Below are 71,890 nucleotides of genomic sequence, written 5' to 3'. Positions count from 1 at the left end.
ATGGACCCTTCATCCAAGAAGATTGGTGTCTTTATAAGAAGAGAAGAAGAGACACAGACATAAAGGGTAGAGGACAGCCATGTATGTGATGATGAAGGCAGAGACTAGAGGGATGAGTCTACAAGCCAAGGAATGCAAGGATGGCTGGCAACACCAGACACTCAAAAAGGTAAAAAAGGATCCTTCCCTACAGTCTTCAGAAGGAGCATGGCCCTGCTGACATGTTGATCTTGGACTTCTGGCCTCCAGAACTGTGAGGCAGTACATGTCTGTGGTTTTTAGCTACCTGGTTTATGGTGCTTTGTTGCAGCAGCCCTTGGAAAGGTAATTGAATGTTCCATGAGGTGTCATGAGGGTGGGACCTAGAATTAGCTCTGCTGCTCTGTATGGCATCACTTTTTTTGTCCTTTGTTTGATTCCCCTTATTATAAGTAACTGGAGGTCAGGTGCAGTGGCTCACATCTGTAATCCTAGCACTTTAGGAGGCCGATGCAGGTGGATGGCTTGAGGCCAGGAGTTCAAGACCAGCCTGAGCAACATGGCGAAATCCTGTGTCTATAAAAAAAAAAAAATACAAAAATTAACTGGGCATGGTGGCACGTGCCTATAGTCCCAGCTACTCAGGAGGCTGAAGTGGGTAGATTGCTTGAGCCGAGGAGGTAAAGGCTGTAGTGAGTTGAGATCGCACCATTGCATTCCAGCCTGGGCAACAGAGTGATACCCTGTCTCGAAAACAAAACAAAACAAAACAACAAAGAGCAATTGTTTTAAACCCAAACCTAGGTGATAGTCAGTGTTTGCGTGCTAACTTCCGGTGAGCACTCACATGCCTAGCTCGCTGGAGTCCTATGTCCCCAGGCTTGCCTCTGTCTGCCTGTTCCCCCGGGTCTCCACCCACAGAGGTAGCTGTGGCTCTGCAGCTCTGGAGCCTCAGGGCTGGAAGCAGGTGAGGAGAGGCCTTTGTTGGTCCTGCTCAACCAATGCCCCTGCTGCTCCATAGAAGAAATGGTGGACGTGTTTAGAAAATGATACCAAGTTTACCCCTGAAATGCAATTGCACATCCTGTGTAGGCTGAGTGAGGCAAGGTGAAACTATTGACTGGTATCACTTGAGATACAGCCAACTGTTCAAACTGAAACTGAAAGACAGCATGGTCCCTGTGAGGAAAAAAGGGCAGAAGTAAAAGCACAAAATTGTCCCTTGTGTAGTGGCAAACAAAAAAGAAAGAGAAAATAGGTTTCACTTATTTAAATTAAAAAGTAGTTAGTATGTACTGATTCAAAAAACTTCAAAGATACAGAAGTGTATAAGATAGAAACAGAACTGCGTCTGCCTCCACCTCCTCCCCTGCCCACAAGTCAGCCCTCTACATTCAGACTCCCCAGAAGCAACTGTTTTAATGCGTGGTAAACATATTTAGAAGAACTTTCTCTGTGCATAAAAACATGCTCTAACATCATTTTGTTTCACTTCATTTTATTTTAAAACCACAGTATTTAAAACCACAGTATTCGATGACTTGCTTTTTTACTCACTGGTATATTATGGGCAACTTTTCATAGCAATGAATACAGATTTATCTCAGAAAGTAATCTTGAATCAATTTCAGAATAACTCTGTGGGATACATGGGGGATTATAAATTCACAACGTGCCTTGGGGGAATATACCGCCTGTTTCTATGGATTCAATTTGCAGTACATTAATTTGGCACACCACAAAGGCTGGATGGTTATCAATAGATTGGGTCAAGAAGAGAAGTATACAAAGCATTCAGCTAGTTTCAAAGCTAAGGTTGTCACCACAAATGTATGAAGGGTCTATTCTGTAAGTTGGAGAAAGAGATTATTAGAGAAGCCTCAAGAAAGGTCAACAGTTACAGATGATTTGAAATTTTGCCAACATAGAAAACAGTTGGAAAACCAGTGGAAATTGTATTTTTTATCTTGAGTCAAGTAGGGAATAAACTTAATTTACATAGTATAAGAATGGTTGATATACAACGTAATCCTAAATCTTGAAATTGCTGGAGATAATTCACAAAGAAAACCAAAAAGATCCAAAACAAAAAGTAGTTAAAAGAGAAGATTTTATCTTCTTTCAGAGGATAAACGATCTCAAGATTCCATAATTCTTTGAATGTCTCAGAAAAACAAAATTCGTTCAAGCTATTTCAGACATTTGGAAGAACAAAATTAATTTTCCCCACCAGATGAATCATTCTATCAGAGGTTCTCAACTGGGGGCAATTTTGTCCCCCACCCCCAGAGGACGTTTGACAATGTCTGGAAACATCTTTGATTGTCACCACTGGGGGCAAACGGTGGGAGGCAAACGGGGTGCTGCTAGTCCGATAGGTGGAGGCCAGGGGTGCTGCTCAACATCCTACAATGCGCAGGACGGCCCCTGTCACAGAGAACAATCCAGCCTCAAATGCCAACAGCGCTGAGGCCGAGAAACTCTATGTGATACTTTCCTAAAGGGATAGCTTTTTGTTTCATTCTCTTATTTAATCAACTTCATAAACACATCAGAAACATAGGTCACATCATTTTCTTGTGAATCTAAACCAGTCTAATGTAAAACACCCTAATCTTCCTCCAAAACAAAATAGAAGTGAAAATTTTGTATGAGAGTGACTCACATGTAAAACTATGAAGTGAGGATAAACAGTAATGCCCGAAACACATAGCTGACCTTCCAGGCAGGCAAGAGATGACTTCAGACATTGGAGGGTAGGTCGCGTCTCATGCAACGAATCCAGAAACCATCCTGCAACTCACAAGAAACCTACTTGTAGCTTGAAAAGGATTCTGAGCCAGGAGAACAAGGTTAAAATTATTTCCAACATAAAGGGAAGGAAGAGAAACTTAGCCTCTTACGAGCTTAATCACCTAATAAGACACATACACACACTCGCACACAAATCGCACACACACACACACACACACACACATACTAAAATACTTATTTTGGATTCTTGTGAAAAAAATCCAGATCAAGTCTATGGGAAAGAAAAAAAAAATCATGGCCAGAAAAGTCTTTCCATTTTCACTGGGTACCAGCCAATAAATCTTAGCCTCTGATGCTCTACTGAGTTCAGTCTCTCACTTTTCCACCCTGCTCCCATCCCACCCCAACACCGAATCAGCGCCAGCTCTGGATTTTACACTCGTAAGCTCAGCTAAGGCACTGGTAGAGGTGGAGTATCTGATTGCCTCATTCATACCTGCTTTGAAAGATACCCTTGTCTTACTCAGCTGGAAGCTCTTTAAGCCCCCCATTAAGGCCAAAGAATGTGAAACATCTCAAACAGCACAGCATCGTGTACGTAAACTGTTTATTTAAGAGCAGGCAGTCATAGACTGTAGGTGATCCGGGACATGCATCAATAGATTTACTGTGGCCTCAGAAAAATCCACGCAGTAACCACAGCAGAGAGATGACAAAGAGTTGGTTGCAGGAGGCCTCTGCCCGGGGAGGAGGGCCACCTACCCTGTGCAGTTCAGGCAGAGCACAAAGGCTCCTCGCAGGGCCCTGGGGAAGGCTGAATCCAGTCTGCCCCTGGCTTGCCTAGCTTGGCCCTGGGCAGACCACATTTCCTCCACCCCTCACAGGGGTAAAGGTTACTTGTACCAGCCCAATGCAAATACTTTGGTGAATGGGCTACCCTAAAACAGAGGATGATGAAGAACGATGGCCACTCCCAGAGTATAATGAGGGGTTCCCTTTAAGTAAGCTTTGCTCTGCCCTCTGCATTTTCATTAGGAGCCAGAAAACTGCTGAGCCTTATTTGTGTTTAAGCCATCATAAACTAAATAATCAGTTCCTATTAATGACCCTAATTATTCAGCTCCTATTTTTAAATGCTGGTCTTTCAGCATGCTCTATGTGGGTGGTTTTAATTAAGCCTAATTGTAGATACGTCACATCCAAACAGACACCCTACTCAAATGATTAACAGGGCTTGGAATCTAGTTCACTAAACAGGGGTTTGCAATGGGATCATGATGTCTATCAAGCTGAAACGTATCATATAAATTATTTCTCTGATAACTGTAATGGCAGAGAGAATTGTTTATTAGAGTCATTTAGGATTAGAGCCACCACTGGTCTCAGAAGCTACATTCTCAGATGTAGTTTTTGCTGAAAAGTTTGTCAAGTTTGCTGAAAGATTATTTTCTTAAATTAGCTCTAAGTTGGAATATACTGGTTTTTCTTTTGCATTTATATTCCCAGAGGCCTTCTTCTTAAAAAGTGTCTGCTGACATGGCAAAATGACTGTATCATTTAAGAAGCACTAGTCTTAAGTAAAAACAAACAATTCACCTTCAATGCAAAGACCGATTGCTCCTCTTCAGCCCTTCCCTAGAAATCGCTTTTGATCACTGACCATGCGCTCTCAAGCTTCTGATTCCCCTAAATCTCACCTGATTTTCCAACACCTCTGAGAGCTTGGAATTGCCACTTTTTACACATGAGAGGTGAGGATATTGAATTTCTGAAAAGTTATCTGACCAGCCCAGGATCTCCTGGGGCAGAGCTGGGCTTAAGAATCACCTGCTTGAGATTTCACCTGCAGGTGCCTGACCCATGGGGCTCTGACTTCTTCGGTTAAAGCATCATCCGTGCACCTTGTCACTCTACATGGGCAGAGCAAGCCAACCCAGAAGCCAATCAGGAGCCACCATAACAAACACAGCCGTGACTCAGCTCTCCAGCTGCACACCTCCACCTGTCCACATCGGACACTCAATGCCCACAGAGGATTTGAAATTATCCCAAGGGCCTTTCACAGGATGCATAAAAGCAAATACAAGCTGTCCTCAGTGCTGTGCTGCAGAATACATTATCCATTGGTTGACCACACGGATTCAGTGAAATATGGTCAGAAGTTCCCGTGAAAACTGGTGTCGCCATGGTGTGCTTGTAGAGCCCTCTGTCAGAGCAGATATGGACTCATTCAAATCCAGCAGCGTAAGACAAACGACCAGTAGAGACAGTCGTTTCCAGGGTAGGGTTTTTATTATTTTTAGCAAATTTTTCCTTGTAAGGGTTATGTTTCGGATGCTTCGATGGGCAGATTAACAGGTACTGTGACAGCGATAGAGAATTGGCGGTGGATAGAATGGAAATTATGACTCATTTCAGGTGTGGTCTTCACCAGGTCTCACTCATTGGCCTTAACTGTCAACTGAATTGAAAGGGGGTCCTTGTAGTCAAGGTCAGAATTTGGGAGGCTCAGAAAATCAAGAGCTGATTGCTGTCTGTGGACAGATGTGACTTTTAGGTGTTTATCCACCCAGTCCAGTTGACTTGGATGAAATGTGTAGAGAGGCTAGAGCCACAGACTTTGGTTAAATTTATCTGATAGAATTCCGAATTCCTTCTGTGTTATCTTGAATCGCTTTGAGTTTTCTCAACACAGCTATTTTGAATTCTCTATCTCAAAGGTCACATATCTCTTTCTCCAGGATTGGTCACTGATGCCTCATTTAGTTCACTTAGTGAGGTCATGTTGTCCTGGGTAGTGTTGATCTTGTAGGTATTCTTTTGTGTCTGGGCATTGAAGAGTTATGTATTTATTGTATCTTCACTGTCTGGAGCCACAGACTTTGGAATCAGACACACCTGATTATACATCTCGGCTCCTCCATTATTCACTGTGTGACTCCAGACATGTTACACAACCTCTCTGAGCTTCTGATTCCCTGCATCCATAAAACTAGACAGTCATACTTAAATTATTGAATCATCACAAGGTTTAAATGAATTAATGGAGACAAAATGTCTGACTCATAATAAACACCAGTAGATGTCAAAGGGAGAGAGTGTCTTTTTTATCTGATATTTGTACTGAAATGAGAACATTATGAGAGCAGTGAATAGCAAAGCCAAAGTAACCATAATTTTTAAATATCCCCTAATGAACTGACCATGTAGAGAAATAGTTGATACTCAAACCCCCTCCACATCTACCATCAGCCTTAACGGTAGTCTATTGGGTCAATGTCTATGCCAGTCTTAGCAACAAATGAAGATTGAAAGCACTGCAAATACAGTGCAAACTGATGATGATGTGAAACTCCAAATCTTGCCTATCGTATAAAATTCCCTGAAGTTAAAGAAAGTGATGGAGGAACTACCATAATTGTTCAGTGTACAGTGAAAGCTGATGTTACCACTATAACCTAAAATTCAGTACTAAAATCCCAAATTGGCTGGGTGCTATGGCTCACTCCTGTAATCCCAGCACTTTGGGAGACTGAGGCTGGCAGATCACATGAGGTCAGGAATTCGAGACCAGCCTGGGCAACAAGGAGAAATCCTGTCTCTACTAAAAATACAAAAACTAGCCTGGTGTGGTGGCACACAACTGTATTCCCAGCTACTTGGGAGGCTGAGGCAGGAGAATTTCTTGAACCCGGGAAGCAGAGGTTGCAGTGAGCCAAGATCGCACCACTGCACTCCAGCCTGGGCAACGGTGAGGCTCTGTCTCAAAATAATAATTATAATCCCAAATTACTTCTTTTCTTATTTTGTTTTATTTTTCAAGACGAAGTTTTCGCTGTCACACTGCCCTTATTGGTTCTATGAAATCATGTTTCCCATTTTAAGTAAATTCACTTTAGGTGGACTTTTCTTGGTAAAAATTACTCTTTGAAGACAGAGGTCTACGTACATATAAACTTTCATGTGTCATTTCACAGAATAAGGAAGAAATGGTTTCACAAATTATATTGCATCAATATGAACTCTCTTTGGGCACAAACACAGGATAACACCTGTCAGATGGGATTAAAGTGCGTGTGTGGCACTGACGAGTGGGATGAAAAGAGAAGGAAGATAATAAGAAGAGAAGGCAAGAAGAAGGCGAATCAAACAGACAGAAATGGAACTTCCCTCAAAGGTGGTGCAGACCTGCCTGGGGCCCCTGAGAGCAGGAAGGCTCTCCTCCTGAATCCGGCAGAGCTCTTCTCACCACGTGGCCAGAGTCTGCCTTGTGCATGAATGTCATTGCCTAAGTGACTTCGAGACGCAAATGGAGCGTGGTTTCACCCTTGGTCTCTCCCCCTCTGGTTCACACCCATGTCTGATTCCTGGGCATCGCTTTGCTTCAGAAGGCCACCTCCAGTCTTTCCCACCCACTTCCAATTTGCCCCTGCCCCTTCCTCCAAGCCGAGGCAGTGGTTGTATAAACATAGCTGTGTGTACAACACTCAGCTTTTACACTGGTCTCCATTGAATGAGTAATCGCATTACCAACCTTCTAAGCAAGTCGGCTCCCTCAGGACTGCCGTCTTCCAGCCCTCGTAGTACGAAAATGATTCATTAGTTCATTCATCACAATAACATGAGTCACATGTTATGAAAAGCTAGGAGGATGTATTTTGTGTACACTGAAATCTAAGGTTTGCAAATTTCTGCAATTTAACTTTATTGAGGAGGGAGTGGGGTAGAAATGAATTCCACATTTTTTCAAAGTATGAAAACCCACATCAGGCAACATCTGCTTGAATCAGTCTCCAAGGACTCAATGTAAACGGTTGTTGATATAAATAGATGTGCTTTTAAGCAAAGACAGATGTCCCAGCCCCAAATGTTAAGAAAACACAGAAAACAATTAAGTTCAAAGACATGTTGGTTTTCATTTCTTTCCCAATAGGTGAATCTTCACTGGGCTATGACAACGTGGGGTGGAAGAGAGAACACTGTGTTTCCCAGTGGAAAGGCATGTTGTGCCGTGGGTGGCAGGTGTGAGCCGCACACATGCAGGATGGCGTCCACTTGCCTCCCTAGTGTTGCTCGAGAGGCCTGGGTCATGACGCCTTCCCTTACTCATGCATTCTCGTGGCATTTGCTGATTTATTTGAAGACTCCCCTATTCAGAACCCTCGGAATATTATTTCAGGGAATACTAAGTGGGAGGCATTAGAAAACAAGTTCCCGGAATTTGGGGGTCCATGGGAGAAGAAACTAGAAGCCAGCAGGACTCTGGAACAAGAGTGGGCTATGGGACCATGGTCCTCAGTGGGAACAGGCCTGCCTCTCGTTCTCCCAGAGCAAGGATCTGAAATCCAAAAGATGATCAACAAATCTACATTTCAGCAGGAGGAACATTCCCAGTGAGCTTATCAGGAAAGCTAGCACCAGGCAGAAAGGGTCATTTCTACATAGAGAAATTCACATTGTGTCAGGCACTTTGTCAGAAAGCATTCTGACATAGATTCTCTTGTTGAATGTGAGGGATGTGATGAAGAATTTAAAGCTTCACAGAAATTAGCGACATAAGGCAAGTTCACATTTTGACCATACCACCCTTTACACAGTAGAAAATTCTACCCCACGTGCCCAAAGCAGGTCTTCCCTTCCTTCTGAGAGGCTGAGGCAAAGACCTTCCTGGGCTTTGGGCCAAGCTTTCCCAGGAAGAGAAGGAAACTGTAGCTGCTTTGGAGGGTTCCTCGGACTAAATTGGGGGTGCCAATGCTGGAAGATAAAACAGGCTGGCAGGCCACCCCCAACCCCAGGCCCCAGCCAGAGCATCCCAGGCCCCATCCCAGATTCTGTGGTACAGGCAGGGGGAGGATGGTTGGTGCCCTTCACCCCAAGGGCATGGCCACCTTTCTGACATCACCTGGGAAGGGGCACCCAGGCTGGCTGAGGTTTAAGGTAGAAAAGCCTAGCTCCTTTGTTGTTTGTCATGAAGCCAAATGATCTGGAACGTGGTTCTTTCTCAAATGGTCAGAAAAAAAAGTCAAAACAAAGCCCCGGGCATCACAAATCACCTCAGGACACATGTCACACTCTTCCTGGGCCCGAGCACTGTTAGTGATTGGAAATAACCACTCAGCTGTGAGCACACAGGCTGGGCAGACTGTCAGAAGCTGCAAAAGCAGTCTCTGGTTGTGTCAGGCGGATACCAGAATCAGTCAGCAATCTAAAAGTCTGGTGTCCATGCTGCCAGACATCTGTGAGTATTAGGATAAAATGTCATATTAATCAGGCATTCACATGAGGCCACAAGCGATGCCTGGTGTTTGTAGACGTAGTGTAGTTAGATAAGCCACCCCATGCTCTCTTCCTGGGCACACAGGAGGACCACCTTTCCCTTTCCTCCCATTGGGTTCTAGTAAGGGGAGTGTGGACAGAAGTGATGGGAGTCCAGTAGAATTGGCCATAAAGCACTCTGAGTGATCTTCGACACACTCTCTTCCCCTTCTGTGGCAACCCTGGAGGCTGTGTATTGACCATGGTGGCTTCACAAGACATAAGGAGACTAGATCCCTGGGTTATCACACGGAGAAGAGCCCAGCAGAGCTGCTTAGACTGCATCAGAATGCGGATGAGGGGAAGCAAACCTTTGTGACATTACAACATTGAGATTAGGAGAATGTTAGCGCAGCTAGCACTTATTATTCTGACGCATGCATATTGTTTCTGGGACGTAAGATGGATACCACCAAGCAAGGTGCTTTGAAGTAGTTTGTTGATTGGCATTTTCCAGATCAAGTGTATAGTTTAAAATCAGTCCCCAAAAAAATCACAGTTGGGAAGAGAAAGAGAAGCCCAAGAATGAAAGGAGTGTGATGCTGCTCACTTTGGGACCGAGTCCCATTAGATTCCCAGAGTAAAAAGAAACTGCAAGGGTTACTCAGTTCATTCTCTGATTCTGAGCATAGCCGTGCCCAGATCATCCTTGAGGGACAGTCTGTTCCCTATTCCCAAATGCAGCCAAGCATGAAATTCCACAGCCCACCCTAGTAATTTAGTGACTTGAAACCCAGGCCCCGGGAGCTCTTTCTGAGGGCCAATCCGAGCCCCTTGCTGGGCCGTATCTTGCTCCCATTTCTCCTTTTCCCTGAGGAAACAGACCATTGCTTATAATTTTGATATGGTGTGTCTGCATTTATTTGATTACTAACATCATATGAATTCCCCATCACTCTTTATTCTTAAAGTAAAATAATGCATTTCCCTTAAATTTATTTAATCCATCCAGCAATTCCTGACTATGCAGGCAGCTCCACTCTTCTAAGAACTTAGAAGACTCAATAGAGAAGTTAGGACATTAGGAGAGAATTCTAGAGGCCAGGATGAATGTGGGGAAACATAGTGAGAAAACCAGCTTGGTTGGAGTGGAAACTTCCACTGGGGAATGGACAAGAAGGGCTGGAGGGGAAGAAGAGTAAGAGCCAGTCTTGGAGGGTGTGGTAGGTGGGATAATGGCCCTCCAAGGGTATCTGAGTCCTAATCCCTGAAACCTGTAAAAATGTGGCCTTACATGGTCAAAGGTACTTTGCAGATGTGATTAAATGCAGGACCTCAAGGTGGGAAGATGATTCTAGATTATCCAGATGTTCCCAAACTGTAATCACAAGCATCTTCAGAAGAGAGAGATGAGTCTCAGACTCAAAGAGGGAGATGAGGTAATGGAAACAGAGGTTGGGGAGAGAGACTTCAAGATGCGATGCTGCTTGAAGATGAAGGGGGGACCCTGAGCCAAAGGATGCAGGTACCTGTAGAAGCTGGGAAGGGCAAAGAAATTCTCTGCTGGAGCGTCCAGAAGGCATGCAGCCTTGCAGATACCTTGATTTTAGGAATTCTGACCTCTAAAATTGTAACATCATATATTTGTGTTGTTTTAAACCACTACGCTTGTTGTCATTTGTTACTATGGCCAGAAGAAATGAATGCAGACAAGTTCAAATTTGAAGCTGATAGGACTTTAACCTGCCAAAAAATCGGGGTCTTGGACTCAGAAGGTCTTTGCACAGAGTCATGAAATCATTCATTCTTCATGTGTGTGTGGTGTGAGCTCTACATAAGTGCCATAGAACACGTCCTTGCCCATATTGGTGCCCAAGAACCCCAGCGTGGATGACAGTGCTACATACAGATGAAACTGGTAGAGTATTTTCTGGATGAATGAGCAAATAAGTAGTAAATGCTGCAATCTCTCTCGGTGAAGTCCTCAATTCCTCTTGCCTGAACCATTTCAATATTCACCTCATAAGCCTCCGGGCTCTGATCTTGTCTCCATTCCAACCTGCTGCCAGGGTCTTCCTCCCATGCAAGTGGTTATGTACACTTCATCCAAATAAAATTCAAATTCCTTAAAATAGTATATAAATCTTTTTGGCTTCCCTGGGCAACATTGGAAGAAGAATTGTTTTGGATCACACATAAAATATACTAACACTAACAACAGCTGATGAGCAAAAAGAAAAAAAAAAAGAAGAAAACACACACACACACAAAATCTCATAATGTCTTAAGAAAGTATTGGGTCGCATGTAACCTGTGTGCTGTGGGTTGGACAAGCTTGGTCTAAAGCCTTCTACAGCCTCAGACTATCATCCGAGCAGAAACCACCAACACCCACATGGTTTCCTGTCTGTGTTGGCAGAACTTCGCTATTAAATTGCCCTCTCTAATATGACTTTACTATTCTAAGAAATCATTGCCCAGGAAATAAAATTCACTAATTGTATTGTTTCAGGAACTTCCCAGAAAAACTAATTTAAATGACTATCAAACTACTCAACTCTTCAATAACTAGGATCAAGGATTATTTACTCTCCAAGACACTTCTGAGAGCCCTGCCTTAAAACCCTCACCTTGCTGTCTTCAGGAATCCTGAACCATTATATCATGATCCTTAATCCTATTCAAGCTTCTTTCCACATTGAAAGACCTGCCAAACCCCCTAAACCTTACAAATACCCCAACTTTGTCATACTCATGGAAAATACTATGCAGACTTTGTTGAGATAGTTGTGTTGCTTACCGTGAGAAGCAGCAAACTCAGCTTTGCCTGACCAGCAGGTTGCTGGGGTGATGTTTTTGGGGAGTCAGTTCTGGACACCCAAGTAAACTTACTACTTCAGGCTTCCCTCTTCTAGAAGGCAGAATAATGGCTGTCCAAAGATGTCCACATCTTAATCCTAGGAACCTGTAAATATATTTCCTTATATAGCAAGGGGGAAATTAAGGTAGCAGACAGATTTAATGTTGCTAATCAGCTGACTTTGAAATGATGAGATCATTGATACGGTTTGAATATATGTGCCTGTCAAATCTCATGTTGAATTTTAATCCCTAGTGTTGGAAGTGGGGCCTGGTGGGAGGTGATTAGGTCATGGGGGCGGATCCCATGGCTTGATGCTGCTGTGATAATGAGTGAATTCTCAGGAGATCTGGTTTTAAGTGTGTGGCACCTTCCCCCCACTCGCTGTCTCTTGCCCTCATTCTCACTATGTGAGATGCCTGCTCCCTCTTCTCCTTCCACCATGACTGGAAGCTTCCTGAGGCCTCCCCAGAAGCCAAGCAGATACAGTCACTATAACCTGCAGAACTGTGAGCCAAATAAACCTCTTTTCTTTATAAATTACCCAGGCTTAGGTATTTCTTTAGAGCAATGCAAGAATGGTCTACTACAATTATCCTAGAGTCTCCAGGTGGGAACCCATATAAACACAAGGCTCTTTACATGTGGAAGGGGGAAATTGAAAGAGTCAGTGTCAAATTGATGAGATGCAGGAAAGACTCAACCAACCATTGCTGACATTGAAGATGGAGGATGGGGCCACAAGCCAAGGAATGGGCAGGCTTAGAAGATGAAAAAGGCAAGAAATGCATTTCCGCCTGGAGCCTCTAGAAAGGAATGCAACCCTGCCAACACCTAGATTTTAGCCTGGCAAGATCTGTATTAGACCTCTGGCCTCCAGAACTGTAAGATAATCTTGTGTTGCTTTAACCCAGCAAATGTCTGTTCATTTATTTTGGCAGCAGTAGAAAACCAGCTTATCTCTCCTTGCTGATGCTCCTTTCTCCATCTGAAGTCTCAGTCTGATCTCACTCTTCTGCCTGTTGAAATCCTCCTACCCTTTCATTTCAATGGCAGATTCACCTCCTCCAAGACACATTTCTCTGAACACCCCTTTTCTGAATTATCTCAGTATCTGGTTTGTTCTCCTATATTATTTATTATTATTATATTTTGATATGGAGTTTTGCTCTTATTGCCCAAGCTGGAGTGCAGTGGTGCGATCTCGGCTCACTGCAACCTCTGCCTCCCAGGTTCAAGCGATTCTCCTGCCTCAGCCTCTCGAGTAGCTGGGAGGACAGGCATGTACCACCATGCCAGGCTAATTTTGTGTTTTTTTAGTACAGACAGGGTTTCTCCATTTTGGTCAGGCTGGTCTCAAACTCCTGACCTCAAGTGATCTGCCCTCCTCGGCCTCCCAGAGTGCTGGGATTATAGGCATGAGCCACCACGCCTGGCCTGTTCTCCTTTATTTTATATGATAACATTTACTAGGGTATGTAGTGTATATCGTCTATGTCTTATAAATAACTTTTGCACAGCTGAATGATAAAGATATGTCTATTCTTTCACTGTAACCATATCATTATCCCTTTAGCTAGCTAAATAACGTCCATGGTGGGTACAAAAGTATCTTGACAGAAGTCATATGTTTCAGGAATGAAATGTAAGTTCCTCATTAATTAGGGTTGGGAGAATCTTCCTCTTTTGGAAACTAATATATCAAGTTGAAAGTAGATTCTAATAAGAGGGTTGAAAGAGTGATATGGAATTTGTGAATAATAGAAAAGAAATCAAAGGAACATTTTCTGTAAGGCTTGCTTCTCCACTGGGCATCAGGGGCTGTTGCTTTGAGCCTACAACTTTTCTAGGGCCTATGAGAATGTTTGAAAGCCTAGACAAGAAAGAAACATTAGGAAGTTAAAATAGGTTCATCAAATGTCTATAAAATGTAACCTTATCTCAACTCATTAACTGAATTTTGCATACATACAAATTCCATTACGTTTGAAAAAAAAATGTATAAGTTTGTTTTTCTCACTTCATCAGAATTCAGAATACTCAAGTATGCACCAGGAATGAAAATAACTACTTTTAGCCGACGAATTTTGAAAGCAATGTTTTCTCTTAATTGTTTCAAATTATTTTACAATCAAAAATATTTAAGATGAGAAGTAGATTCATTTTAACATATGTGATGGAATGTGTCACGGGGCCTCCAAAACTGAGAGACCCTACAACCTACCCAGGGCTTAAAGCAGCCCTGTTAGTTACTAGGCAGAAAGGAACGGGGTGTGGCTGACAGGTAATGTGCACGATGGTGGTAATAACAGTGACTCAAGTTCCTTGCACATTTACCGTGTGTCCTTTACTTCTTAATCATTTTTTAAAAATTGAGGGCCGGGCGTGGTGGTTCACTCCTGTAACCCCATCACTTTGGGAGGCCGAGGCAGGCAGATCACGAGGTCAGGAGATGGAGGCCATCCTGGCTAACATGGTGAAATCCCATCTCTACTAAGTAAACTACAAAAAATTAGCCGGGTATGGTGGCAGGCGCCTGTAGTCCCAGCTACTTGGGAGGCTAAGGCAGGAGAATCGCTTGAATGCGGGGGGCGGAGGTTGCAGTGAGCCAAGATTGCACCCCTGCACTCCAGCCTGGGCAACAGAGCAAGACTCCATCTCAGAAAAAAAAAAAATTTTTTTTTTGAGGTAAAACTCACATAACATATAAGTAACCTCTTTAAATGCACAATTTAGTGCATTCACAGTCTCGGGCAGCTACTACCTATCTCTAGTTTCCAGTCTTTTTCATCATCCCAGAAAAATTCCCCATAACTATCAAACAAGACCTCTCCACTTCTTCCTCCCTTTAGCCCCAGGAAACCACCAATCTACTTTCTGTCTCTATAGGTGTGCCTATTCTGGACATTTCATATAAATGGAATCATACAAGTGACTTTCTGTTTCTGACTTCTTTCACTTTGCATGTTTTCAAGGTTCATCCATGTTGTAACATATGTCAGTTCTTCCCTCATTTTATGGCTATTTTCTTGTGTGTATTTTGAGCTATTATGAATAATGCTGCTGTGAACATTTGTATACATGTTTCTGTATGGGCATTTTTTTTTTTCTTTGAGACAGGTTTTTTCTTTGAGACAGGGTCTTACTCTGTCACCCAGGCTCTGGAGTGCAGTAGTGCAATCATGGCTTACTGCAGCCTTGAACTCCTGAGCTCAAGTGATCCTCCCACCTCAGCCTCCCAAGCAGCTGGGACTACAGGCATGTGCCACCATACCTGGCTAATTTTTGTATTTTTTGTAGAGACAAGGTTTCAAGGTTTCACCACGTTGCCCAGGCTGGTTTTGAACTCCTGAGCTCAAGCGATCCGCCCGCCTCAGCTTCCCAAAGAGCTGGGATTACAGGCTCGAGCCACTGCTCCGGCCACATTTTGATTTCTCTTAAATATATGTACCTGGGAGTGAGACTGCTGGGTCATATGGTAAGTCTGTGCTTAACTTTTTGAGGAATGATCCCTTTCATCTTTTCAACAGCAATATGGGAATTGGAAATCAGTATGATCACGTGCCCAAGGTGACACCCTGTAAGAGGTGGAGTGGAATTTACAGTCAAGTCAGTCTGATTCAAGAGCCCCTATCCTTGCACTCAGTCAAGATGTCTCAATAGTGTACATGAAATAGAGACTAGTGGGAGCTGAGATCTGCATGCAGGGCACGGCAAGAGGTAGAGGCTAGCAAGTATAGTTTGTGCTCAGGTGCATTCAGAATCAGGGACTATGAGGGTGGGGAGGGGCCAGATTCTTGAGAATCCTGAAGGCCAGCAGAGCAGGAAGCCACGGCTCCAAAGTCAGGCAGCCAGAAGTAGATGGGCTTTGAGGACCAATGGCATCAGGGTGTGTCACTGGGGCCTTTTAGGAACTCAGGTAAAAAATGATGGCCAAGAGTAGGCAAGGTTAGAGAGTTCATCCTCAGGCACAGACAGGGCAAAGTGTGCAGCACCGTGGACTGCCTTTATGATTTTTATGATTAGATTGAGAGAATCACCACCTCTTAGCAGAGACGGCAACAAACAATGCAAACAATGCAAATACAGACACACAAAGAAGGAGAAACAATAGCCCTCATCACCATAGCCCTAGTGGTGGCAGCAATTAAAGAAATTGTATAAAGAAGTTGGAGGAGCCTGTGCAACCAGCACACAGAAATGTTGAGATGTATGAACGCCTGGATCTCAAGCTTATTTATCTTTCTGTTCTTCTTCTTGAACGTTAAGATGGATGCATTTCTTATTAACTTTCAGCCTTGCCCTTTTCCCCCAATATGTATAAGCAATTTCAAGCTATAAATGTGCATCAAGGTTCTGCTTTAGCAGCACATCCTTTTTCTTTTCTTTTTTTCTTTTTCTTTTGTTTTTTTTTGAGACGGAGTCTTATTCTGTCACCCAGGCTGGAGTGCAGTGGTGCGATCTCGGCTCACTGCAACCTCCGCCTCCCTGGTTCATGCCATTCTCCTGCCTCAGCCTCCCGAGTAGCTGGGACTACAGGCACCTGCCACCGCACCTGGCTAATTTTTTGTATTTTTTAGTAGAGAAAGGGTTTCACTGTGTTAGCTAGGATGTTCTCGATCTCCTGACCTCGTGATCCACCTGCCTCGGCCTCCCAAAGTGCTGGGATTACAGGCATGAGCCACTGCGCCCAGCCTCCTTTTTCATATTTAGTATTTTCCTAATCATTCACTTGTAAATATTTTTAATGTCCATTATGATTTCTTCTTCCACCTTTTGCTTTGATTATCTATTGCTGCATTCCAAAAAATAAATAAATAAATAAACTTAGCTTAAAATGACAATCATTTCATTCTATCTCATGATATTGTGGGTCATAAATTGTGACAAGTTTCAGCTGGTGATGATTCTCCTGCTGTTCTGAACATTAACTAACGGAACTAGTGATCTTCACCTGGTAGATGGGCTGGTCTGGAGGGTCCAAGGACTTTCACTCACATGTTGGCATCTGGGTGCAGATGGCTGGAAGGCTAACTCAGTGAGATTGCTGGACAGTGGCTACCTCTGGCCTCTGCAGCTTGGCAGGCTCAGGGTGGTTGGACCAACTCAAAGCAGCTCAGATCCCCAGAGAGAGAGGACCCAGCCAGCCTAGGAATTGAATCTGGAAAATAGCAAAGCACAATTCCACCATAGTCTGTGGCTCAAAGCAACACAGAAAGACCTCCCAGATCATTGGAAGACACACAGCTCCTGCTACTGAGTGGGAAGGGTAGCAAAAATATTTCTGATCATTCTTTTTGGGGAGAATTGTGTCCCCCAAAAATTCGTAAGTTGAAATCCCCCAGAACCTCATAACATGACTTTTTGCAGGTAGGGCCTTTATAGAGGTAATTAAGTTAAAATGGGGTTGTTAGGGTGAGCTTTAGTCCAGCACAACTGGATTAGAAGAGGAGATTCTGACACAGACACACAGGCAGAAAGCCCATGTGAGGACAGTGAGAAGGCAGCCATCTGCAGCCAAAGAGGGAGGCCTTGCAAGGAATCAAGCCTGTCTTCACCTCAATCTTGGGCCTCTTGCCTCTAGAACTGTGAGAAAATAAGTCTAATGTTTAAGCCACTCAGTCTGTGGCATTAGTTATGGCAGCCCTAGCAAACGCATACACTATCTTTAATCTATACATTCATGAATTCTTCATAGTTACCTTTTTTTTTTTTTTTGAGACGGAGTCTTACTCTGTCACTCAGGTTGGAGTGCAGTGGCACCATCTCAGCTCACTGCAACCTCCACCTCCTGGGTTCAAGCGATTCTCCTGCCTCAGTCTCCTGAGGAGCTGGGATTACAGGTGTGCACCACCACACCTGGCTAATTTTTGTTATTTTTAGTAGAGATGAAGTTTCCCTATGTTGGTCAGGCTGGTCTCGAACTCCTGACCTCGTGATCTGCCCACCTCAGGCTCCCAAAGTGTTGCGATTACAGGCATGAGCCACCGTGCCTGGCCCATAATTACCTTTCTTAAACTCCAATCACATGGGTTTCTAACTCAATAGCATGGTGACTGGAGAATGTGGTCTGTCATGTATCAAGCATTTGAAATTGGTTGAGGCTTCCATTTCAGCCTTTGTGTATGTGTAAGATATTGGAAAATAGTCTTGGTAAAATTGACCAGAAGGTGTATTCTACAGTCACTGATTAAGAAACAAGTGAAAATGGTGGTTAAAATAACCAAAACAACTAAACGTGTGTGGAAATAAACAAAGACGACCCAAAGGAGAGCAAGCAGAGACGATCCATTCAGAGCTTGCTGCAGCATGGGAGTCAGACACTGTCACCTGTGCTTGGCAGAAACTCAAAGGCAGGCTGTTGAGCAAGTCCTTATCACGAGGGCAGGTTTCAAGGCTGCCATTCATTTTCCACTGATGGTTTACTTTGGGCTTACCAGGATAATCACTCATTGTTAACCAATCATCAGCTTCTATGTAAATCAAAATATTAATAGTTGGCCAGGTGCAGTAGCTCCCACCTGCAATCCCAGCACTTTGGGAGGCTGAGGCAAACAAATTGCTTGAGCCCAGGAGTTCAAGAGCAGCCTGGGCAACATGGCAAACCCCGCCTCTAAAAAAATGAAAAAATTAGTCTGGCATGGTGGCATGCATCTGTAGTCCCAGCTTCTCGGGAGGTTGAGGTAAGAGGATGGCTTGAGCCTGGGAGGTCAAGGCTGTAGTGAACCATGTTCATATCGCTGAACTCCAGCCTGGGTGACAAAGCAAGATCCTGTCTCAAAACAAACAACAAAAAATTGTCTCTATTTACATAACTTAAAGAAGGCCTTTGGAGAAGGTAGAAACAGACTTTGCTGCCCTCTCTGAGCAAACATTGTCTCATTAATCCTCCCCACAATCCAACAAGGAGGTTTGACCTACTGAGTTCCATTTTATGAGATAAGAAGCCACTGTATGCCTCAGTTGGCTACCCAGTCTGGGGGCAGTAAGCTCCCACTTGCTATAATAGGTTGTGATTGTTTGAGGTATTAAACTGAACTTTAAAAAGTCATTTCTATTCTGCTACACAGCAGTGGGACAGAACAGAAACAAGGAAATTATATCTTCCGCTTCGACTGTTTTTCCTTACTTTGTGTTTCTAGATTCTCAAACTTGATCACTCTAGCAGATTCTCAAGTTAGAGGAGAAAACAATCTTACTTTGCATAAAAACATGAAATTGGTCCTTTATGGATGCTGTGTGGTCAATCACAGCATTTGTTTTCCCAGCATAGATTGTGCTGATGCGTTGTGTATGTGGCCTGGTCTATAGCCTGTGTGATTGATAGATGATTGAGAGAGAGAAAGAGATTTGTCAGGAGGGTTAATGATCCTCACAACACAACTGGGGTAGGTGCTGTGGTCCCCACATTACAGCCGAGGCCCAGAGAGAGTTAGTACCTCACCTAAGGTCACACAGCTTGTGAATAGCAGAGCCGTAATTTGATCAATGCTGCTAGGCTGCCTGTCAAAATACATCCAAAACAAAACTTACTGTTTGTGTAGCATGAGCATTTAATTCTATGGGTTGCTAATGCATTAAATTATGCCCTAGTGTAACACAAACTAAAATATCCAGTTGCAAAATTAAGTAATAAATAAATAGTGGGTCTGCGTGCTGTTTATCAGTCCAAATGTGGCTGCATTTTTTTGGCCAACTATGTCTTTTAAGATTACATCCTAACATTAAGTTTTTGTTGGTTTCTAATCCCAGTCTTGGCAGTTTTGGATAAAAGCTACGGGCATAATTATCCTCTTGGCCCTCCAGGCAGGGATGCTGCACATTCAGGGCTGGGGGTCAGTGGGGGCAGCTTACAAAATGTTTTTCTGTGAGGGCCTCGGCTGAAATAGAGGGGAACACTACTGAGTTGCAGCCTCTGTGTCTGTATCTTGACTGACTTTGCTGAATTTTTTTTTTCTGAAATTTCTGTATGGCTGACGAATCTGAGACTACCACAAAGTGGCCACAAAATTTGTTTAAATGTTGTCTGTCGAGTTGGAAATTTTATGTTAAAATTCGTGGTGCAATGCATTATAATAAACCTTATTTTTCCTTCTGCAGTCTGTTTCTGGATGCTGGCAGTCATTCAGAAACATTTGCTGAGCACCTCGTGCCTGCTGAGTGGACCCACGTGAAGGAGAGCCAGGAGTGCAGATCATTAAAAAGCCTGTACTTTCTTACTCCGCATTTGACCCCACAGAGAGAAAGTGCATGCTCCTGATTTGGGTAGATCTAGAATCTTCTTATGAATACGGTGAGTTGAGCAAGGGATCCAAGTTCTTATGATACATGATAAGAAAGGCCGTAGCTTGATCAGACACAAATAAAAGCCGAGCTTTTCTAAACTCCCTAGCACCATCACCCCCTTATCAACCAGTACACAGAGCTTAACATCGCTATACCAGATAGTGAATGTTTCTAATAGGAATGGCAAATTCTTATTGTGAAAGAGATAAGGGTATTCATGTGTTAATTCAAGAGAAATACATATATGGTTCTTTAAATGATTTACTTACTAATAGCATTAAGTATGGTGTAAAGGAATTTACATACCCTAATTCTCGTCTATATACTTTTTTTGGATTTTTAAAGTGGCAACTTGTCTAAGTTGGCATTAGTATTAAGCCCTAACATGAGACAGTATTTATAGCATAAGATTTTTGCCATCTATTTTTAATTGTAGTGCTGTTTTATCAATAAGTCAATTCAATAGTTGAACATTTGAAAAGAAGAAACATGAAAACGAATTTCTAATTGTACAGTATTGAATACATGAAAGTTCCTTTAAACTTACTCCAGAGTCTCAATAAACATGGTAAGTATGTAGTAATTCACATTTACAACCACCATAAAAACGCTATCAACCAAATTATTTTATGATGTCAAAATTATCTGAAAAAAAAATTGAGGAACTAAAATTTTTAAAAATAGGTTCTCTGTTAGAGCTGTCTATTAAAAGGATAAATTTTAAACTCTCTGAAGTTGGCCTTCCTGGTTCCAGGAGCAGACTGTTGGCCTCCTGTTGCAAAGCTCAATTCTTTTCCTCCATTCCGAAGACCCTCAAGCCTGCCCCATGCGCCTGGTTTTACATTTTTAAATGTTAAAAGGAAGACCACCGTGAAAGACTGGCATGTTAATTGTAGGCTAAGACAACAGGTGCTGTGGCTCCAGCTTAGAGATCCCCACAGATTCCGTGATCCCAGGGCTGGCTGCAGCCATCTGCCCCCACCCACCCCTACCCAGCCCAGCCCTCCCCTCCGGGAGGTGGAATCACGGCTTGCACAATCCCCACTGGGCCCCTGGGGGAAATGCACCATATTGATTTTTTCGACCTTGTTTCTGTGTCTCTCACCAGTCTTTGCCGGGCACAGTGACTCATTGGCGTCCCTGTCAGGACTTTCTCCCTCCTGATAACATCTAAATGACTCATGCCTATACCACCTGGAGAACTCGGGGAAGGCACAGTTTGTTCAGGCCACCCTCACTCCAAGGGCCAGTCCTTTTATGGAATAGAAACTAAAAGTTGGTGGCCTCCATTTGTAGTTCCATCTAACAGAAGAGTCCATCCACTCACATTACTTGGCTCACAACTAAGCCAACCAGTGCCTCCGGGAACATAGACTCAACTGGCAACCCCGGCACTGAAGGTCAAGGTGTGTCAAAGGCACTCATGCAGAAGGTTGGATGCTCTTCCAAGTGTGAATGACTGGCCTGCAGCGGCTCACTACCTCCCTTCCTCCTGTCAAGATTCAGCTTCAGCTTAAATCACCTTTGCTCCAGTCATCAAAGAGGAATATTTACTGTTATTGTAATGACTCTTCTCACAATACACAAGGCTACACCTGAAACACACAGGCCTTTCAGAGAGCACAAAGGAGCATTGTGCAAGCCCCCACCCCTTGAGATGGATGGGGGCGTAGACACGCCAGTTAACAGCCGGGCTTTGCAGGCCAGAAAGACTTATCTGGGGCTGCACCATGGCCACTGAGCTTGTACCTTACTTATCTTAAAAATTGCTCCCTCATTATAAGCAGAGTTAAATACCTGGACATGTGATTTGTGTTGAAATAATAAAGCAACAAATACACACTAAGCTGGGGAGAGAATCTTGGCTAAGGTAGGAAGCCGTGGGTCTGGTCTCAGTCTGTGCTGCTGACCAACTGTGGGACGTCAGAACTCAACTGTCCACTCAGGACCACAATGTCTCATCTGAAAGGACGAGGAGACGGGAACACACCAGAGCCATGATTCTCAATGTGTCATCCAGAGGCCCTTGGGGGTCCCTGAGCCTCTTTCTGGGGATCTGTAAGGTCAAAACTACTTTCACAGGTATGGTTTGCCTTTTTCACTCTCACTCTCTCATGCTTGAACAATGGAGTCTTCTAAAGTCTTCCTGATACGTGATGCTGCAATGGATGGAATCCAGAGGGGGATAGGAGAAGCCAGCTGCCTTCTATTAAACCAGAAATGACGAACATTTGCAGAAATGTACAACAATGCCATGCTTCCCATTAATCATTTTGTTCTTTAGAATATGTTACTTTCCAATGAAAAATGCTACTCATATGATTTTATGTAAAAGGTTTATTGTTGTTACTTTTAAATACATATTTTAAGTGTTTTTTAGTTTTGATTTCTAATACGGCAAAAATTGGAAAAATCACATAGACAAGGGCTTTTGGGGATCCTCAAAACTTTTTAAGAGTGTAAACGGATCCAGAGACCAAAACGTTTGACAACCACTGACCAAAAACTTTGACAACCATCATCTTGAAGGGTCCTTGGACTTTCCGGAATTTGGATCTCCCTTACCTTGTTCAATTTTCTCTCTTTTTAGCCATCTCGCACTTCCTGCCATTTCAGTTCCTAAGTACCTGACTTATTAATTATGCTCATTGTTTACCATGTGTGTTCCCCTCCCATATAAATTCCATGAGGACTGAAATATTTCTCCATGATGTTGATCAGCACATCCCAGGCTGCCTAGAACTGGGTCTGGCCTTTAGCAGGCACTTCATCTATGTTTTTGGATGGGAGGGAGGAGAGGGGAGAGGAGAGGGCAAAGCTCTTTCAGTGTCTGTATAATGGACAGAGCAAGGTGCACCACCCCGGTGTGATAGAAGAGATGGAGACAGGAGGAAGGAAGCTCTGCACAGGATCACATGGCAGGTGGCAAAGCCATGGCTGTCACAGCTTCTGTTGTCACATGACTCTGTTATCTGACCCTTAAGGCAGCCCCTTCTCCTCCAACAGAGCTTCAGGGTACCTGAGTGCCCTGCAGTTGGTGTTAGCAGAAAATCTGTGTCCAGCTGATCCCTAAAAGTTTGAGGAACACTCATTCCCCAGTGCATACGTTCCTGATAAATAAATGACCTCCCTTCGTAGGAGGTTGACTGGAAGGCTCAGATGCACATGGCTGCTGGAAATGAGGTCCTCCCACAAGAGAACCAACATGTCCTTCCAGGGTCTCTGGGTCTGTGAACAGACATGGGCAGCAGGATTGGTCGAGGGGCTTCCAGATTCAATCCTGGTGGCACAGGTGGGGCCCATTCACCAGACCAGAGTGTCTCCAGCCATCCATAGCAGGTGTGCCCTTTGTGGCTGCCTATGGCTTTTAGTGCTGAAAAGCTCGGGATTAAGCAGCCGGGAGCACAGACCAGATGCCTCTTCTGGACATCTCTGGGAGTGAAAAGGGAGTTCTACGCTCAGCCACCCAGGACCTGAGTTTGTGGAGCTCATTTCAATCTCAGCCTCTCCCATCAGCCTCCTGGTGACTCCTCTAAGAGGTCTCAGTGCTTCCTTCACCCTCAATACTCAAGGCCTTGGTGAAAGGGAATTTTTTCTGGGACTTGAAGCATAGAGTGACGAGGGAGAAACAGTCAAGCAAAATTGACCATTACTGCCCAGGAGATAAGACCCAGGAGTCAGTTCAGAGAACTCGGACATGACCATAGAATTGCGTACACGGCAGGCCTTGCCCTCAGTGGATACCCAATAAATTGCTATGGGCATATGTTTTCTTTTCTGCACACTCTCTTGCCCTTCCCTTGGCTGGACCTTGGGGCTTCTGGGAGAGTGATGGGGAGGGGAGTATTGGAAGAACAGGCTGAGAGCGCAGATGAGAGTCATCCCATCTGTTTGGATTTCATTTTAAGAGCAGTGCAGAGGCTTTGAGTGTTTTTAAGCAGAGAATAATATTAAGGAATGTACAGGTGTACTTCAGAGATATTGCAGGCTCAGTACCAGACTGCAGTAATAAAGTAATTATCGCAATAAAGAAAGTCATATAAATATTTCAGGTTTCTCGGTGCATATAAAAGTTATATTCGCACTATATTGTAGTCTAGTGTGCAATAGCATTATGTCTAAAAAATGTACATACCTTAATTTAAAAATACTTTATTGCTAGAAAGTGGTAATAATCATCTGAGTCTTTGTCAAGTCATAATCTTCTTGCTGGTGGGTGGTCTTCCTGGATGATCTGGATGGCTGCTGACCAATCAGGGTGGCTGTGGCAATTTCTTGAAATGAGACAACAGTGAAGTTTGCTATATTCATTGGCTCTTCCTTTCATGAAAGATTTCTCTAGCACGCGATGCTGTTTGATGGCATTTTACCTACAGAACGTCTTTCAAAATTGGAGTCAATCTTCTCAAACTCTGCCACTGCTTTATCAACTATTTATGCAATATTCTAAATCCTTTGTTGTTTTGACAAGGTTCAGAGCATCTTCAGCAGGTGTAGATTCCATCTCAAGAAACCACTCTCTTTGCTCATTCATAATAAACTACTCCTTGTGTGTGAAAGTTTTATCATGAGATTGCAGCAATTCAGTCACGTCCTCCAGCTCCAGTTTTCTTGCTCTTTTTTACCACATCCGCAGTTATTTTCTCCACCAAAGTCTTGAGCCTCTCAAAGCCATCCCTGAGGGTTAGAATCCACTTCTTCCAAACCCTGTTATTGTTGATATTTTGACTTCCTACCATGAATCATGAATGTTCTTAATGACATCTAGAATGAGAATCTTTTCCAGAAAGTTTTCAATTTACTTTGCCCAGTTTCATCAGAGGAACCACTCTCTATGGCAGCTATGACCTTATAAAATGTATTTCCTAAATAAGACTTGAAAGTCAAAATTACCCTCTCTATCTGTGGACTGCAGAATGGATGTTGTATTAGCATACATGAAAACAGCACTTATCTCCTTGTAAATCTCCATCAGAGCTCTTGGGTAACTGGGTGCATTGTCAATGAGCAATAATATTTTGAAAGGAATAGTTTTTTCTAAGCAATAGTTTTCAACAGGGGGCTTAAAATATTTAGTAAACCATACTATAAACAGATGTGCTGTCAGCCAGGTCTTGTTCCATTTCTAGAGAACAGGCAGAATGGATTTAGCGTGACTCTTAAGGGCCCTGGGATTTTCAAAATGGTCAGTGAGCATGGGCTTCAACTTAATTACCAGCTGCACCAGCCCCACCAAGAGAGTAAGCCTGTCCTTTAAATGTTTGAAGTCAGACATTGACTTCTCTCTAGCTATGAAAATCTTAGATAGCATCTTCTAATACAAGGTCGTTTCATCTACATTGAAAATCTGTGGTTGAGTGTAGTCACCTTCATCAATGATCTCAGCTAGATCTTCAGGATAACTTGCCACGGCTTCTCCATCAGTATTCGCTGCTTCGTCTTTCACTTTTACATTCTGGAGATGACTTCTTTTTTTCAATGTCATGAACCAACCTCTGCTAGCTTCAAATCCTTCTTATGCAGCTTCCTCATACCTCTCAGTCATCGCAGAATCAAAGAGAGTTAGGGCCTTGCTCCGGATTAGGCTCTGGCTTAAGGGAATGTTGTGGCTGGTTTGAGTTCTCTCCAGACCACTCAAACTCTCTGCATCGGCGTGAGGCTGTTTCCCTTTCCTGCCATTCACGTGTTTGCTGGAGTAGCACTTTCAATTTACTTCAAGAACTTTCTCTTTGCATTCACAACTTGGCTAACTATTTGGCACAAGAGGCCTGGCTTTTGGCCTATCTCGGTTTTGACATGTCTTCCTCACTCAGATTAATCATTTCTAGTTTTTTTATTTAAAGTGGGATACACGTGACTCCTTCTTTCACTTGAACACTTGGAGGCCACTGTAGGCTTATTAACTGGCCTAATTTCAATATTGTTGTGTCTCAGGGAATAAGGAGGTCCAAGGAAAGGGAGAGAGACAGGGAAACGCCCAGTCAGTGGAGCAGTCAGGACACATACACGTTTATTGATTCCGTTCGCCGTTTTCTCTGGGTACATTTTGCGGTTCCCCAAAACGATTATAATAATAATATCAAAGGACCACTGACCACAGACCACCATAACAGATAGAATAATAATAATATATTTGTGCAAATAAATAATAAAAAAAACATTGTGAGAATTACCAAAATGAAACACAGAGATAGAAAGTGAGCCCATGCTTTTGGAGGCATGGCACCAGTGGACCTGCTGTATACCACAACCTTCAGTTTATCAAGAACACGGTATCTGTAAAGTACAATAAGGTGAACCACAGTAAAATGAGGTGTGCCTGTGTTGGGGAGCACATCTGGCTGCCTGGCATAGTATTGACTGAAAGAAAGATAACAGAGGGAGGGTATCTGAAAAGCAACTGCCAGATGCCATCGTGCCTGCTCCTGTGCGATCAGGGAGAGCAGAAAGAGGAGACTGATTATCAAAGAAATTCCAAAGCTAGAATCCACAGACCCCCATTTCAGATTCATTAAAAGTGGCTAAGAGATAGGGGAGCCTGAGGATTGTCCCTGGTTGACTGGAAGATCACCCAGGAGGAAGGGGTGTACCTCAGAGATGGACAGGGAGGGGCCTTCTGCTTGGCCTACAGGTGCCCATTCTCAGCACAGGTTCATCTAGCCAAAGACTAAATTTCCCAGCCTCCCTTGCAACTAGATGATGTCACATGACAAAATCCAGACCAATGGGCCTGCCACGTGCAATTCTGAATTAGTGCCCTTAGGAAGATGAGCCTCTGCTCCCCTTTCCTCCTCTCCTAGGGAGGAACGCAAATGTGGTAAGAAGACATCTTCAGCTAGGAGAATGAGGACAGAGCAAGGTGGGAGGATCCTAAGTCCCAAAACTACCACTACATCACCAAGCCAACAAACCAGCCTAGAGTCACCTTCCCCAGGTGTTATGGGAGCGAATAATAAACCTCTATTTCTTTTTTTTTTTTTTTCCTTTGAGACAGGGTCTTGCTCTGTCACCCAGGCTGGAGTGCAGTGGCACAATCTTGGCTCACTGCAACATCCACCTCCCAGGTTCAAGTAATTCTCATGCCTCAGCCTTCCAATTTGCTGGGATTATAGGTGCCCACCACCACGCCTTGCTAATTTTTGTAATTTTAGTAGAGCCAGGGTTTTGCCACGTTGCCCAGGCTGGTCTCAAACTCCTGACCTCAAGTAATCCACCTGCCCCGGCCTCCCAAAGTGCTGGGATTACACAGGAGTGAACCACTGCACCTGGCCAAACTTCTATTTCATTTAAGCCCCTGTATGTGTGGCCTCCTGTTACTGATGTTATTTTCAAGTGTCATTCTATGTGAGGGGCAGAACAACTTGCTTTTGTTGTATTTCAAGTGACTGTATCGCTGAATCAAGAACTCTCAGAGCCACACTTCCTCTGCCTACAGGCTCTGTGTTGACTTGTGGCATGAAGAACACCTGTGAGGCATCTGCAGTGTACACCAGCCCAGGGACAGAGGCCACATGGGCCTGAGCCTGCAGCCGGCAGTGGCGGACACCGATGCTCCAGCAGGAGTGAGGGGGAAACACTCCACCAAATGAAGGCCTCAGGGTCATTCGGACTGCGTGAAAACAAGTTGTATCAGGTTTGCTGGTGAAGCAGCTGGGCGGCTGTGGCAGCTGTTATTTATTCTTCAGCAGGACATTTGGCGCAACGTCTTCCATCTTCATGGGTAGTGAGACAAAAAGAGCTCACCACCCCTCGGTGATGTCAACGCAGAGGGAGAGTCCTAGTGACATACTACGGGCTTGGCGTTAGTCACTATTTGTTCAATGACTTGCTTATCAGGGTTCTATGTGGACCAAAGCAGTTTCTAGTGGAAGAGACCTTGGATAACAAACTCGAGGGTCATAAAGATATGGAAAGACTGGAATGATGCCCTGAATCTACACACTCATTCGTTCCTCCCCATCCATTCATTCAGTGAAAGCATATTCATCAACACCCAGAGGACGCCAGGTGCTCAGGAAGGCGCCGGGACACCACAGGTGAAAAGGGTCCTGCTCTCACTGACCCTGCGCTTTCACATGTGGAGAAAGACAGTGAAATACAACAGACCGAGGCAGGTGGATCCCCTGAGGTCAGGAGTTCAAGACCAGTCTGGCCAACATGGCAAAACCCCGTCTCTACTAAAAATACAGAAATTAGCTGTGTGCGGTGGCATGTGCCTGTAATCCCAGCTATTTGGGAGGCTGAGACAGGAGAATCGCTTGAACCCGGGAGGCAGAGGTTGCAGTGAGCCGAGATTATGCTACTGCACTCCAGCCTGGGGAACAGAGAGAGACTCTGTCTCAAAAAAAAAAAAAAAAAAAAAAAAAGTGCAACGGACAGATAAAGCAACAAAACCATTTTTGGAGAGATAATGCTGGGAGCGCATTACTGGCAGGATGTGATAGTGACATGAAAGTAAGTCTCCTTCCGCTTGGGATCAGCAAGAACTGCCCTGAGCCAGTGACATTTGCCTCAGATGATGCAAAGGAGCCAAGCTTGAGAGCCAAGTGGAAAGAACTCCAGGGAGCAGCAAGTGCAAAGGCCCCGGGGGGGCAGCAACGGGAGTTTTCCAGGACAGACCCAGGCAGGTGCGCTGGAGTGTGACCAGCAAGGAGGAGAATGAGGAAGGGGGTGGGGACCAGGTCACAGAGGGCATGGTGAGGAGTTTGGATTCTCTTCTCTGCAGGGTGAGAAACCTTCCAGGGATTTTGAGGAGACAGGTGGTGTCACAGGATTAACTTCTCCAAAGGCTACATTGGCTGTTGTGTGCAGGGTGGATTCTAGGAGGTAGAACAGAGGAGGGCTGGGAGGCTCTTGCATAGCAGTGATGACCAGGCTGTGCTTGAGATACGTTCTGGAAGCAGAGTCCACGGCATCTGCTGATGGTTCATGGGGGTGAAGGAAGAAGAGAAATCCAGGACAACTCCAGCTCTTTTGCTGAGTAACTGGTGGGTGGTGGTACCGGTTCCTGGGACGAGCAGCCCTTTTCTCCATCTCTGCTAATAACTCGCTGACCTGAGCCAGCCTCATCACTTACCTTTAATGCCCCTGTGGTCACATGGCTGTCTGCCCTGCTGCCACCATGCCTCTTCCCCATGGTCTGGGATTGATCGTGTGCAGGGCAGCACCTGGGGTCCACATTAACACTCCCACACACCAACAGATGAGCTGGAAGGAAGCACCTGCGTGGTTCACACACAGGAAACAGACAGGTGGTCACTGTGTGGGACTGTCCTTGGATGGCAGGACAAGGGCACGTCTCTGGTCGAGGAGGGGAATAAAGGCACCAGGCAGGGGAGATGCCTGAGTTGAAGGAGTGAGTCCAAGGCAGAAGCCCACCCAGAAGATGAGGGCTGAGGGAAAGAGGAGGTTCTCATGCACAGTGAAGCAGGAATCAGGGGGCTCTCCGGACCCGGAAGTGACCCTAGGCCGGCCAGGGGACATTCCAGTCTCTACCAGACCATGGGGCTGGCTGTGGGGTACTTTAGGTCTCAAGCTTGACATCTGCAAGGCCAGTTTTTTTTTTTTTTTTTTTTTTTTTTTTTTTGGAGACAGGGTCTTGCTCTGTCATCCAGGCTGCAGTGCAGTGGCTCATTGCAACCTCCACCTCCCAGGCTCAAGCAATTCTCCCACCTTGGCTTCCCGAGTAGCTAGGACTACAGGCACGCATCACCATGCCTGGCTAGCTCTTGCATTTTTTGTAGAGATGAGGTCTCACCATGTTGTTCGGGCTAAGGCCAGATTTTTCTTGCTGATGCAGGAAGAGGGACTGGATCAGACTCAAATCTGAGAGGCCCTGGAGGACCCAGCTATGAGAAACTAGCAATGAACTGAAGCAGGAGGGCCAAAGGTGGCCTGCTGGCTTCTTCTCATTTTTCCAGCCTCTGACACCTCACACCATTGTGAACATGTAATTGATCTGAATTTGTAAGTTCTTATTCTTTTTTTTATGACTCTTTTGCCTGCATGAACGGCAGAGGGTGGCTCATCCCCAGGGACAGGGCTCAACCTTTCAGCACGAACTCACTACCATGTAACGCATTCGGTGTCCACTGGCTGAAGCCGTTTGATAAATCCCTTCTCATTTTTACAGAGAGAATGTCTAAGATCCAAGCTACTGCTTAATTCAGCCATTTGCCCTTTACCCGAGTTTTTCAATGTACTCCACACTTTCCTGCCCCTGCTGAGAGCCCCACTTTCCTTGAATGCGTTTCTCTCTTGGCCTCCATCCCTGCCGCCAGCCTCCTCCCTCTCCTTCCCTTACAAGTCACTTCTCATGATGAGATTGGACTCGTTTCCTGGGGCTCTGGTAACAACTTAACTGAAAACAGAGAAATGTACCCTTTCACAGTTCTGGAGGCCAGAAGTCTGAAATCAAGGTGTTGGCAGGGCTGCTCTCCCTCTGAAGCCCAGTAGAGGATCCTTCATGGCCTCTTCCAGCTCCTGGATCCCTGACACTCTCCTGCTTATGCCTGCTTCTCTCCCCCCACTGCGTCCGTTCTCACACGGCCATCTCCTCATCTCCCTGTGACTCTCTTCTGTGTGTCTCTTACAAGGACACTTGTCAGTTGACTCAGGGCCCACCAGGATAACCCAGGATAATCTCATCTTGAAATCCATCACTTACTACAACTGCAAAGTCCTTTTTCCCAAACAAGGTTACATTCATAGGTTCTAGGAGTTAGGATGTAGATATGTCTTTTCAGGGACCACCATTCAACGCACCTCAGGGAGTCACTGTTATCCCTTGTGGGGTGTTAATGCACAAGAGGAGAAAAGAAATCCAGTCAAGTCAAAGTAAAATGCTAGCTGGGCAGTGGGTAAGGTTCCTTTGCAAGCACGTAGCCACAAGAATTAAGGCATTACGTCTTGGCCAAGTTTCAAAACGATGCCTTCAGGGTCTCCAGGTCCTTAGGGTCTTCAGGACTGCATTTTTTTTTCTTTTTTAGATGGAATTTTGCTCTTGTCACCCAGGCTGGAGTGCAATGGCACGATCTAGGCTCACTGCAACCTCTGCTTCCGGGTTCAAGTGGTCCTCCTGCCTCAGCCTCCTGAGTAGCAGGGATGACAGGCACCTGTTACCACACCCATCTAATTTTTGTATTTTTAGTAGAGACGGGGTTTCGCCATGTTGGCCAGGCTGGTCTCGAACTCCTGACCTCAGATGATCTACCCACCTTTGCCTCCCAAAATGCATGAGCCACCGTTCCCAGGCAGGGCTGCTCTTAAATGATGAAACCAATGGGCTCTACAGCCTCAAATGCCAAGAGTCAAGCTGTGTCCTCTTCTGCCAAGAACAAGGAAGTGGTATGTCTGGGTGATATGTCATGGCTCATTGTCTGTCATCAGGTTGGGACAAAGAGCAGAGGTCTGGGCCTGGCGCTCAGCTTAGCCAGCCAGGCCCCCAGGCCAGGCTGAGTCACTGTGTCCTCACTGCTTACCCCAGGGCAGCAGTGCCCACTCCGCGTATCGCAGGGCAAGGGGCGATGAAGCTGATATCTGGGAAACAGTCTGAAAACTGTGAAGGGCTCCATGGGCAAAGTGCCATTCTGTTTGTTTGAGGGGGGAATCACTCTAGGAAAACATTAGGAGGATTTTGGTCCTGAATCCTCTAGAAGTGTGCTCTGCGACTTCGGGCAAATCATTTAAACCGAAGATAGTAATGCTACTCAAAATCAGTAGTGTTACAGACGCGTCCACCTAGGAAAGCTATAAAGTACTATATAAATGTGAGGTTCCATCATTATTATAGTGTTTACCATTTCAGCAAAGTATTGTAAAAGACATTATACAATGCATTTACATCTTTTTCCTGATAAAACCTTCACTATAAGCATTAGTACTTACTAACCAGCATTTTACACTTTCCTTTCAAAGGGTGAAAGTCCTTCCTCAGAGTTAAATCATGTAATTTTTCCAACCGATATTTATTGAGTGCTGTGCATCTGGAATTATTCTAAGCATTGCAGGAAAGTAGTGAACAAAGCAGATATAATTCCTTCCCTAATGGGGTGGAATTTGTGTGGAGAGAGACAATTATTAAAGCAGAAAAGCAAAAGATAAAGAATGTAATGATAATGATAAGGGCTTAAGAAAAAAAAAAAACTCATTCGGTGTCAGAAAGGAGTTGTTGAAATTTTAGGTGGGGCAGCCAGGGAAGGCCTCACCAAAGGCGACTATTTAGTAAAGAGTTGGCAGCGGTGACTGTAGGAGTCACACAGACTCTGGGGAAGACCCTTCTAGGGAGAGGGAACAGCTCAGGAGGGAGCCGGCCTGGTGCCCAAAGCAGGAACTGAACGTGGAGGCGGAGAGGTCATGTAACTGCCGGAGGCTGGGTCTCAGGAACTCCAGGGGCCCGACGGGCTTGGGTTCAGGCCTTTCCTCTGAGTCACACAGGAGCTGTTGGAGGGCTCTACCTGAGGACAGGCAGACTGATTGCTGTTTTAACAGGATCCCTCTGGCTGCTGTGTTGAGAATAGGCATCACGTTTATAAGCCTTTTGAAATGAGTTTAAGTATTTGAATGCACAAGTCATACTGAAAGTCCTTTTTTACATGTTGAATGCTTGCCCTTTCCCCTAAACAAGAGCAGGTCATTCCTGCAGTGAAATGGTCCGCTCATTTTTCTATACCAACGTCAAAGAGTAGGATGAAAAGAAAGAAATGAGTAGGCATAACTCGCTGTTTCTTGTCAAACGTTCTTGCTACCAGGAAACGTTCACGCTCAGAGTGGAGAAGGGGCTGCCTGCATCTCGCGCCCTCTGGGTGAGCCTGGCCATGTCTTCCTTCACCCTCCTCTGCTGGGAGGGTGGGAGCTGAGGGGACAAGCCCTGTGATGGGCTGCCCAGTGCCACCCAAGCCCCTGCTGCACGTCTTCTGCCCCCGCCCAGGTTGGTCCAGAAAAAGAACATCAAGGGTTGTTACCCAATTCTGGTGTCAAAGACACCCTGAGATTCCTCCATCACTACTGACCAGCGGTTTCACATGTACCTACAAACAGAAACGGGGTAATTGGGTTTAATAAAAAAAAAAATACATTGACCATAAAAAGGAATGAAGTTCATCCATGCAGTACATGCTACAGCACAAAAGAACCTTGAGAATATTATGCTCAGTGAAAGAAGGCAGTCACAAATGACCACATATTGTATGATTCCATTCTTATGAAGTGTCCAGAACACTTCATAAATCATAAGGCAAATCCATAGTGTCAGAAGGTAGATCCATGGCTGCTTAGGGCTGGGGGTCGGAGGGATAATGGGGTGATAGTTAACCAAAACAGGTTTGTTTTTGAGGTGATGAAAATGTTCTAAAAGGGACTTGGATAATGGTTGTACTTAGCTGTGAATATTCTTCTTTTTAATATTCTTTTTTTTTTTTTTTTTTGAGATATAGTCTAACTCACTCTGTCACCCAGGCTGGAGGGCAGTGGTACGATCTTGGCTCACTGCAACCCCTGCCTCCCAGGCTAAAGCGATTCTCCTGCTTCAGCCTCTTGAGTTGCTGGGATTACAGGCATGCACCACCACGCCCAGCTGATTTTTGTATTTTTAGTAGAGACGGGATTTCACCATGTTGGCCAGGCTGGTCTCAAACTCCTGACCTCAAGTGATCTGCCTGCCTCGGCCTCCCAAAGTGCTGGGATCAAAGGTGTGAGCCACCGCGCCTGGCCCTTATCTATGAATATTCTAAAAACCATTAGATTGTATAGTCTAAACAGGTTGCTATGGTCTGAATGCAGACCTATGTGAAACCTAACCCCCAAGGTGATGGTGTTGAGGTGGGGCCTTTAGGAGATAACAGATCATGAGGGTGGGGCCCTCATGAATGGGATTCGTGACCTTATGAATCAGGCCTGAGGAGCCCTTTATCCTTTCTGCCATGTGAGGACACAGCAAGAAACAGAGAGCCTCACCAGACACTGAATCTGCTGGTGCCTTGATCTTGGACCTCCCAGCCTCACAAACCATGAGAAACAAATTTTTGTTGTTTACCAATTTCCCAGTCAAAGGTATTTTGTCATAGCAGGAGAAGTGGACTAAGACATGGATCAATTTTATGGTGAATTATACGTCAGTAAAGGTGTTTCTATATGTGTGTGTCACACACATATGCATACATAGATGCACAAACACACAAACACAATGCTCTTTGGTGACTTCTAAAGAAAGGCTAATAATCACAAATAGAAGTATTTACACTCATCCAGGAGAATTTGTAAACATGCCCTTTCAACTCCCATTGTCAAACAAGAAAGAATGGTTTCAACTGAGACAGAGTGAGTCTGACATGGAAACGCAACCCTACCTTGGGAACAGGAGCTGACAACCCACCACCAGGATGTGCCCTATGTATCTGCAGTGCCGTTGGCTCCCTGCACACAGGGCAAGGTCTCGCCCAGGACCATCTGCAGAATTTGCAATGCCCAGTACAAAATGAAAGTGGGCCTCTTACGCAAAAACTATTACAAATTTCAAGATGGTGACCACAAAGAATTAAGCCAAGCGTTTATGCTCTTAAGAGGTATTTCCTTGCTAGGAGAACTGGGGCAACTCCCATGGCGTTCAGTGAGAATCTTCCAGAAATTGAGGGCTGGCCCTCCTCTGGCTCCTCAACCTGCACCAAAGGGGCATATACCAGGTGGTGACGACTGGAATTTAGAGGTAAAGGCAGCATTCACCTGGAGAACAGCACGCAAGGCGAGGCGAGATGACTTTACACCACAGCCATAGACGAGAGATACTAAGAGCTCAGTTGGTCTGAAATAGACACACTAAAAGTCATAAATGGGAAGGCGTGGGTGGAAAGTCTTGCAGCAATTGGAAAGCTATTCCTCCAAAGACGTGTTATAACTTAAAAATATTCCAACTTCTGAATGATTTCTTTATACACCTGCTTAAGTCGGTGACATTATTCAGCCTTAACACTTTAATCCAAGTTTTATTTTGTCACCAAAATGTGAGTTAAGCTAACTTAATCATTCGCTAGACTGACTGGCACAGTAATGACTAACTCTTAGCTTGTGTGAAGACTAGTGGTTCAGTTTTCTAGTTAGCAAAATACATAAGCCGATGCACTGAGGATTATTCAGTTCCATGCATACTCTTGGAATCATTTTGTGATTCAGACAAAAACACACAACTATAAAATCATATATCTGTACAGGTCTGACTCAGTTCAGACACATTTATTTAGGGATTATCAGTTTTACAGAATACAACGCATCGCTATTACTATTTTGGTTGTTCAGACTTGCCTAAAGCACGTCACTGTGCAGTTTGATATGATGGTGGATTTTCAAGCGGTTTATACCCTCCTAGAGTACTGCCTTATAAGGGAAAATGACTGTGTCAGGGTGGCAGTGTGGTGGATGAAGGGGGCAGGAGGCCTGGAGTGTGCCCCAGCCTCACCAGGAAACAGGCGTTTGACCCTGGCCAACGAACTGATCCTCCCTGGGCCTCGGTTTCTGCATCTTACAAACCAGACTTGGTCTCAGCCATCAACTCTCTGAAGTTTTTTCCAGTTTTAAAATCCAGTGTTTCATTTTCTCATTTCTGAGCACCAAATGCAAGAAAATCATAGTCAAAGACACCACGGCTTCCATTGACAGCACTGGGATTGATTTTATACCTTGTTGTCAACCAAAAGCGCCAGTGTAGGGCAGCAGTGATCAGGGATGCCCGCAGAAGACCAAGCCTTCCAGGGCTGGGGGACCTGCTACTTATTTATTACACACTTAATGACGTGCCAGACATTGTTCTAAGTGCTTGGGAGACGTTAACAGAGGGAGGCCCAGAGGGGCCCACAGGTGGCCTGCTAGGGAATGGATGGGCTGGGATTTGACCCCAGGCAGTCTGGGCCCACAGGCTGCCCTTCAGAGGTGAAGACGGTAGCCCTGCCTGGGTACCATGTCTTCATGCCCACAGGGAGTGCAAAGGACAAAGGAGGCTGACAACGAGCAGAAGGAATTAGAAAGGAGCATTAGCAAAAGTTTTTGAGCACCAGCAGAACACCCTATCTGCCATTCCAAGGAATCTCGGAGAAGAGACTAGACACTGGCCAACGCTTGCATAAGCTGGGTCCACCCTGATGGAGCGGGAGGCATCTCCATGGCCCCACATCTGCCCAGGATTCTTGGTAGCTGGGCCACCCTGCAAATGGGCAAGGTTGGTCGGATTCGGAGGTGGGCGGAAGTAGGGGTTAAGCTTATCAAGTCCTTGACCCCAACATAGATCAGTGAAATAGCCACCACTGCCAGACACCCCCCATGAATGGTCAGCAGGCCAGATGCAGGCAGCAGCTCACACATGAAGAGATGATTTCTATCTCTAGGTGGGTTCTTTTCTTCTTCCACTCCTCACCAAAGTCTCACTGTGCATGTGATTTTGACTGAACTGTGTACTTCACTTTTACTTCTCGAGGGCAGGGACTAACTAAGCCTTATTCATATTTGTCTTCTCAGCATCTGACTCTGTGTTCGCTAAGTGAACAAATGATGCATTTCGGACCAAATGACGTCATTTAACTTGCGACTGGAAACCACCACAAACTGCCTGTCAACTATTGATTTGGATTTTAAGCTAAATACAGACATGTTTCTAAGGAGATGTTTTTGTGTGTGTGTGTTTTTTTAAAGGAAGACTTCGTAAACTAGCTAATCACTTCTCATAATTATGTCTGGATCCTAAAGAACTCTTTTCCTGCATTTTACTCTCTAGATATTTCATGTTTGTAACGTATATATTCTACTGTAATGTCCCTTTTCCTCCTCTCTTCTGTGAATGTCCCTTTTTCTTAAGGGGAAAGTGTTAACATTGCTCATAACTCAGTCTGCCACAGTGCATCTGATCACTCCACCCTGTGCACCTTCTGACTTTTAATTTCCTTCTAACACCCTCGACTTTTGATCTCCAAGCACAAGGGCTGTACTTTTATTAGGTTTAATTTACTGTAAAGCTCATTGTTCCCTGTGAATCGCACCATAATAGTCAATGAATAATCACTGGCTTCAGCCAGACTGCTTTTTAATTCTGCTGAGTAACTGGAAAGCCAACTAGTATTAAGAACAAAAATGTAGGGAACCCTGATATTGCCCCAGAACTAGGATAAGCCATTTTATTATGAACATGTGACTGCCCAGGTGCAGAGGTGGATCAGCTACAGGGCAGGACCCAGGAAAAGGGGTCTGCTTGGGGGAGCCCCAGACTCCTTGGAAGGGGAAATAGGGAGGACCAGGGACCTGGGTGGGAGGCAGGAGCTTGGGCTTACGATGACTCCAGCATACAGGTCCAGCTTCCTCTTCCGGCAGCCTCCCCAACCTCTTCAGCTCTGCCATTTGGTCTTCCAGCCAGGATACCCTTCCCAAGGTTTTCACACATTGAAACCCGCGAGGGGCGGGATTTGTGTGTGTGTGTGTGTATGTGTGTATATGATAGCTTTTTCAGAAAGCTTTTAATAAAATCCTCCCTGAGGGGAGCTTGGAAAAATATTCTTAATAGCTAGATCATTTTGAGTCCTTCTCTACCATGTACTCAACACTCACAAATTCTGCAGATTTGGTTCTATGTCATTCATCACAGTCTTAAGGACATCGGTTCCATAATCATCCCTTATTCTGTAGAAGAAGCCCAAGGTTAGTGAGCAAAGGAAGGCTCCACTGTTGGGAACCGGTGGTCTTCAAACTCCTGTGCTCCTCTTTTGATATCTTTCTGCTCATATATATTGGAAACAGTCCAGCATGAACAAAGCACCACCTCCTAGCCCCCAACCTGTGCCAGCCCTGCCAAGAGGAAAGATGTCGCCACTCAGGGAGCCCCTCAGTGACTCAGGGAGCCCTGGAGCACCTGGCACTCAGCACCTATGAACACCAGGGCAGGCATGGTGGGACAAGGCAGTCTGCTTGAGGCAAGCGAGCTTCAGGAAGTAGCTGAGCTTTGGGGAGCAGTTGTCTACACCCAACTTCTCAGGGCTGTGCAAGTAGTCTGAGGGAGAAAGACCCTATATTAGCTGAAACTGCAGCCCAGATGAGTCAGTATTTTCTGCTACAGTTTTTTAAAAAAATAGTAACATACTCTTCACGTCTCCATGGTAACTTACTATGGATCTGTATTCCATTTATGGAACTCTTTCTTGACCTAGCCGTATTCTCCAATCTGGGCCTGAATATACACTGAGAAGCCATCAGAATCAGTTAAGTCTCCAAGAAATATCACTTCCCCTATACGTGATTGTTTCAGCAGTATAGATTCTGACTGTGGCTCATGCCACGGTGATACCTGGAGACCTTCAGGGACCCAGAAACATTAAGGTGCACCGATATCTCATTTATCCGGATAACTCTAGACCCAGAGTCGCCATGGAAACCGAGAACCCTGAGTCACAGAGAAGCTGGGCCATTCCTCTCCCTTCCCAGTGGTGCCGCAGTCCTTGAGATGTGAGCAGCTTTCAGCCCCGTGGCCTCGCTTAAGCTGGGCTTTCCTATTTCATCCACAACTTCAGGAATCTAAACTTACCTGCAAAATATTGAGCATGTGACCTGAGTCTAAACAGCCATGGACTCAAGCACCTTCTGATAAAAACGGAAACCACAGTGTGGGGGGTGGTTTTGGCCATGGGTTTGGGAGCTAGATAAACTCAGGTTTCCACCGTGAATTTCATTGATCTGACCTGGCAGGTTATTCATCCTAAGGTTCAGTTCCCACCTGTGTAATGTAGGAGCCATAAGTCGTCCGAGAGTGACGATGATGTGCGTGGAGTGCCCAGCCCAGAGAGAAGCACGGCCAAGGCTGGTCACTATCTGGGCACCGCTCAGCTCCAGAGGGCGCCACTCCCGCGGGATCGGGGCTTCCCGGGAGCAGCGCGGATCAGCACCACGACTCGGGGACACAGCCGCGGCCCGTTTTCCACAGGCAGCACCTCATCTGGAGCCTTTTTGTGATAGAATGATCATTAGTACTAAACCCATTCGGAGGTTCAAGAATGGGGTCGGCTCAACTTCAGGGCCTTATTACCCAAGCCCGGCTGCCCCTCGGTGCCACCAGCACCACTGCTCCGTCCCTGCGGAATTCCAAAGGCAGGTTTGGCATTAGGGCCTTGGCTCTGGGGAGGACGCCGAGCGCTCCACAGGAAGTCTCCGCCCGGCTCCCAGGGCGCACACTCGCGCGCACGTGGGGCCGAGGCCCTGGTCCCCGGGCCTCAGGGCCAGCAGGCGAACGACCCAGCCGAGTGACAGCAGGCGGCGGAGGGAAGGCTGGACCGGAAGAAGCCAGCTCCGCCCCGCGCTCCCTCGCCGCCTCCGCCCTCCTCTTCTCTCCGCTCGTGCGCTCCCTCTCCTCTCCCTCCGCTCCCCCAACCCTCCTGCAGCCCCCTTCCCTCTCCTCCCGCTTCTCCCCATCCTGCCTACCTCCCTTCCCCTCCTCCTTTCTCTCCTCCCCTTCCCTCCCCTCTTTCTTCTCTCCTCCCTCCTTCCCTCCCTTCCCCTCCCCTCCCCTCCCCTCCCCTCGGCCGTCCCTCCTACCTCCTCCCTCCTCCCCCCGCTTCTGAAGAGCGCGCCGCGTCGGGGACCGGCCGGTTACTTCCTCCAGCTACTGACGAGTGAGGTGTCGCTCCAGCCCAGAGCTCACCGAGCCGCCCGGCCCGCGTCCGGCCTCCCGGAACGTCTCTGGCCCGCGCCCTCGCCGTCGCCCGACGCGCACCGAGCAGCCGCGGGCCCTGAGCAGTCACCGTCCCGACCGCGCGCCGGCCCTGCCCGCAGCGGCGCGGTAAGAGCTGGGCCCCGGAGAGCGGCCGGCGCGCGGCTCCAGTCCCAGGGAGGGTCACCCGGAGCCCAGGGTGGGGTCGCGGGGGGCACCGACATGCAGATCTCGGGGCGCTGCCGGGGGTGCAGATGGGGGTGGCGGCTGCTCCGAGGACTCTAGGGGCGCGCGTCTGAGTTCCGCACCGGCTCGTTTTCCGGTTGTAGAGTGGCCTCCGGGGCTGGCGGGGTCGGCCGGGGTCCCTGCGTGCTAGTGCCGCTGTCTTGGGGGTCGCCGAGCCGCGGGCGCGGCCAGGGCGCGCTGGCCTGTTTCGCTCGCTTTTGTTTTTAAAAGGAAACGCGGGCCTGGTAGGGGGTCCTGCCCAGTGGGTGTCCCGGCGAACACGATTTCGCGAACGGGAGTGGGGGCACAGGAGAGGGTGTCCGAGGTGGCCAGGCGCCCCGGCTTTGAGGGGAACTTCCTGGAGCGGCGCCGGGCCCGGAGGATCTGGGGCGCCTAAGACACCTGGAGGCTGCGGCACCGCGGGAACCTGCGGGGCGCGGGGTGCCATGGTCACCTGCTCGCCGCGTCCAGCGCCGGGCATGGGGACCCCTCGGTTCTGCGAGGAGAGCGTGGGGAACCTGTCGGAAATAGGATCTGGTTGCGCTGGGCTGCCTTTATTTTCTCGTTCACACAGCATTTGAATGAAGGGGTAACTGAGTGTTTGCTTGTGGTGTTTGGGTTGCGTGTGTGTTATCCTATTTTATTTTTTACGGCAGAAGACCTTTTATGTTAGCCTGTACTCAATTTCAGGAGAGCCTAAAATAGTAGTTGACGTGCTAGTTATTTACAAAGTAAAGAAATGAGCAGTCCCCTTTGGAGATAGGAGTAATTTATTTTAATTCACCAGTAAGAGATTATATTTGTTCCATACAATGGAAGCGCCTGTGCGTTATCTGCCTGCCCACACCACCACCAATCAGGGAGATAAATCTCCACGTTAAGCTTTATTAAAATTCTGAGTAGTAGCGCAGTACAGTAAATGTTAGCACCGACCATCCGCATGGAAATGTTCAGATACTCATTTCTGGGATTAGTCATTCATCTCTCTAAACTGATCGCCTTCAAAGCAAAAAAAGCAACCTACCTTCAAATGTGTGTTACAAGGTTGTGGTGTTTCTTTTTTTGTTTTCAAATTTATCTAAATAATCTTACATAAGTGATTTCTTGTTCCAATAAGGGTACTGTTGTCAGGCAAATTCTCCTTGTTTTTAAATTCGCAGCTGTTACATTTCTGCCCTTTATTTTTTTTATTTTTTTTTATTTTTATTTTTTTTTGGTTCAAAAGCAGCGATCCATCAGCAACACCAAACTTGAAATTGATTTATGTGGAAAAACTTGGCTTGTCTGCCACCTAACAAGCCCTGTTGAGTAAACTAAGCAAGCTTAAATTTGATTAGTTGTGTGTCTGCCTGAAACCATTTAGTAGAGCACTTTAATTTCTGCATGGTTTTTACAAAACTCATTAAAAGCTGGACAACAAACGAATTCTATTCTGTAGCTAGTAATTACAGCTCTTTATGTGGGAGTGGTAGGCTGCCTTTTCTCCTGGTATTTGTACACAAAAGCTGGGCAGAGTTTTTCCACTGCCTTCCACATTCATTCTCTGTCCATCTCAGAGAAGCTGAAAAACAGAATCAAGTCAGCAAGCAGTCTGCAAGCCTAAGGAAGAAAAAGAGCTGATCCATCCGGCTCTGGATGAATAACTGGCAACACCCAAGATGTCTATGATTTTGCCCTTCTGTTTGAGGCTTATTTCTTTAATCAACAGGTACCAGGGCTTATATCATGCAGACAGATGACATAAAGCTCTAGAGGAAGGAGCATTTCACATTGGAAGGAGTAGTGAGAAGGGCCTGGTCTGATAATATCAGGATGAGGTGGGAAGGGTCCATTCCTCATCATTCATGTTCTCCTGGCAGAGGACTGCGTGGAGGACTCAGAATTTAGGACCATACTCAACTGGGGTTTAATCTCCACTTTGCCCCATGGTGGCCCCCATGGTAGCTATGTGGATCCTGGGCAGGTTGTCCGTGTTGCTGGGCCTCCGTTGCTTCACTGTATGACGTCTGCCTCTCAGGGATGCAGGAAGATTCAATTATGTAGGAGTGGATGGCCCCCCAGCACGGGGCTTAGCTCTTAGTAACTAGGCATTCTGGCAATGGCAGCCATCAGTAGGAGAGACTATTGATTGTTGAGTGAATGTAAGTGACATAATCCACCAAGTGGAGATTCTGAGTGAATGCGGCCACTTTGGATCCAAGACTGCTGCCCTTCTCTGTCCTCCCATAGGACTATTATTTATTGCCAGTGCTGACCAGCCTTTGTTGGCTACCGTGATCATTACCTGCACTCCGAGGGTTTTAACAGAATTTTCTGATGCCTCTGGCTTCATCTGCTGCCTTTTAGCCAAGAGGGGTCTGTGTGTGTGTGTGTTGGGTGTGTGTTGGGTGGCAGGGTTCTTGGAAGGTCTGGTTTAGCCATAATGTTGATCATAAAGAGAAAACAAGAAAATAAACGCAAATTAAATAGTTCTGTGCGCATATGTTATTTTGCCACATCCAGTAAGTTCTATCGGTTGAATGTTGTCTTAATTGAAGTTCTCAGTTGTAAACAGATAAGAGCACCCAGTGGAGGCTATGGAGCTGGGCTTAGAGCTTTGCTACCAGCCTTCAGTTCCATAGCCATGAACCCGGGAGGGCAAGGAATCGCCCTAGAGGTGAAGGCTACTTAACCCAAGGTCTCTGAAAATGAGTTTTAGTTACTCTATTGTCTAAGTATCTTTCTTATTGACTTGTAACTTAACCTGGCTGAACGATTACATTTTAGAGCCCCAAATAAGTTTTCAGTCTATTATGGCATTGTCCAGTTACAAGCCTCATTGTAATAGCCATGTTAAAAAACAGTAAAGCAGGTGAAATTGATTTCAGTGTATTTCGGATTAACCTAATATATTTGAAATATTGTGTAAGTATAAAAATTATTGAGCTTTTTACTTTTTTCCACTAAGTCTTTGAGAGCTAGTGTGTATGTGTGGATTCGTACTAGCCACTGGTTGAGAGCTCTGTAACCACACATGGCAAGTGGGTACCATATTGCTTAGCCCAGGCCTAGTAGAAGATTAAGACTCAGTCAGAGGAAGTAAGGCAGATCCATGCTTGGAATCAGTTCCTCTTGAAGAAGTGCACAGCCAAGCAGCACACAAAGCAGAAATATTTTGAGCTCTGTATTCAAAGCAGGAAGATCTGGGACCATGTAAGGGGGGTTGGTCTTCAGTTCTCCCTTTGATCCGTTCCCTGGGTGTGTGCCTTCTCACAGCCTGGAGAGTGGAAGGGAAGAGAGGGGCTTCCTGGACTCCTTTCCTGTCTCTGGAAATGGCCCCCTGCAGCTGTCCTGAAGCTCTCAGGTTGAGCGGATTGTGTCCAGAGCAGACAGGAGGTGGCCCACTGCCCCACTGTACCCACCCAAGTGCTCACCTATGCTGACCATGGAAATGTGAATGAAAAGCCTGACTCAGGCCCTCTTGCCCTGTTAACCCAGCAAGGAGGCTCTGACTAGCCAGCCAGCAAGTGACTTTTTCTGTGACATCTAAGTGGAGTTCAGTGGGGAATCAGCATTATTATTCAATCACCAAAATAGCATATCCCCTTGTGATACTGAGAAATGCTTTCCTCTTGAGACCTTTGTGAGGACAGCCATTTAAATAAGAATTCCCTGCATTCAGTTTGGAATTACCTGTTAGCTGCAGAACAGCCAGGATCAAGTCTGGATGCCACCAATGATGAGTTCTTAGTGTACTTAATCCTTTGCCTCCTTGACTCTCTTTTTTTTTTTCCAAAGATGAATGATTTCGGAATCAAGAATATGGACCAGGTGGCCCCTGTGGCTAACAGTTACAGAGGGACACTCAAGGTGAGTGAGCAAGTCTTAATTTTTTTTAATTGGAAAACTCGATCTCTAGGAGGAAAGAAAAAAAATGGCCTGGGTCCCAGAAAACTGATTGTAGCCCTAGCTTTTTAATTTATTGACTGTGTGACTATAGGCTATTTGCTTACTTGCTCTGGGCCTCGGTTTTCTGGTCTGCAGAATGGATATCTTGATGTGTATTGTTCTTCTCCTCCACGATATGAAACCAAAGGCCTTTATAGTTTGTTTTCTGAGGCTCCTTCCAGGTGAAAATCCTATAACTCCCAAGAAAACAGCTGGAGAGGCTGTCTCTGCTGCCTTTTCCGTCTACCCAGGAGTTTCTTTGATGGATGGGAAGCTGTTTAAGAACTGAAATGAGAGAGAAGAGGCAGACAGACCCAACTGCTGCAGCTCCTATCAGAAAGGGCGGCAGTCATGGAATTGTAGGTAGCCTGTTACTGGTGCAGAGAACAAGCAGGCCTACTTATGTTAAACCAAAAACCAGATGAAAAATGAAAGCGCCCTCTCTGCTGCATAAACACTTTGTGTAGCTTCTCTCATCATTCCTTTTGGGAACATTCTTTAGCAGCACAAACTGGTAATTTCCCACTTGTCTTCTCCAAATATGACAGCAAGATTTGATTGTTTTCAGCATTATGTAGTAAACATGTTTCAGAAGCATGATTTTAAAATTGGCCTCCTCAAAGCTTAGCGTCTTGCATAATGATGATGTACGTCTCTGGCATATTACATTTTCCTTTGTATGTCATCACTGAGGTTATTTGTCTGATGTGACCCAAAGAGCTAAAACTCAGCACAGTCCTTTCTGCAGTATTCTAAAGGTCATCAAACTTCAGCCTAGTGAGTTTGCTTGTTTGATTTGGCCAGACATTTTAAGCATGGCAGAAGTGGTACAAGAAATCATGGTATTAAGTTGAAACCACACCCCTAAGAAAAATGCTTCTATTAATTCAAATAATTTGACGATGCTTATGCGGTTTCTGGATATGGAAAAGAAAGTTATTGCTGAAATGGATGTGTTGAAATAGGAAGCACAGATTCGTATTGTCTTTTGGCTTCCTGGCTTTAAAAAAAAATAGAATTTACAGTTAGGAAAGGCATTTCTTAGTCGCCTGGGCAATGCTTGTGGGAACTTTAAAAGTTTATTGGAGGTTTCATCAAAATTAACTCTGCTCTAAAGTAGTTTATAAATCCAGATGAGTAATTTGCACTTGCCTGATTGATTGGTTTTCCTGGTAGATCTCAGGCAGTTGGTCATTATTGACTCGGGTTTTTTTTGGGCTGGGCTCCAGCCTCTGCCTGCCCTGTTTGGTAATGCGTCATTCATTGTTCTGCATTTCTACAAAGAAAGCGGGTAACCGATTTTATTTGTAAATGTGTTACACATTTTCTTATTGATGACTCAACAGATGGGTCATTGTATTACACATAACATGGGATTTCCAGCTTATGTTGGAAAAACAGAGTCTTTCTTCACGTGTTCCTATTTAGGCGATGATGAATCCAGACATTATCTGTTACTTACAAACGAGTCTTATATTAAAAGCTGTTTCTTTCATAAATGTTATGTAAGATGATCAGAAATCGACGTCGTGTAAGGTTTTATCTTTCTCTGTGTCTCTCCTCTTCTGCAGATAGTTTAGTTTAACTTTAAATCTATTTCCTTTGGAAATCTTTCCCCTTAGTGGGTGATTTGGGTTTTTTTGTTTTGTTTTGTTTGTTTTTTGGTTTTTGGTTTTAAGCAACAGGGTCCTTATCTGTTGCCCAGACTGGAATACAGTGGCTTGATCGTAACTCACCGCAGACTTGAACTCCTGGGCTCAAGTGATCCTCTGGCCTCAACCTCCTAAAGCACTGGGGTTACAGGCATACGCCACCCCACCTGGCCGGGGGGCGGGGAGCGGGGGTTCGTTTTTAAGACACTTTACTTTTTATAAAATGAAACGTTAAGGAATTTTGTCATGTATTACTATTTTCCAAACCATTGGAATTGATGTGGAAAAGCATCTCTAGTTTCAATTAAATTGTTTCATGGCCAACATTTCAAAATAAATGCTTCCAAAGATAAAGTAGTGTATTTCATTGTTTGACTTTCAGTTTTTATCCGGTCATTTGCCTTTTAACTGCATTGTGCTCAGACAGCCTCGTCAAGCATCATTTTTCTTACACACACAGCCTCACTGAATTTTCCTCGATGTAACAGGAGGGTCAGGTGTTTGGTAAAGGGATCTCTGAGGCTCCTCTTGACACCGTTTTAAGATTCTGTTATTTTTAGATTTGTGTATTTAATATATTAACTTAAGTGGATTAGGCCACTAAAATAAATTCCCAGTCACTCTGACTCTGTGAGGTTACTTAAATAAATCCACAGTGGCTGGGCACCGTGGCGCATGCCTGTAATCCCAGCACTTTGGGAGGCCAAGGCGGGTGGATTACAAGAGGTCAGGAGTTTGAGACCAGCCTGGCCAACATGGTGAAACCCCGTCTCCACTAAAAATACAAAAATTATCCAGGCGTGGTGGCGGGTGCCTGTAGTCCCAGTTGGGAGGCTGAGGTAGGAGAATCGCTTGAACCCAGGACGTGCAGGTTGCAGTGAGCCAAGATTGCACCACTGCACTCTGACCTGGGTCACACAGTGAGACTCTGTCTCAAAAAATAATAATAATAATCCACAGTAAAATAGAATCATTTCAGTCACTTTGACCATTTTACAAGTCTGTTTTGAGGACTGACTGGTTGATTCCATGTTTGCTTCAAAATTGCCAGTTGAAACAGGGAATATGGGTAGGATTGCCCACGGACCACTTTTATAATAGGTAATTAAATCAGTTTAAATATTGTATTTCCATTTTCTTTTCCATCTGTTTTTGCAGCGCCAGCCAGCCTTTGACACCTTTGACGGGTCCCTGTTTGCTGTTTTTCCTTCTCTAAATGAAGAGCAAACACTGCAAGAAGTGCCAACAGGCTTGGATTCCATTTCTCATGGTAATTTGTTCCTCAGACTTGACAAATTGTGCATGATTTTCCTAAGTAGTCCTGTTAATAAAGAGATGACAGTTCCTAAGCGAGAAATGTTGATATCTGGAGTCTTTGATATGAATAACCAGAAGGCAGGTTTTCATTTGTATCAACTTGGTGATTCTGATGTGGATTCTGATGTCTTGACTGCCAGACGCCCCCCAGTGAGCCACTGTTAGAAAACTGCAGGGGAACCCCTGAGCTGTCCCTCCTGGATGTTTTCAACATTAGCAAGCAGGTCCTCATCTCCCTCCTCTGCCCTGGAAAACAGACGGAAGAGTAGACATTAAAACACACCCAAACTTGTAATTTGGGTTTGCATCATTAGTTAAATCATCTCCCCTGCCCTGAGTTTTGGGGGCAACACATTGTTCTTTGTAATCCTTACCCATCTGTATTTCTTTCTGTAGTTCTTCGTGTCATTGTTTATTCTTCTTAAAGGAATAGCACGTCAGATAATGTTCGCACAATTACTGTGACACAGCTATTAGTTGGAAACGTGCCAGAGATGACTGTGTCGTATGAAGTAGGTGCTGAGAATACAGACCAGAAAATTAATTAAAACGCACACACTGGCGTACGCATAACACTGCATGGCAGCCATTTATCATTCTTGAAATTGCTGAGGGTGTCTGCAGAAGATTGTTTTCAATAAAAACGGAAGGTATGGTTCCATTACCGGGCTAAGTGGGGCACATTCATGTCACACTCACTTCTCAGCTCCATGCCTAGTTTAACGGAAGTAACTTCCAAATGATACAGTCCCTTCAGCCTTTTGACCAGAAACCATGCAATTCTTTTCATTGCCTACAATTTTAAAATAGACTTAGCAGGTTTCCCTACGCACAACTGCTTTGTGACGCTTTGCAAAATAGAACCTAATTTGAGTTTTATGATTTTTTTTAAAAAGTATAGTTCTGAGACATATATTTTCTTCTCAATTGTAGTCAGAAAAGTTTTTTTGTTAATAGTTATGTTGTTTTAAGGAATCATGCCAAGGTGTGAGATCAAAATTGTTCTTTTCCAAAAACTAAGCTGTCTCTCCCAAATCTCCACCTGATATCACCAACCTGAAGTCCTAACGTCCCCGTGGGGGCTTTCCTTCCAGACTCGGCCAACTGCGAGTTGCCTTTGTTAACCCCGTGCAGCAAGGCTGTGATGAGTCAAGCCTTAAAAGCTACCTTCAGTGGCTTCAAAAAGGAACAGCGGCGCCTCGGCATTCCGAAAAGTAAGTACTGCTTTCTTGAGCCCGCGCTGGGTGAGAAGAACCAGCTTGAGAGCAGTGGTTTGATCTTGACTTGTTTGTTAAGCTTTTGCTTGGGGTATTCTGCAAAGAGTAGCATAGATGTCGTTAACCTGAGCCAGTTTCTGTTTCACCCCAGTCAACCGAAGACTTGATCCAGAACTCATTAAATATATAGTAGAAGGACACGTTACTGGTGTCTTGGAATGTGCCTGGTCATGGCCGAATGGTGACGTGTCATCGTGGTGTCTTGCTCATTCGCGGGTTCTGGTATATGTTGGGACTTGGTGCATAAATGAGGGATGACAGTGGTCTCACTACCTTTCCATTGTTTTTACCTCACATGTTCTCTCTCTTTTCTCCTGGTAGACCCCTGGCTGTGGAGTGAGCAACAGGTATGCCAGTGGCTTCTCTGGGCCACCAATGAGTTCAGTCTGGTGAACGTGAATCTGCAGAGGTTCGGCATGAATGGCCAGATGCTGTGTAACCTTGGCAAGGAACGCTTTCTGGAGCTGGCACCTGACTTTGTGGGTGACATTCTCTGGGAACATCTGGAGCAAATGATCAAAGGTACTAGCTGAATGTCTTGCTTCTCCTTGTCCAGGATGAGCTGTGGCCGGGAAGACTGATTGGGAAAGTCATGTGGGTGTTCTTCAACCTTAGGGTTGCCACTTGTAATGACATAGAGTACCTTGCCTCAAAATGCCACTCAAGTGAGTCAGATATATGGCAGTGATTATAGATTTTTATCCCACTTTATGTGAGTGTGTGTGTGTGTATAGCATCAGGTATAGCCACAAGGCAGTAGCTTTAGTCACTAAATTGTTCTCTATTGCTGGCTGTACTCATCACGGGAGTCCATGTTGACTTAGATATGTAGGACAGGCAAGAATTCCCACGTCTTCTGAGCTCACGTTACAGAGCTAAAAGATATGGCAGCTTTAATGAAAGGGAGCCTTTACTCACATAAACCCTATGAATTCTACGTAAATTTTCCTACATCCAAATGGAACGTATTTTGGATGTTGAGGATTGTTGAGGGGGGTGGGGTATGTTTTTAAACAAGTGAGAAATTGATATATATTTACATGCTATCGTATTGTACAGAAACTGGCCATTGATCAGTAGAAATCTCACCAAATACAGAGAAAGTCTTGATTCAAAACTTAAAATAGCAGGGAGACCAATGTTTAAAACACATTGAGTTAAAAAAGAAAAGAAGGCCAGGTGCAGTGGCTCACACCTGTAATCCCAGCACTTTGGGAGGCCAAGGCAGGCGGATCACTTGAGGTTAGGAGTTCAAGACCAGCCTAGCCAATGTGGTGAAACCCCGTCTCTACTAAAAATACAAAAAATAAAAATAGTAGCTGGGCATAGTGGCACACACCTGTAATCCCAGACACTTGGAAGGCTGAGGCAGAAGAATCCCTTGAACCCGGGAGGCAGAGGTTGCAGTGAGTCAAGGTCATACCACTGTACTCCAGCCTGTGTGAGTGAGACTCTGTCAAAAGAAAGAGAGAAAGAAAGAGAGAGAGAAAGGAAAGAAAGAAAAAGAGAGACAGAGAGAAAAGAGAAAGAAAGGAAGGAAGGGAGGGAGGAAGGGAGGGAGGAAGGAAGGAAAAGAAAGCACTTTTATAGAATTCAGGGAACTAGTCCTCACCTGACTGATTTTAAACACACTGAATTTTAGCATCAACTATAGACTCAGAATCTCAAAACCACCTAGGATTCAACAGCTAACTTTTTTTAGTTACGGCTTCTGAGGGCCAGGGAAACTCATTTTTAAAGACTCTCATTTTTTCTGAACTTGGACAGGGCTTTTCTACCAAGTTTCTGGTGATCTGTTCATTGGCAAATTGGGCCTGTTTTGCCATTCCTCGGGCCTGTGAGTTTGTGTGTGTTTGAGTTTCCAGGTGCACGTATACTTTGTAATATATTCGTATTAAGTGTGTATACACAGTGCACAAACCTTTTCCCTTTCAAAGTTCTTGGGCAGTTGTCTTAGCCATCCCAGACTCCCACAGCCCTGGAGACCTCCTACACCCTGGGGAAGCGTGCAGGTTTGGAAGCAATGGGACTGTAAGCTTCACGGGGGCAGACACCATCCATTTTATTAATTTCCTGTATGCAGCCTCTGGTACAGATGGCATTTCATAAATACTTAAATGTTTCTTGAATGCATGAATGAATTCAATACACCATCTGGACCTTTTGCAATAGAAAATTTAATGTTGCCAATGACATCATTCATTTTGGAAAATGTATTTTAGTAATTAGAAAAATGGGTTGCTTTCTCTCGTGTTTTGAAAAAGACAGGCAGGACGTGGAGCACCATGAGATTAAATGTGAAGCACTCCATGCATGTCATCATTCTAAAATTATCGTCTCACAGGAATTCAGAAAGTCAATTTGTTCTTGTGTAGTTTTCACCTACATCTGCCATCTTATGTCTCCTGTGTCTGCTTTTCAGAAAACCAAGAAAAGACAGAAGATCAATATGAAGAAAATTCACACCTCACCTCCGTTCCTCATTGGATTAACAGCAATACAATAGGTCAGTCCGACTGATTCTGCCCTTAAGAACTTGGTCTTCAGTCTCCCCAGTAGACTTGGACTCTCTGTTGTAGGCTCCTAAGGGGCCACCTAGACCTGTGTGTGTCTCTCATGGTGGCCACACGTGGGTGGTTGAGCCATAAGCTGTTGAAATGTGACTGGTCCACATTGAGATGTGTAGGAAGAGTATAGTCATGCACGCCAGATTTGGAAGTCTTAGTATGAAACAGAGAATATAAAATGTCTCCCTGATAATTTTTAACGTATTGATTACATATTGAAATGATAATTGCTACATGAGGCCAAGTAAAATAAGAAAATTAACTTCACCTGTTTCTTTTTGCTTTTTTAATATGGCCACTAGAACATTCACAATTGCTTAAGTGGCTCACACGATCTTCCATAGGTCAGCACTGTTAGTACTAGTCCAGGCAATTCTTAGAGCAAGGAGCAGAACGAAGTGAGCTGGTTACCGCAGTCACCACCTGTTGGTCTAGTGTAGCAAACAAGAGGTGGCGGGCACAGAGTGTGTGGGAAGCAATTTGTAAACTGGCTTTGAACTTGGGAGCTTAAAGAGCTGTCATGGAATCTAGGTCCTTGCTTCCGATTGCTGGTTCTGGGGAGGACACATGGTCTGGCCAGGCCAGCGTGGGAGGGTTCCTTGGAACAGCAGGCTTGGGTGGTGTTGGTCCGGCCCAGTGTTTTCTCTCTGGCCCCAGCTCCACCATTCGGACCCAGTGAAGCCCACCTCTCTGCCCCACTGGGGGCTTCCTGCTCCGGGGGTCTTTCTGAACGTGGTACAGTGAGACACCCTGTGCCTGCCTGAGTCTGAATCAGAGTCAGAGAGCTTCCTTCCCTCTCCAGAAAATAAATGATTCTGCAAAGAACAGAGACAGGAGCAGTGTGATGAAGGAGCAGACAGCAGAGTGGGCTGTGCCTCAGCACACAGGGTTCGTGGCCTGGCTCTGCTCCTTATGCATCACACAGTGCATGACACATCACCTCGTCTCTCTGAGCCTTACTCTCCTTGGAAGCTGCAAGAGCCAGTGAGCCCTGTCCTCCTGAGGGTCCCATGAAAGCGCTAGAAATAGGGACATTGAGTCCTGCCTACAAAGGCTGCAGTCATTTTGGCAAAGGGCTGCTGGTTGAGAAGATGAAAGGTTTGAGAAGAAGGCTTGGTGACAGACCCCCACCAAAGCCCGGGTGTCCACTGAGGTTCTGCAGAGGGCTGGAGTGTGCGGAGTGCTCACCTGTCATTGGCTCTGAGGGGTTAGTTACTGTGGTAATACTGACTTTAAGAGCTCTGTCGTCCGATTGTTCTGTCCCAGGTTTTGGCACGGAGCAGACGCCCTACGGAATGCAGACACAGAATTACCCCAAAGGCGGCCTCCTGGACAGCATGTGTCCAGCCTCCACACCCAGCGTACTCAGCTCTGAGCAGGAGTTTCAGATGTTCCCCAAGTCTCGGCTCAGCTCCGTCAGCGTCACCTACTGCTCTGTCAGTCAGGACTTCCCAGGCAGCAACTTGAATTTGCTCACCAACAATTCTGGTAAGATTGGAAGCATCTTTCAACAAGGCTGTTGGTTTGATTCTGAGAACCCCAGAGCCATCATGAACCTCTTAATAAATACTTCCTGAGTTCAGCCATTACAGAAGGAGGTCAAAGCCCATGTTCTAAGTGGATTTCCAACAAGCATACCCCTAATATGTTTCAGGTGCTGGCCCAGGTACTGCAGGCATTGAGTAAACAAAACACAATCCCTGCTCTCACAGCCAGATTTCTCCACGCTTCAGGATATTTATGGTGGTGATGCGGGAATGTGGCATTTCTTTTTATGGAGATGTAACATAAATACAGTGCACAAATCTCAGGTCATATGGCTGGTTGAATTTGTGTACGTATGTATACCTATGTAACAACCATCCAGATGGAGATAGAGAAGTTTCCAGTAACCTGGACGGTTCCTTCGTACCCCTTCCCATCAATATCATCCCCCCACAGAAGGGAACCATTCTGACTTTTATCATCATGGATTAGGTTTTGATTTTCTTGAACTTTACATAGATGGAATCATGCGGTATGTTTTCTTTTGTGTTTGTCTTTTACTCATCATGAGGCCTGGGATTCATGCATGTTGTTGGATGTAGCAGCTATGTGTTCTTTTTCATCGCTGTATAGTATTCCATTATAAGAATTTTATTCATTCTACTGTTGATGGAAGATAGGATTTGTGTAGCATAGTTACCCTAAGGAATAGGCACCTGAGTAGAGAGCATTTTGAGAAGTCTGAGTGGTTCTACACCAGCAGGTGCATGATTGCACTGGTAGTGGTTGGTGATGCTGTGGTCGTGCCCAAGACCAACCATGCCCTAGAGGAATCAAAGTATGTGCTTGGTTGTCTTTGCCAGGGACGCCCAAAGACCATGACTCCCCTGAGAACGGTGCAGACAGCTTCGAGAGCTCAGATTCCCTCCTCCAGTCCTGGAACAGCCAGTCGTCCTTGCTGGATGTGCAACGGGTTCCTTCCTTCGAGAGCTTCGAAGATGACTGCAGTCAGTCTCTCTGCCTCAATAAGCCAACCATGTCTTTCAAGGATTACATCCAAGAGAGGAGTGACCCGGTGGAGCAAGGCAAACCAGTTATACCTGCAGCCGTGCTGGCCGGCTTCACAGGTGCGTGTGGCTCTCTGGGAGCCTGGCCGCCCAGTCTCCTGGGTCCTGTCCCTTGTTTCCTTTCGAGCCGCAGTACCACATTCATCGAGGGTGTTTCTAAGCTTAGGTACACAAGCGCTCTACACTCCGTGTTTTATGCATGGCTTACTGTATCTCTGAATTAGAAAAAAGCCACACTGGGTGGAATTTTCATGTACACGGAGCTCCGTGGAGTGAATGAAAATCGACAGGCCACTCCCTCCACCTGGGACATTCTGTAGAGTAGTTGGAGCAGGGGGCGTGGCCTATGCAGTCTTCAGCTCTGACTCACCCACTCCAAGAATCAAAGAATGTAAACTGGCTTAGGGAGGGGCAGCAGAGCCAGTCTCAAATAATATGGGCACTGTTTACCTTTTCTTGCTTCTAAAATCTATCCACTCTTATTTTTGAGGTTTGGGTGAGAGCTATTCTAGGCAGAGGACAAATATTAAAGCTGCTTTTAGAAACAGATATTTCCAGTACTTTAGCAAAAATACTGGGGCTTTGTTTTCACTGGCTTCGTGTGTCCTTAAATGTGCTTTTTATTTTTCTTTTTTTTGACCATATGGAGCCACTGTGGATTGAAATTACCTAACTTAAAAAAATCTGATACATTTAAAATAAAGATACTGAGGCATTCATTCTTTTCCTGTCGTCTAAGAACAACCAGCCACATAAATGTATTAAAGTACACGGAAAGAGTGTGTGAAAGCTATTCTCACTTTCATTATTGGGAGTTCAGGGCCTGAGAAGAATAAACAGCCATTACGTTAGTGTGGTTCATTTTAATAGTAACATAAGTTTCTGTTTATTGACTGACAGCTCTGTGGTTAAGTAGGCATACAGTCTGTAGTCTGTAGGACAGCCTGGCATGGAAGTGGTATGAGGCCATTTTACAGATGGGGAAATTGGCTCACAGGTAGACAGCTATCGGTGGTCACACAGCTCTGGTTCTAGAAGGCCTGTCCCGTGCTTTACAGCAAAGTTTTATTGATAATGGCCATTGCGTTTCTGAGGAAGAGCTATTTGGTGGAAAGAGGTTGGGCTTAGGATCGGAAGATCTAGGCTTTTCTCCTCTTTGCTGTGATGGGTGTGTGATCCAGGACAAGGCACCTGGCCTCTGAGCCACATCTTATCCCTCCTCTTTAGAACAGGACCACACTGACACTTGCTTTGCATGCTTCACCAGACAGAGGCTGTGAGGCAATGAATGTGACCCCACGTGGCTATTGAGTAAACCGGGCTCACATTAAGTAATTTACACATGATCATTTGGCAGGAAGGTGGCATGGGATCCCACGTATGACACTCCTCATTCTGTGATGAAACACCCCTTCAGCCACCCCCATCTCTGCCCCACTGGGTGTTTCTAGAAATAAACCTTGAAGGTTTTTACATAAGGAACAATTAAACCAGATGGGGAATTTTAATGCCAAGAGTTGGTGGCCCTAAACTTTCTTCCAGAAAGAACAAACCTAGCAATCAAGGGGAAGGGTGTCCCGTCTCGTGACCTTATTTTCTAGGAGTAGGCAGTGCGGAGGAGGAACTCACATTTGGTGCCCAGCCCCATCTCATTAAAACACTTAGTACTGTCACCAACACCTTGAGTGCCACCCTTGAGTGTCACATCGGAACCCCATTCAGAGAGTTGGATCTGCATTGCTAAATCAGCATGTACAATTAGGATGGTTGAAGCCTTGCTGTATTTCACATCTGTGAAAGGGTATGATCCGTCTCCCTCTCCCCACAGGAAGTGGACCTATTCAGCTGTGGCAGTTTCTCCTGGAGCTGCTATCTGACAAATCCTGCCAGTCATTCATCAGCTGGACTGGAGACGGATGGGAGTTTAAGCTCGCCGACCCCGATGAGGTATGGCCAGAGCCCTGGGAAATCTCTGGGTTTGAAAACCTGATTTCCTGGTTGGGTTCAAAAACTCAGTTCTTTGGGCACCAAAAAAAAAGGGTTCACCAGTACTAATGAGAATCTTTCTACGTGAGGCATCCTTGACTGTTGGGAAAATGGAAGTGGAGTCATGCTTTGTGGGTAAACGTGTATAGTGTTTTCTGGGTATGCTTTGTACAGGGGCGTTGCACAGATTTCACTGTCTTGATCGGTTGTCTGATCAAGAGGCCCAAGCTGCAAATTGAGGTTCTCTGCCAACCATCTGAAAATGCCTTAGGCAGGCTGTCCTTGTCCACTGGGGGAATAAGCCTCATGTGGCCCAAGCCGGCTTTCTGTCTGCTCCTTAGCTGAGCCCAGCAGCATTGACCCCAGCCCTGCAGGGTTAGAACCAGGAGCCCTGTCTGAAGGAGAAGGCCAAGGACAGGTGGGATACCAACCCCTCCAGCAAAGCATTAGAGAGAAGCCCCAGGTCTCTGGCACCAGAAAGCATAATCTGTCACCACTCCCGCCCCGCCCCCAGTTCCCTTGGGAGCCAAGCATTGCAGAATGAGTATACCACGCAGCTCAGAATCCCACCGGCACCTGTTAACTTCAGTAGTTGGAATAGAATCCTGGAGGGTGGGTGACACCAGCATTTCCCTTGTCTCGGGACCCTCCTGGCTCTGAACCCTTGGCTCCCAGGAGGTTTTGCTGAGCTGGGGCCAGAGAGCAGGGACCTGACTCCCCACTGGTTCTGCCCCTTGGGGACACAGTGCCCCTGCCATAGGTACTCAAAGGTACTCAGAGGTACTCCTCAGTACTCAAAAGATCCTCCTGCGGACCTTGTGTAGGTGTCAAGTTCTCTCTAGGGTGAATGTGCCTCAGAATCATAATCAGGGAGGAATGTCATTCACTTTTTCTTCACTGACAAATGGAATTGAACTCTTTTTCCATCCGTGTTCACCAAAGGTGGCCCGCCGGTGGGGAAAGAGGAAAAATAAGCCCAAGATGAACTACGAGAAGCTGAGCCGGGGCTTACGCTATTATTACGACAAGAACATCATCCACAAGACGTCGGGGAAGCGCTACGTGTACCGCTTCGTGTGCGACCTCCAGAACTTGCTGGGGTTCACGCCCGAGGAACTGCACGCCATCCTGGGCGTCCAGCCCGACACGGAGGACTGAGGTCGCCAGGACCACCCTGAGCCGGCCCCAGGCTGGTGGACTGAGTGGGAAGCCCATCCTGACCACCTGCTCCGAGGACCCAGGAAAGGCAGGATTGAAAACGTCTAGGAAAGTCGCCAAGAAGCAGTGGCCTTATTGCATCCCAAACCACGCCTCTTGACCAGGCTGCCTCGCTTGTGGCAGCGACGGCACAGCTGATTCTACTCATAGTGCTTTTAAATGAAAATGGTCGAGAAGGAGGCACCGGGAAGCCATCTTGGCGCCTGGCAGGCCGTGGGACGGGATGGTTCTGGCTGTTTGAGATTCTCAAAGGAGCGAGCATGTCGTGGACACACACAAACTATTTTTAGATTTTCCTTTGCCTTTTGCAACCAGGAACAGCAAATGCAGAAACTCTTTGAGAGGGTAGGAGGGTGGGAAGGAAACAACCATGTCATTTCAGAAGTTAGTTTGTATATATTATTATAATCTTATAATTGTTCTCAGAATCCCCTAACAGTTCTATTTAACAGAAATTGTATATTGTAATTTAAAATAATTATATAACTGTATTTGAAATAAGAATTCGGACATCCGAGGTTTTGTTTCATTTTTCAGTAGCACATATGGAATTTTGCAAAGATTTAATCTGCCAAGGGCCGACTGAGAGAAGTGTAAAGTGTGTATTATTTACATTTAATAGACTTACAGGGATAAGGCCTATGGGGGGGTCATCCCTGCTTTTTGTGGGTTTTTTTGTTTGTTTTTTGGGGGTTTTCTTGCCTTGGTTGTCTGGCAAGGACTGTACATTTGGGAGTTTTTATAAGAAACTTAAATGTTATTATCTGGGGTTATATCTGGCCTCTGCTTTCTCCTTTAATTGTAAAGTAAAAGCTATAAAGCAGTATTTTTCTTGACAAACGGCATATGTTTTCCACTTCTCTGCATGCCTTTAAGTCAGTTTATACACAAAATGGATTTTATTTTTTAGTTTCACTGTGTTTCTCCAACAGCTCACCTCTCCCTGACCACCCAGCCATTTCCTTCCTGTGCTCCACGTTCTTCTGTATGATTAAAATAAGAATACTATTTTTGGAAATATGCAACTCCTTTTCAGAGATCAGGAGGGATTTATGTAGCAGCTATTTTTACTGCAAAAGTAATTCACTGGAAAAAAATGTAATTTGTAAGAAAGCTTTATTTTTATCTCAGCTCCATGTAAAGTTAAAGTTACTGTACAGAGCTGAAGGATGGGGGGCGATGGGGGTCTTGATGAAACCTCTTGAACGAGGTACAGTTTGTTCCATCTTTGTGCACTCGTGTGTCTCAAACCATCTTAATAGCATGCTGCTCCTTTTTGCTCAGTGTCCACAGCAAGATGACGTGATTCTTATTTTCTTGGACACAGACTATTCTGAGGCACAGAGCGGGTACTTAAGATGGGAAAGAGAAAGCATCAGAGCCATTCATTTGGAGAAAACGTTTTGATCGAGATGGAGACTTTTGTAGTCATTTCAAAAGAGCACCTGAGTCATGTGTATTCCTGGCCTTTGTAAATGACCCGATCAAGTTGGTTTCAAAGTCCGATGGGCTTGTCTGTTTACTAGCTGTGTGGCCTTGGACCGGTGGCTGACATCTGTAAAAAATCCTCCTGTGATGCAACTGAGGAATCGGGTGGCCGGGCAAGCTGGGAAGAGCAAAGCCAGAGCTGCGATGCCTAAATACCCACAAAAGACCGTTCCCAGTATACTTAAGCACAGGATGTTTTTCTCAACTGGGACGTATTTATCACTCGGACATCTGTTTATAATATAAACAGACATGTGACTGGGAACGTCTTGCTGCCAAAAGAATCCTAGGCATTGGCTCATTGTATGTGAGGCTGAACCACGTGAAATTGCCAATATTAGACTGGCTTTTATCTACAAAGAAGGAGTTTCATGGGGTTCGACCTAATAGTTATGGAAACTACAGTCCTTATAAACCATTGGCATGGTAATAAACAGATCTTAAGGATAAAAATTTTGTAACTGGGCCTTTACTCTCTCAATAATAAAGTATTTTGTTTATATAAACTCCTTGTGATAGTCCTCGTTCTTCCTCTCCACACCCAGCATGAAGGAGCTGGAGGAAGGATGTTAACCCCAGATCCATTCTCTACCCAAAACATTCCATCATCAAGCGGCAAGTCTGTTTGACTAGTTTATACACAAGTGACTTAGAAGCCACAACCCAAATTGGAATCAACTCTGAGGCCTTCCTAAAAGAATCCCCAAAAAGTACTCCTTCAAAGCAAAACATTCTTTTAAGAAGGTGTTAGAAAGATTCAAATGTCTTTGCCAGAAGCTTGGCAGAGATAACTGAGGAGAGATTCTAGGATGTTTATATTAAGTACATTCGAATTTGAGGTTTAAGTACTTTTGGAACTGAGAGAACACTCTGTCCCCTCAGTGGAGTCTGACATTGGTAAGGTGATGGTGGTCTTAGGACACCTATTTTCAAATTTGTTCTCTTTACATGCTTCAAAATTAGTGAGTATGCCAAAAAGCTTATGTGGGTTATATTCATTGGTGTGCTAGAGCCAGCTCACTGTGTGCTCCCGAGAGCTACATGTCTGTTCCCACCACCACATCAGTAAAGGTAGCTTGAGATGGGGCATGATGAGAGTATTTACACCATGGGAATCAGCAGACACTACAAGTGAGGGCCTTTTCTCCCCCAGAGTGCTGATTGTTAAACATTTACCAGCACTCTACTGGTTCTATCTACCAATGATTTCCATATTAGAAATTAAGGTAAATTTTAAAAGAATTCATTTAAAAATAATTTTACGTATTGGCATTAACAGCATTTTTTTTATTGTGAAAAGTAATTATGTTTTCAAAAGTTAGCATGGCATTGTTTCACATTTGCAAATCTCCTTAATGTCTGGTTTAGTATTAGAGTTGGATTCTTCTGTTCCTGCATTCAGTCTCTTCACATATATTTTGATAGAGGATGTGAAGAAAATCCGGCCTAACAGATACATAACTGAAACAAGGAGGAGCATTTAAGGCTGTTTCAGATAATTGTAGATATTCTTTCTTTACTATGCCAAAACTTAACAAAGTATAACTCCTTAGTTGCGATTCAGGTATGAAATCATATCAATGAACTTTCCTAAGGTTACATTAAATTCCATTGGTCTACTTTGCACTTTGAGTAGATCTTTTACCCATGTATGATTTTGTAACATCCTGCACTGGTCATTTGGAAAATATTGCTTCAACATGTTAACACATTTCAAAATATAATATTAAACAATTACACTACTTAATATCACCACAAATCACATCAGAAAAGTACTGGGAATCTATCAAACTCACAGTGGTGGATACCAATTTTTTAAAATCCAAATTTTCACTCGAAACCTCAAATTTTATAATCAGCAACAAATATCCCTAAGTTTATTTTGCTGGTGGGAGGGGGAAGCGACAGACTCACTTTATTTGTTTTTGAGGAAGTACCAGCCAAATACCCAAATCAGAATAATTTGCCAGTTATTCTCTCAGATATAAGTGATGTTCATGAATACAGTGGATAGTTTAGCTTGCAACTCAAATACACAACTGTATTTCCTTAGAACAATCACCTATTTCAGTATGTATGCAGACCAGTTCTTTATGTGTACTTTCCATTTTATTGCACAGAAATTAAAAAGATGTATGTTCCATTAGTAAAAATTAGTTTTTACTGCTTCACACAAGTATTCTTGAGGCCGGGTGTGGTGGCTCACACCAGCCTACCCAACATGACAAAACCTCATCTCTACTAAAATACAAAAATTAGCCAGATGCAGTGGTGCATGCCTGTAGTCCCAGCTACTTTGGAGGCTGAGGCTGGAGAATCACTTGGACCTGGGAGGCGGAGGTTGCAGTGAGCTGAGATTGCGCCATTGCACTCCAGTCTGGGTGACAGAGTGAGACTCCGTCTTTAAAAAAAAAAAAAAAAAAAAATTTTTTTTTGAATGAAACTGGTATTTTTCTTTTCTTTTTTTCTGCAAGTGCATGGTGGTGGTGGAGAGTGCAGTGACACAGTGACTGTCAGTACAGTTTAGTGCAACTGTTCCAGTTCACGTGATTCTGGTTCAGCACTACAATGCAAAACCACCTGTGCTTTTGTACCATCATAGCAAATGTCAAAAAGTCAAGCATGGATTTGTATCCTTGTAAAAATAGTCTTAACCATGAGGATCCTTCTGAAAGGGTCTCAGCGACCTCAGAGTCTGTGGGGCACATTTTGAGAATTGTTCTAGAAAGAAGAGAGGCTCACTCAGAGCAAAAGTAGTGGACCTCAGGAGGACGAAGCGAAAGTAGGGAAAATTAGCCTTTGGCCTCCCGAATCCAGTGTCCATGCTTCCAGTCTTCTGACCTTTTCATAGCCAGGTAAGGAGGAAGCATTTCTTATTTAAAACAAAAAGAATTGTCTAGTCTGCATGATAAAGAAAAGTTCCTTCACACAGGGTGAAATGGATACTCTCAAAGCCCTTTTCCTGCCATCCTTCTTTGTTCTTTTCCATGCTCCAGTCCAATTCCAAATCTGTTTTAGGATACCAAAAATGTGTATTTTGCCACTTGTCTTTGAGACAGGGTCTTGCTTTGTTGCCCAGGCTGGAGTTTAGTGGCATGATCACGGCCCACTGTAACCTCAACCTCCTGGACTCAAGTGATCCACCCACCTCAGCCTTCTGAGTAGCTGGGACTACAGGTGTGCACCACCAGACCTGTCTGATTTTTAAATTTTTTGTAGAGAAGGGGTCTCCCTATGTTGTCCAGGCTGGTTTCAAACTCCTGGAATCAAGGGGTCCTTCTGCCTTGGCCTCTTAAAGTACTGAGATTATAGGCATGAGCCACTGCACCTGGTCTTGCCACAATTTTTCTGAAACTCAGAAGAAAAGAGGAAAGGAAAGGGAAATAAATATTTAGAGAAATCATTTTTCTGAACATCTTCAAAACTGAGATTGGGCGGAGATGAGGTCGTGTGGCCTGCTGCCCGCCTTTCCCATGGTGGGGAAGAAGCAGAATTAAATTCCCGTCAGTCCTGCCCCACGTCCTGGCTCTCCCCCATATCACCCTACCAGCTTTCTTTTCTGATAGGGCTCCAGAACTCCATATGGTGGACACTTGTCACAGGGAATGATTTAGGCTTTAATGGGGCTGCTGGGGGCGGGGGGATGCAGGGCTTGGGGGCCAGAGAAAGTGGAGCAGGAACTGTGGCAAGAGGTGGAGGGAGCAAGCTGCCCCATCACCTCTCCTGAAACATCAAGCAAGTTAACAGGAGGATTTCTCGTGGTTTGGATCTGGACCTTGTATTATCACTATCACCGGGTCTGTCAGGCACTATTTGTGACCTTGGGCATGCAATTTAATCACTCTCTGCCTCAGTTTTCCCTCCATAAAGCCAGGTCATTGGTGGCTGTGGTGGGATTGATCTATTGGGGGTGTAAGATTGTGTGAAGTCAGTAACCTGGGTGGGGGTGCTATTTGAGCAGAGCACTCCAAGGAAGATGTGTTTGAGCCAGGGGGTCTGCAAAGAAGATGTGGTTCTCGGACAATCATGTCTCCATTTTCATCAGAAGAAACCCCGGGGCAGAGTTCTGTGGTGAAACAAGTACTTAACTGAACCAAGACTCAAACCCTGGTCTTCTGTTTTCTGGTGTTGTTCTCTGGCCAAAATAACCCTGTTATGTTTGGTTGAAGTCATTATAAATGCTGCCCCAGATGCTATCTAGGGGCTCCTCCAAGTTTCTAGTTCCTCCTTCCACAAACCAGAGGCCACAGCCCTTGATTTGAATTTTAAATTATCCAGGAACCTCCTACCCAAAGAACACACGGCCCTTGTGCACAGCAGCCGGTGGCAACTAGTTGAGTTCAAACAGATACAAGAATCTCATAATCCGGGCCAGATGTTAATCCGTCTTTTCTGTAAGAGTAAAACTGAAGGGTGAGTCTCAAAGCAGGGCAGGGGGAAACCCCTTATTGTGCAACTCTTTTGTAACTCCTGGGCGGAGTTTGGACATGTGACCTCTGCTTGAAATTTCACATTAGGGGAAAGACCATTTTTGGTCATAGCTGAGGTGATGACATCTTGGCAACTGGAATTGACATGGCCTTTGTTCCACGTGCTATGAGTAACTGTCCCCTCCCCGTTTCTCAAAGTCATGTTCAGATGGCAAAACTGCCCAGGATTACCACATCTGACTCCTGCTAGCTGTTTCTGTGTCTATGGCTTCATACTGTTCAGACATAGACCTGGGGCTCAGCACGCATGTATGTGCTTGAGGCATAAGGTCAGAAGCGCAGATCCAGGAAAGACTGTGGCCTGGAGGAAGGTGGGTTGGTTGAAGGACAGAAAATGGAGGTGGGAGTGAACGAAGAAAAATAAACAAAAAAATGAACTCTTAAGCAAAAAAAGACTGCTTGTCTGATGTAACCTGTAAAGCTCATGATGAGAAACACCTTTATGATTTGCTGGTAAACTCCACCCAATTTGGTTCTGAAAGAGGTTATTTTTCATTGCAGTGCAAGCATTTAATTAGTTAATTGGGAAATACGGCACCATTTTCAAAGCTCACTTTCATCTGTCATCTCATTTACACCTCCCTGTGACCCTGGGAGATTGGTTTTATTATGCCCATTTTACAGATGTGGAAACTGAGGCTCGGAGAGGTGAACCCCCTAAAGGGAAACTGGAGAGGCTTATCCTGACTCATCCATGGTCCCTGATCCCTTGTGCCTGAGATGCAGACTGTGGCTTGGGAACAGGGGAGGGCTCAGAAGGCTGGAGCTCAGCTGAGTGGCTAGATGTTCCCTCAGAGGGTACCCTCCTTTGGCTTCCTCGTGACCCTGGTGGTTGTCAACAGTGCTGCAGGTGCTCCTCGCCTTCCCACCTTCTGGATGAAGCTCGTCCTAAGGAATTAGCATCTCATTTCTAATTCTCAGGTCCTCAGCAATCAGACTTGTATTTTGGGTCAAATTTGCATGTCTTGGGGCTTCTGTCTTCTCAAGCTATGCATGGACCCCAGAGCAAATCCCAACCATGGTTCAATGTCAGCCTCTGGGAATCTGCAGATCACTGGAAGCCAGGCTGTCCACACTTTCTGGAAGCCACTTCCTAGTGAAGCAGCCCAGGAGGAAAGAAGCAATGGCATAGCAGGCAACCTAGAGTGAGAAACTTGGAGCCCAGCACTTCAACTATGTCTGTGGCTGGAGCCAAAATAACCAGTTGCTCCTGGTTGCTGCAGGTCAGCAATTGCATCCCAACAAGAAGCCACAGAGCATCACCTTACCCAATACTGTGATGGGGGCCGGGGTCACATACGCTTAAGTGTCTCTGTAAATCAGCCCAGCAGTTGGGACTAAGACACTTCAGGATCCCAGGAACACACATACACACACACAACCCATTTGCACGTACATGTGTGCAGTCATACATCCAGAGACACGCATAGACATACATACATACACACATGTGCATGTGTGCACACATGTATTCACATGCACACACACGCACACTCATACACTGACACACATGTGCATATGTGCACGCACACGTGCGCACACACACACACACCACTCCTTTTGCTTGCTTCACCTTGTCTGTCTCTGCTCCTCCTGGTGGTCATCACCTCCCATGCCCTGTCTCCTGTATCAATTCCCCAGGACTACCTACTATAACAGAGTGTCACAAACTTTGTTTTAGTAGCGGGGCTAGAAATCCAAGATCATGGTGTCTATAAGGTTCGTTCCTTTTGAGGGCAGTGAGGAGCGAGTCGGCTCCAGCCCTCTCTCCCCTTGGCTGGTAGATGATCGTCTTTTCCCTGTGTCTCTTCATGTCACTTGCCCGTCTCTGTGTCCAAATTCCCCCTTTTTATAAGGATACCAGTCATATTGCATTAGGGCCAGCTCTAATTATCGCATTTTAACTCAATTACCTCTGTAAATAACCCACCTGCAAAGACAGTGTCATTCTGAGGTTCTGGGGGTTAGGATTTCAACATATCAATTTGAGGGCACACAATACAGCCCATATATGCCTTAACACTAAATAAGTTACATAGTAGTTCTATTTTTATTTCTTTGAGAAATCTTCATCCTGTTTTTCATAGTGGCTGCACTCATTTTCACTCCCATCAACCGTGTGTCCCCTTTTCTCTGCATTTCAATTTGCATTTCTCTCATGATTAGCGATGTTGAGCTTCTTTTTTCATATATCTGTTAGCCATTTGTATGTCTTTTTTTGATAAATGTCTATTCATGTTTTGCCCACTTTTTAATGCGATTATTATTTGTTGTTGTTGTTTTTACTGTTGACTTTGAGGTTTTTGTATATTCTGGATATTAGTTCCTTGTCCAAATGAACAGTTTGCAGATATTATCTCCCATTCAAAAGGGCATCTCTTCCCTTCGTAGATTGTTTCCTTTGCTGTGCAGAAGCATTTTAGTTTAATAGAGTCTCATTTGTCAGTTTTTGTTTTTGTTGCCTGTGTTTTTGAGGTCTTAACCATAAATTTTTTTGCCTAGCTCAATGTCCTGAAGTGTTTTTGCTATGTTTTCTTCTACCAGTTTATGATTTCAGGTCTTATGCTCAAGTTTTTAACTCACCTTGGGTTGATTTGTGTACATGGTAAGAGATAAGGGTTCAGTTTCATGCATCTATATGTGAGTATCTACTTTTCCCAGCATCATTTATTGAAGAGGGTGTCCTTTTCCCATTGTATGCTCTTCATGCTTTTGTGGAAAATCAATTGGCTGCAAGTATGTGGATTTATTTTTGGGTTGTCTATTGCATTAGACTCTGTGTCTATTTTTATGCCAATACCAAGCTATTTGGGTTACTATAGCTTTGTAATATATTTTAAAGTCAGATAGTGTGATGCCTTCAGCTTCTTTCTTTTTTCTCAGAATTGCTTTGGCCATTCAGATTCTTTTACACAGTTTTTTCTATTTCTGTGGGAAAAAATGATGTTGGCATTTTGATAGGGATTTCATTGAATCTGTAGATTGCTTTGGGCAGTATGGTCATTTTGATTATATTAATTCTTTCAATCCATGAGCATAGGATGTCTTTCCATTTGTTTGTGTTCTCTTTCATTTTTTTTTCATTAGTATATTATTATTTGTGCAGTGAGCAGAGCGAAGTCAGGGACACTGTTTCTAGAACTTGGCTAGCTCCCCTCCCCCAACCCAGCTGATTGTCCTGGTTGCCAGGCACTTGTTTACATTAGAGACAGAACACTCTGCAGGGTTCTGATTGGTCAATTGTGGCCCTTAGGCCACTGGCAAGCAGAGGCAGAGCCACAGAGGGGCTGCTGCTCCTCAAAATGCCTCTCCAGCCACTCTGGAGCTGGTGGGGGCTGCCCTGCTGGTGATGGCTTAAGAGAAGCCCTGGGGGTCCCTGGGCATCCCTGGGAGGTCCTGGTTTGTGCTGCTGTGGTGATCTTAATCATCAAGAGATGACACACTTTATATCACAGGAAAAGAACTGAGCCAAACGCTGTTTCCATCAGGAGGTCCATGTAGAAGGCAGCCAGAACACGTAGAAGGATGGGAGTCAAGACACAGGCCCAGGAAGCCTTCAAGTCACCCTTGATGGAGGCCAGACCTTGAACGTTATAATCCCTCTGCTTGTCAACCATTAATGCAAATCTGAGGAGGTCTTCCCTCCTGAACACAGGAGGTTTTCTGGAAAAAGTATGGAAAAACAAGCCTCCTAAATGTTCCCAAGTGACTGATGTAGGACACATCTTAAAAGGATCAAAGGAGGATGAAGAAAAACTTCAGAAGAAAATAACAGGTGGTTTGAATGAAAACGCTCATTTTGCAGAAAGTCCGGAAGTGCTCAACCAAGAAAGTACAAGATGGAAGCAAAGAGTACAGAAAAAGGAGGCGAAAGAAAAGCTGGAACTTTTGAATGCACAAATAAGACAGGTCATGAAAGATACCATGAGCCAATTAAAATCTCTAGCTGAAAACCTGGACACCATGCGGTTGCGAGATTTCCTTAGGGACCACAGTGATGAGAACTAGAAACCAGAGCTACACAGAAAAGCAGAAAATGAAGACCGCCTCCCCCAGCCCCCACCCGCCCAATTATAAGTCAGAGAGTTTGCTGGGTGATGGTGACTTAAATCTGTCCTGTGAAAGTCAAGGAGAAACAAGAAATAGCCAGACAATTGTCGGAAGAAAATGCAATGAATGAGAGCTCACAGGAAAAAGCAAATGCCTCCAAACTGAGAAAGCATCTTTGCAATTTGAAAATTCCCAGCTGGGCCAGGTGTGGTGGCTCACACCTATAATCCCAGCACTTTGGGAGGCGGACGTGGACTGATTACCAGAGGTCGGGAGTTCAAGGCCAGCCTGGACAACATGGTGAAGCCCATCTCTACTAAAAATACAAAAAATTAGCTGGGTATGGTGGCGTACACCTGTAATCCCAGCTACTAAGGAGGCTGAGGCAGGAGAACCTCTTGAACCCAGGAAGTGGAGGCTGTAGTGAGCTGAGATGGTGCCACTGCACTCCAGCCTGGCGACAGAGCAACACTCCATCTCAAAAAAAAAAAAAAAAAAAATCCTGGCTCACAGGTGAGATCCAGAACATGCAGCTGAAGCTTCAAATCTTGCCTGAATCACATCAAGAACATACAGTGCAATTTCAGAGAAGATCATCTGAGGAGGAAACACACAGCTTAGAGATGAAGAAACTTCCCAGCGTGTGTAGAAACGTGAACACACACAGCAGATTTGAAGCCTCTACAAGGAGATGGCCAAAGATATCAGCAAAGAATTGGAGAGAACCACTTCCTTCTATCACAAGGAGATTCTCATCTGTGAGGAACGAGCTCAGGAAAGCTGGAGGGCAGTTCTGTCCACTGAGAGAAAGCTCCAGGAGCTAAGAAAAGAAGATGATTGCAGTAGGCTGATCCTGGCTGACGTGGAGTACAAGTTCCAGGCTTTCCCTGGGGGATCCTTTGCTCCTCCTTCTCCAGGAATAGCCCACAGAGGCCCAGAAGTACCAGGGGTCCCCTGGGTCATCAGGTCCCCAGCAAGGAGGAGGGAGGTGCTGTGAGGCTCAGGGACCCAGGCCACCAGGTTTCACTCAACTCTCCCAACAGCAGGGCCCTGAATGCACAGGGTCACAGCGGGACACAGCAGCCTGTGCTGTCTCCTTAAAGTGAGCTTGATTTATCTATTTTTAGTTTAGCTATTGTGACTTGGGATGTCACAATTTTTGTTTCTTGAAGTTTGGTATAGCATTATAATTTTATGTTAGTACTTTAAAATATAGACTTATCAATGTAATTCTCATAAATATAATTCCTCATCACTGGACCCTTTAGATTACATGGTATGAATATTGTGTTTTTATTTAAACTCTCCTTTTAAGTTTGAGATAGGTGGAGACATTTAAAACAATAAAGTTCATTTCTGAATGCCATAAGCTGTTATTGTACATCTATACAAGTGACAATATTTACCTGAATAAATTTTAATTGTTTTTAAAAACAATGCAAAAAAACTTAAGAACAACATGCCATTCAAACTACCCAACATTTCTATTAGTTTAGTTCTAAATTTATTGACTAATCTGGGGGAGTCGATATTTTATAACTGTTTGTTTCTTGTTTTGTATTTTTCTTAACCATCGATGTTTTAAGACAAGGTTGTTTAAACATTTCTAAACTATATAATCAACAAAAAGATTTCCATTGATGGCAAACCCATTCTCTGTTACACACAAACACACACACACACGCACGCACACACACAACACCCCCAATGTTGAGGGAAGGGGCTTTCAGTTGTTATGTCAGTATCTGAAGAAAAAGTAAAATTAAGAAAGATACAAAGTGTTTTTTTAACATTTATATAAATAAAGGAAAAAATTTGTATGTACACAATTTGTACATACAGAAAAGACAACTAAATTATCTTCACACTAAAGGAGAGTTGCCTGATGTATCAGACAAGATTTCAACAAGAAACAGTTCATGAAGAGACTGATGCAGGACGGTTTCCTGGGCTGTCACAGTTTCCTATGACAGTTTCCTGGGCAGAGATAAAGGCTTGGACAAGAGATGGTGAGGCTCCCAGGGGCTAGCACTAGGGGAAAGGTAGTCTCACCTCTGGGCTTGAAGGGAGGAGGATGTGGTGTCATCTGAGCCCAGGGAGAAACAACTGTCTTGGGACGTGGAGAAACTAGAGCTAGAGGTGCCTACTACAGTGGCCAGGGCTCATTGCTGGGGCTGTGCCCCCCAGTGTCTCTGCAGCTGGCTGGGGAGGCTGGGAACATCAAGGCAGGCTCTCTGGAGGAGGTGGTCCCTGAGCTGAACACTGGCAGATTAGGAGCTACCTCCAGTGCTTTTCACACATGTAGGGGTAGATGAATCACTTGGAGATCTTTCGCTAAGCAGGTTCGGATTCATCAGGTCTTGCAGCAGGAGCTGAGACCCTGGGTTGCTCCCAGGTGCTGCCTACAGCAGGATGAGATGTGGAGCAGCAAGAATCCTTTGCTAAATATAGGGCAGGATCTGGGGAAGTTGAAGGGACAGGAGCATTTCTGGCAGACGGTACAGCCCAGGCAAAGACACGAGAGCACAGACAGCCTGGGTCTGCGCGAGCTGCGCCATGCGACGGGGGTTCTGCAGCCCAACATCAGGCAGGAAGGACAGGACCCTGGGAACCAGCACGCAATGTATGCAGGGTGTCTTCCCAATTGTCCTCAGAAACACTCATATCTGCCACAGACGAGTCTTGTCCTCAGGATACCACCTGTCTCGGAGGAGCGTGAGGAACTATAGGCTGAAGGTCCCCCTTAGAGAAGCCACCATGGAGGGTATGCTTGGCCTCCAGAATCCCCTGTGGGATTCAGCAGCTCCCTGCTCCCCCGGTTGCTTGGCCCAGACATCTAGAAATCCCTCCTGACTCCTCTACATTCATCCATCAGGTACTCACAAATTCCACCCTGCAAAGCCCCTCTACTCTCTTCTGTCATCTCAACCACCACCATCCTGCAAGCCACCATTCCCTCTTCCCAGAAGCTCTGTTCCCTGGGTAACCACCTCCCTTACTAGGCCCCCACTTCACTATTACTTCCTCCAATTCACATCTGCACACGGCCAGAGTGGACCTTTTACCAAAGACTTGAGCATGCTTGGTATGAAGCCAGACCTTGGCCTGCATGCGGTGAGTGTGCAGCAGCCCTTGGCCTTGGTCCCTGTCTCCTACCTCGGGTCATGAACAGCAAAGGTGAGCACACATCCCCGAGTGCCCTGGATGGGCCTGGCTGGGGCCAGCGTATCATGCTGTGCCCAGCGTATTATTCATAGCTCCCTTTCACTCTTAAAATTGCTTCAGTTACGACAATAAATTATATGATCACACAATGAATGGGTCACTTGAGTTCAAACTTTTCAAAGAGAACTGCAACATTCTTAAAATATATAGAAGCTCATGAGAAAATAGACAACATGAGTCAAATCAAACTCTAAATACAGCCGTGGACAGTCAAAGAAACGCCACTGCTTTGCCAAGTTAGCCCATGTGGGAATATCACGTTTTTGGTTAAGACAATTCTATATTCTTAAAGGCCAAATGTAAACCACCTCAGTTTTGGGTAGGTCCCAATAAAAGCGGAATAATGGGTAAGCATAGTTTAAAGTTAAGGCCCCTCTAATTTATTGTGGACCTGAAGATATTACGCTTGCAAATCATTTCACAAGAGTCCATTCTAAAGTTTGTATGATGCAACGTTCTTGTGAATTATAGACAAATGATTCATCTGTTTGACTCAGATTCAAGGACATTTTTTGTGGTGAAGTAAAGCACTGAGTCTCAAGATATAATGTAAAGATATGGAGTTGCTATGCCAGGAAAAGAACTATAGAAAGAGCAGCTAGGAAGTCAATGCAATAGTCAACACATCTCCAGGGCCCTTGGGAGCCTCTGATTCCATTGCTCTTAGGTGAGCCCTGGACATCTATATTTTCTCCAAGTTCCACTCATGATTCTAATGCTCAGAAAAGCTGGGGAACCACTGTAATAAGGCATGATCTTGAGAGTTATGGCCCAGAGACATGCATCTGCCTCTGACTCAACACAAGGGGCACCCCGCTTCTCACGTCTCGTGACTGCATGGTGTACAGTATGGTCAGTTCGGCCTTTATGTCTACTCTCTGTCCTTCTCCACTCTGTGGGGTGCTGCTGACCTGTGGGGTGTTGACCACAAACAGATTCCTACCCCATGGGTTCATCCCATGGGGATTTCCAGAAGGAGACTGGAGGTTCACTCTCCTGCCTCCCCTGATCCCTGCTTTTTTTTTTTTTTTTTTTTTTTTTTTTTGAGACAGGTTCTCACTCTATCACTCAGGCTGGAGTGCCGTGGCATGATCTTGGCTCACTGCAACCTCCGCCTCCTGCGTTCAAGCAATTGTCCAGCCTCAGCCTCCCGAGCTGCTGAACTACGGGCACGGGCCACCACACCTGGCTAATTTTTTTATTTTTATATTTTTAGTAGAGACGGGATTTCACCGTGTTGGCCAGGCTGGTCTTGAACTCCTGACCTCAAGTGAACTGCCCGCCTCGGCCTCCTAAAGTGCTAAGATTACAGACGGGAGCCACCATGCTTTCCTGCCTCCCTTTTGACCAGCTGGCCTTGAGCTGGCTGTGTCTGTGGGCCTGAGGCTATGCTCCTCTCAAAGGCTGGCTCTCCATGGCTCTCCATGTGGTTCCTCTCACTAGTCCCTTCCCTTGTCCCTGGTAGCTTAGAAGGTGCTGCAGCTGAACTGCAGGGAGCCCCAGTTTACTGCCTGTATTCAGTACCTGTGTCTGCTGTAAGAAATTTCCACATACCCATTCACTTAAAACAACATATATTTATTATCTTACATTTCTAGAGGACAACAGTCTAGAAATAGTCCCACTGGGTTAATGTCAAGGGCTAGTGCCTTCTGGAGCTCCTAGAGTCAGCCTTCATCCCCAGGCTGACGGCCCCTTCCACCATCCTGAGAGCCAGCAGTGTGGTATCTTCAACTCTCTCTCTGCCCACCCTCCGCTCTCATCATCATTCATCTCTGACTGTGAGGATCCTGCTTCCCTCTTTCGAGGAACCCTGTGATTACATGGGTGATCCATGACAGTCTGCCCATCTCCAGATCCTCAGCCACCCTGCAAAGTCTCTTTTGCCGAGTAAGGCAGCATGTTCACAGGTTCTGGGGAGCAGGAGGTGGACCTCTTAGGGGCCATTATTGCATGTACCACACCTTACTTTCTACTTTGCAGTTTCTTATGCCCAAACCTTTGTGAACAGCCCCTTGGTGTATGAACCCTTCTCAAAGTCACCTATTTCAGCATCATTTTTCCTTAACTCTGTGCACCATCTCTAGCACTTATTTTTTAAATGTATTGAAAA

At 45.2% G+C, this 71,890-nt stretch overlaps 1 protein-coding gene across 2 annotated transcripts; it reads left to right on the top strand.

Annotated features, from left to right (window-relative positions):
• Positions 1 to 39,740: 39,740 nt before the first annotated feature.
• Positions 39,741 to 58,518, top strand: ETS2 (ETS proto-oncogene 2, transcription factor). 2 transcript variants are annotated; one of them, XM_015446855.3, is made up of 10 exons: positions 39,741 to 39,932; positions 43,806 to 43,877; positions 46,766 to 46,877; positions 48,019 to 48,138; positions 48,523 to 48,723; positions 50,624 to 50,707; positions 52,035 to 52,256; positions 53,117 to 53,380; positions 55,149 to 55,267; positions 56,249 to 58,518. In XM_015446855.3, the coding sequence occupies exons 2-10, from the start codon at positions 43,806 to 43,808 to the stop codon at positions 56,462 to 56,464; spliced, it is 1,410 nt and encodes a 469-aa protein (XP_015302341.2). In that variant the 5' UTR covers positions 39,741 to 39,932; the 3' UTR covers positions 56,465 to 58,518. The 2 variants fall into 2 exon arrangements, with proteins under 2 accessions (XP_015302341.2, XP_045245244.1); XM_045389309.2 differs by lacking the exon at positions 39,741 to 39,932 and adding an exon at positions 40,279 to 40,617.
• The last annotated feature ends 13,372 nt before the right edge of the window (positions 58,519 to 71,890 follow it).

The sequence above is a fragment of the Macaca fascicularis genome, chromosome 3 (assembly GCF_037993035.2).
Source record: "Macaca fascicularis isolate 582-1 chromosome 3, T2T-MFA8v1.1".
NCBI classification, from domain to species: domain Eukaryota; kingdom Metazoa; phylum Chordata; class Mammalia; order Primates; family Cercopithecidae; genus Macaca; species Macaca fascicularis.
Note: the sequence above shows the minus strand (reverse complement) of the source record. Positions and strands in the feature narration are given on the sequence as shown.

Coding starts and splice junctions, on each gene's coding strand:
- ETS2 (XM_015446855.3), top strand. CDS start 43,806: ATGAATGATTTCGGAATCAAGAATATGGACCAGGTGGCCCCTGTGGCT. Junction 46,878..48,018: donor CTTGGATTCCATTTCTCATG/GTAATTTGTTCC, acceptor CTTTCCTTCCAG/ACTCGGCCAACTGCGAGTTG. Junction 48,139..48,522: donor GCGCCTCGGCATTCCGAAAA/GTAAGTACTGCT, acceptor TTCTCCTGGTAG/ACCCCTGGCTGTGGAGTGAG.